This window comes from Colobus angolensis, unplaced genomic scaffold (genome assembly GCF_000951035.1).
Source record: "Colobus angolensis palliatus isolate OR3802 unplaced genomic scaffold, Cang.pa_1.0 Scaffold7, whole genome shotgun sequence".
Lineage (NCBI taxonomy): Eukaryota > Metazoa > Chordata > Mammalia > Primates > Cercopithecidae > Colobus > Colobus angolensis.
Window position 1 is genome coordinate 16,535,633 of NW_012120709.1, and position 69,096 is coordinate 16,604,728.

The 69,096-nt window shown below is 38.9% G+C and overlaps 1 protein-coding gene across 1 annotated transcript; it reads left to right on the forward strand.

The window, feature by feature from the left end:
- The first annotated feature begins 19,424 nt into the window (after positions 1 to 19,424).
- ZC3H12C (zinc finger CCCH-type containing 12C) lies at positions 19,425 to 60,570 on the forward strand. Its single transcript, XM_011926684.1, has 6 exons — positions 19,425 to 19,521; positions 25,075 to 25,826; positions 41,300 to 41,439; positions 47,812 to 48,046; positions 51,827 to 51,933; positions 53,073 to 60,570. Exons 1-6 carry the CDS (start codon positions 19,498 to 19,500, stop codon positions 54,467 to 54,469), a joined length of 2,655 nt encoding a protein of 884 aa, XP_011782074.1. The 5' UTR covers positions 19,425 to 19,497; the 3' UTR covers positions 54,470 to 60,570.
- The last annotated feature ends 8,526 nt before the right edge of the window (positions 60,571 to 69,096 follow it).

Below are 69,096 nucleotides of genomic sequence, written 5' to 3' on the forward strand. Positions count from 1 at the left end.
ACAAAGTCTTCCTGTGTTGCCCAGGCTGGTCTCAAATTCCTGGGCTCAAGCCATCCTCTTGCCTCAGCACCCCAAAGTGCTGAGATGACTGGCGTCAGCCACTGTACCTGGCCCCCAGTAGCTTTTTGATTACGCAATCTAATGGAGTAAAAGTTTTTTCCGCAAGTGAGAAATAGGGTAAGCTGCTTTTATCCTCCCCACATGCCCATCTTTCAGTGCATGTGCACGCTCATGCACACATGCACACATATACACGTGAACACTCACGCATGTGAACATACACAAGCATGGAGGAAGAAAGGTACAGGGATAAGGAAGAAGGTCCACAGGCCAGGAACATACTAGGACTGCTGTCCTTATAATATCCGTTACATTTACATCCCCTCCTCAGAAATCCTTCACATATAGATGTTTCATTACTTTAGTCATGTAAGCATCTTCATACCTTCACTGATCTTCCTTTTGAAATGTATACATATATTTTTTAAACAGGGTCTGGGTTTGTTGCCCAGGATGGAGTGCAATGGCACTATCTTGGCTCACTGCAACCTTGACTTCCCGGACTCAAGCAGTCCTCCCACCTCAGCCTCTCAAATAACTGGGATTACAGATGTACACCATCACACCTGGCTAATTTTTTTGTAGAGATGGGGTTTTGCCATGTTGCCCAGGCTGGTCTGAAACTCCTGAGCTCAAGCAGTCCTCCTGCCTTCGCCTCTCAAAGTGCTGGGATTATAGGTGTGAGCCACCACACCCGATCCCTTTTGGAATTTTGATTTTTGGTGGAAGAGGTAATGGAAGGAGCAACGAGGAATAAAGTATTTAGACTGCCAAATGGCAACATTAAGCACTGAGAAGGATTACAGAAGGACTAGGAAAGGAGGTAGAAGAGCCACAGAAGTTAACCTCCTCTTCCTTCTGATAACTGGCAGTTGCCTGCCAGAGACCCTTTTCCTTGCCTTTCACTCTCCACTCCCGGTCAGTCCTGGCCCACTGGGTGTTATAGAGGGCGAGAAGGACTGCAGAGTTGAGAGTGGTTGATTTTGGCAGAGGATTACAGGATGGAAAGCCAATGGTTGCCTGACTGAACCAAGTCTGTTGTTTTCCCCATTTCACTGCTATTCCTTCTTTTTTCTGTAAGTTAGTCTTTCTGTTGTTGTAATGGATTCATTAATTCATTCATACACAGATGTGCATGCATATGCCCATCATCTTTCCTGCCCCACTGAATCCAATCTCCTGGTTTAAAGTTCTTATCCAAAAAAAAAAAAAAGAGAGAAAGGAAAAAATGTCTTCTTTTGAAACTATTCCTATCCCTCCCTGCCATCCCCAAAATAATCCTTCTATATCTTATTCTTTTCCTGCCAAACATATGCTGTCATCTCTCTGTAGCACATACTTATTTCTTAGCCAGGAGTTTTTAACCTGTGTTCCATACTTCTCCAAAGGGTCGATAGATAGAATTTGGAAATTGTGTGATGTTGGGGATGGGAAAAAAATTTCATCTTTTTTTTTCTACAACCTCTAATTGAAATTTAGCATTTCCCTTAATTATGAATGTAAGCAACAAACCCAATGTTAATAGCAGTATTCACCCATAGAACTGATGTTTCCCTACATATTACAGTGAAACAAATATCCTGAAATATTTACACTTTTAACTATGTCAAAATCATGTTAATAGATTTGCTGCTACATCTTGTTATTTTAATGTCTTAGTAAAAGGCACATATTTTTCTGTATCACAGTTTTTAATATTTTGAGGACTATAATATAATTGGCTTCTTTTGCAATTCAATCCTATGTTTTTGTTTTATGCATTGAAAAGCCTTACTTTGAAAAGAAGTCTGTAGATTTCATTAGACTGAGAAAGGGTTCTATGTTACAAAAATATGCCTGTTTATCCCATCTCTCTTCCTTTTACAGAAATAGCTCTCTCAGGGACCATTAGTAACCTTGACCCACATCCTCTTCTTTGTCATTCTGTGATGTGTTTGTATCATTTGGTGCCATCAGTTATGTTATAACTCCTTCCTCTTTTGTCTTTAGTATCAAATCCTGACTCAGCCCATTGGCTCTATCTTAGAAAATGTCTCATGTTTGTTTCTCTTTTTTTTTTCTGCATAACTTTAGGTAACTTAGTCAACTTTTACTTAGACTATTACAAGACCTTCCTACCTTGTCATCTTTGAGTTTCTTGCCTCCCCAAAACTAATACAGCTGGAGTTGTCATTCTAAAATAGAAATATGTGCTCAGAAACCTTCAGTGGTTCCCATTACCTTTCTAAAATGTGGGAGAAGAACACTATTCCCTTTTTCAGAATCTTCCATAGTTCCTCACTACCAAAGGTGAAACTCCGTATAGCGTGATAGACTTTCCACGTACCAGCCACATCCCGACTGACTAGCCGCTTCTCTGGGAGTATTCATCACACAGTCTGCTGCATGTTGTATCATCTCTCACGCCTCTGGACCTTTGATCCTGTTGTTCTCTGGGCAACAATCCTTTTTTTCTTTGCCTCACCCTACGCCCCTCCTTCTACCTAACACAGACACATAGACCATAGGAAATATAGGAATAGTTTGTCACTGTCATTGTGTACTCAGTTTATATGTCACCTCTCAGAGGCCCCTCAAATCTGAAGCAGAGTCTTTGTCTCTTGTACTCTATGACATATCCCTGTATGCAGGCATCCCCTGTATTTTACAGATATTCATTTATCTAATAAATTTTATAGTTCTTAAGAGCAGCAACTTGTATTCATGTTTGTAACCTCAGTCTTTAACTAAGCATCGTCTGTTTCTCATAGTAGGCATTCAGATAAATGTTTCCTCTGTGAGTAAATTAATTCATTGGATACTGGCTTAACCTTTCATTTAGTTTGACTGGATAATCGTGGCCCATGATGCTAGTTTTCTGCTTCTTATGAAAGTATTACTTTAAAAGTGTATTATTTGTATAGAATTTTGAAGTAAAATTTGATCAACTAACTCATGTCTCTAAAATGCCCCAAGAACTAAGGTATTCTGTATTTCAGTTATACGTCTAAGTTATACCACTATCAGTAAAATAAACTCCTCATTCATAAGGATCATTTTTTTTTACACAAGTGATTTTAAGTTAACAGTTATTTTAGGGGAAAAATATTATGGCTTTAACTTTTCAATAATTTATAGATCGTTGGAGAAAGCTAACTGATATGACTTTAGGGGAATTCTGTGGCTAGAAATTTAAATGTTAATGAAATTATAGGAGAGGTAGGAGGGTACTGCCACTCTAAATTTGTCTGTAGCCATTTATTTTATAATAATTTTTCAGTATCCACCATCTCTATATTGTTAAACTGAAATGAAAGTTTCAGTTCTCATTTTCTTTATTTTTTATGTATTTATTTCTTTTTTAGAGACAGGGTCTCACACTGTCATCCAGGCTGGATTACGGTGGCATGATGATGGCTCACTACAGCCTCTCACTCCTGGGCTCAACCGATCCTCCTGCCTCAGCCTTTTCAGTAGTGGGACTACAGGCGTGTACCACCACGCACAGCTCGTTTATTTTTATTTTATTTTTTCATTTATGTATTTATTTATTTATTATTGAGACAGAGTCTCATTCTGTCACCCAGGCTGGAGTGCAGTGGCATGATCTTGGCTCACTGCAACCTCTGCCTCCCAGGTTCAAGCAGTTCTCCTGCCTCAGCCTCCTGAGTAGCTGGGTTTACAGGCACACATCACCACACTTGGGTAATTTTTGTATTTTTAGTAGAGAGGGGTTTTGACACGTTGGCCAGGCTGATCTCGAATGCCTGACCTCAAGTTATCCACATGTCTTGGCCTCCCAAAGTGTTGGGATTACAGGCATAGCCTCCACACCCGGCCTATTTTGTTTTTTCATAGGATGGGGTCTTGCTATGTTGCCCAGGCTGGTCTTGAACTCCTGGCCCGAAGTGATCCTTCCACCCCTGCATCCCAAAGTATTAGAATTATAGGCATGAGCCACTACACCTGTTTTCTCATTTTCTTTTGTTTCCTTTTTTTTTTTTTTCTTTTTTGAGATGGAGTCTCACTCACTCTATCTCCGAGACTGGGGTACAGTAGCCTGGTCTTGGCTCACTGCAACCTTCGCCTCCCGGGTTCAAGTGATTCTCCTGCCTCAGCCTGACAAGTAGCTGGGATTACAGCATCTGCCACAATGCTCAGCTAATTCTTGTATTTTCGGTAGAGACAGGGTTTCACCCTGTTGGCCAAGCTGATCTTGAATTCCTGACCTCAGGTGATCCACCTGCCTCAGCCTCCTAAAGTGCTGAGCTTACAGGTGTGAGCTACCACGCCTGGCCTGTTTTCTCATTTTCTGGAAGAAAATCTTTGTTTCTTTTCAGGTGCCTGCTGTATTTTCTTCTAATTAAACTTCAGTTTTCTCCCTCTTGCCTTCACTCCTGCCCACCATTAAAGCAATGTATTTCTTCTAAATCACTCATTTCCAAGCGTTCTTACACTTAGGTTCCTTACCAATTTCTAACATTACTTTCTAATTATTTGCACTAGCCAAAGTGTTAATCCCAGCACTTTAATCTTCAATTTTTTGTTTAATAAAAAGGATAGATATGTTTGGCTTTTCCAAACTAAATGTTATTTCCCTTTCCCTTTGAGAAACATTATTCTAAATTATTTTCTTTATTTTCCAAAATTCAGATGTTGGGATATCATGCACAAAGGAATAGAGTTGGGCATTTTAATTCTAGGGCATTTTAACTCTAACGCATCTGATTTCTTGGTTCTATAAATATGGTAAGAGCTAATGAGACAGTTAAAACCTTTGCCTGCATAATATTCGTCTGTATTACTAAGGAGAGACATTTTAGAATTATAGTAATGAGAATATGGAATAAATAATGACAATCAGGTTTTCTATTTTTATATACTGCAATTTCATTTTTACACTAAACTTTTTTAAAGACACACCTCACCATTTACTATGTGACAATCACTGTTGTACGTTATTATGTAAATTAACTCATTTAGTCCTCATAACAACCCTGTGCTGTTAGTGGTATTATCGTCTCCATTTCATATTTGAGGAAAATGGAACACAGAGAGGTTAAGTAACTTGTACAGGTTGCTTGGTTAGTTTCAGGGAGAAGGCATGGTATGAGATTGGTTCTTATATCCATAAATTATAAAATCACCCTGTAGTTCATCCTCTTTTCTTTGTACTTTGCACTAGAATAAATTGTACCCTGGAGTTTACAGTAAGCATTCAGAGACAAGTTTCAGAATACCAGTAAGCCAGATCTCTGGAAATAGTCATCCCTTTATAGGAACAGGTGGTCCAGTCTAGCCTGGCTTCCTTTGGCACTGGCCATTTGGTTTGCCATTGAGAACAAGTTCTGAATGGAATACCATACCACTTTTAAATCAACAAAATACTGGTGCCCAATGGTGGCAAAGCAAATAGGTTAAAGAAAGTGACAAGCCATTCTTATGATCATTGATGTAAAAATTCTTAGTGAAATATCAGCGTATGTAATTCTCCTCAAAGTAATCATATTTCTATATTGGGTAATCTATTAATATAATTCACAATATTAGTAAGTTAAAAAACTGATTGTCTAATAGATCATTTTAATGTAATCCACATTTCTAAATTTTTTTCTCTAAATCTTTTATGTAGGAGAAAAATGTATTTCTGTAAATGATTTTTCAAAGGCTGTATGTAGTGTGGTATGTGTATGTATAGATGTATATAAAGTTATAATTACATATAGCTAATATATGAGTGCTTACTATATGCCTGGCACTGTTCTGAGAGTTTTATATTTATTAGCTCACTAAATTTCAAAACAACCATATTTTATCCTTTTTTCAACAATTGAGGTAACTAAGGCATGGGGAGGTTAATTTGTCCCACATGATACATATATACACAGACACATATAAACACACATATATACACATATATATGTTGTATTAAAACACTAGAGTCATTCTCGTTAATATCAGAAACAACACAAAATAACCCTTGTTCTTTAATGTTGAAATGCAGTGGAACAAAAGCACGGATCAAGAGATATAAAAATTGATACGGAAATCTGATTATTTTATGTTATTATATATACCCGAAAAACCCAAGAGCCTCAGTGAAACACTACCATTAAGAATTCACTGAGACATGTAAAACTTTTTCACTGAAGTTTCATATACAAGAATAGGTGTTTCTTTAGACACCAACAATAACCAGTTAGAAAATATAATGGGAGAAGAAAAACCTCCATCCGCAACAGTAAGAACAAAAAGCAAAATATTTTAAGAAAAGTTTATTAAGGAATACAAGCCAGGCGCTGTGGCGTATGCTTGTTATCCCAGCACTTTGGGGGACCGAGGCGGGTGGATCACCCGAGGTTAGGAGTTGGAGACCAGCCTGGCCGACCTGGTAAAGCCCCGTCTCTACTAAAAATACAAAAATTAGCCAGGTGTGGTAGCACATGCCTGTAGTCCCAGCTACTCAGGAGGCTGAGGCAGGAGAATTGCTTGAACCTGGAGGTAGAGTTTGCAGTGAGCCAAGATGGCAACACTGTACTCCAGCGTGGGTGACAAAGTGAGACCCTGCCTCAAAAAAAAGTTTGTGAAGAAATATGTAAGTTCCCCATAAAAAAATATAGGGAACTCTATTGAAAGATTTTAAAATTTTTGATAAATTGTTATTAATTGAACAATTTAATAAGTCAGCAATGCTTTTTAAGCACCTACTTCTGCAGCACGATCTCCATCAAACTCTCAACAGCTTTTTGGTTAAAACTTGTCAAAACAATTCTAAAGAGTATCTGGAAGCATGCACATGTGAAAATAACCAGGATAAGAATATGAAAATAAGACTTGCACACACGGTACACATATATTACAAATCTACAGTTATTAACATGTGCTGCAGGCACAGAAATAGCAAAAGATCAGTGGAACACAATTGGAAGTGTGGAAGTAACACAAGTTGATAAGATATTAATATAAAATAGGATCATCACTCCTCTCAAAACCCTCCAGCGGTTTCCCATCTCAATATAAAAGCCAGTTCCTTCATGTGATCTACAACCTTGCTACTTAAAGTAGGGGGATCCAGGGACCAACAGCAACAGCATCGCCTATGAAATTGTTAGAATGTGGAATCTCAGACTCCACTCCAGACATCCTCAATCAGAATCTTCAAGACCCTTATATGATTCAAATGCTGTTTAAAGCTTGCGAAGCATTGTCTTTTAATGTACTACATGACCTGGCTTCCCTTAACCTTGCCTTTCCTGCTTCTTCCGACTCTTCCCTTGGAGGCTCCTAGCCACCTCAGACTGGCCACCTTGCTGTTCCATGAGCACACCATGCACACTCTCATCTCACAGCTTTGTTCCTGTTTGTCTTCATCCGTTCCTGCTGCTATAACCAAATACCTTACACTGGGTAATTTATAAATAATAGAAATGTATTGCTCACAGTTCTGGAAGCTGGGAAGTCCAAGATCAAGGTGCTGGCAGCTTCGATGTCTGGTGAAGTCCTCTTCCTCATCAGTGGGGTCTTGTCACTGTATCCTCTCAGAGTGATAGGGGGGCAAAGGAGCTTGCTCAGGCCTCTTTTATGAGGGCACTAATCCCATTCACAACTGTGGAACCTTGTGATTTAATCACTTCCCAAAGGCCCCACCTCTAAAACTATCACATTGGATGTTAGTTTCCAATATATGGATTTTGCAGGGACACCAACATTCACATCACAGCCCTGTTACACATCTCCTTTCACTTTGTTTAGGTATCTGCATAAATATCACCTTATCTAAGATGCCTTCCCTGATTTAAAATTACTTACCATCACCTGATACGTATTTATTATTTAAATTCTCTCCCCTGCCTCAACACACACTGCAGTGCAACCTTGGGGAGAGGAGAGGACTTGCTTTGTTCTTACTGTAGCCTCAGGGCTTGGCAACTAGGAGGTGCCCATTTGCTAAGGGAAATGGTCTCTGGTCACAACATTTTTATCAGCCCATCAACGTACACTCTTGTTTTATGTGTGTTTCTGCTTAAAGATGCCTTATTTAATACATACTGTTGATTCATTAACATTGAACTGATGGCCAGCGGCCCTCTACACCTAAACAAAGCCCGTCTAACAGTCATATTTTCTCTGTAAGGCACATCACAGCCTTCTTGCACTTAGAAACACTGGACAGCATTTTGGCTACACTCGGGGCTATTTTAAACAGCAAATTCACCAACAAAACACAAAAATGGGAAAAACGTAGCACTAAGTAGACATCAAAGAAAAGGACACTTCACTTGTTTACAAAGACATGAAATACTAAGGCAGAGCTTCTCATTCAGCCTCTGCTGGAACATATGCCTCGGGGAACTCAGATTTTTCACCATTCTCCCTGTACATGTCTGTGGAATGACCTAAAAATCACAAGTGTTAATTTAGGGGTTACAAAGAAGTTTTAGCAAGTAGGCAAATTTGCAAATATGAGGACTCTGCAAATGATGAGGATCAGCTGTATATCATTTTTTCAATCACTGTGTATTGAGTTTTACTGTGTGCCGTGCTCCCAGGATTATGCAGCACTTAAACATTGATCAATTCCTAGCCGTATGCCAGACCCTGTGCAAAACTCAAATAATTTAAAGATGAATTTAACAGTTTTTCAGGTGTGGCTGTCGGGTATTTAGCTAATCTTCAATTGTAATAGGTAGGATTTTAACAGGTGAAACTGTGGAGAAAAGTATTTGGGAAGAAAGAAACTCTTAAATCAATTTCTGTAACCTTGGCTACACATTCGAATCACTTGGGAAGCTTTTAAAATGCCTCTGGCCAGGCTTCATCCAGACCAATAAAAGTAACATCTCTAGGGTGGGACTTTGGCATCAATGTGTTTTAAATCTCCTGAGATGATATTAATGTGTATCTAAAATTGAGAGAACTGCTGCTTTAAGTACCTGTGTTTGGCTGGAGGATAGGTTATGTGAGGGAAGTAAACAAATGAATCCAGAAAAGAGATTTTGGTCCAGGTATTGAAAGACTATTATTTATTTAGCACATTTGTATTCACTTGCTGTGTGCTGGGCACTCTTCTAGGTGGTGGGGCCACTTCAGAAAGCAAAACCCAAGAATCCCGACCCTGTTAGTGCTAACAATCGAAATGCATTGGCAGCTGTTCAGGATGATTCATATTCTAGATTTAACTTTTTATAGTATATGATGATTTGTATTTAGAAGGAATCTTGTCCTAAAGGCTCAGAATTTAATGCCTAAAATATTACATCACCTTTTGATATGAATAGAATTCTAAAGAAAGTTTTGTTATAAACTTTTGTGCTAATCTCACTGTTTTCTAACACAGCCGTTCCTTTTTTTTCTAGCCTCTTGCACACCAGTACACTTGTCTAAAATCAGTAGTATGCAGTTATTTAAAATCAGTAGTGTGAGGCCATTGGAAATTGTAACTCAAGCTTTTCATTTTCCCGTCTTATAAGAACACTGATGTAGAAAGAAGTATTTTCTACATTGATGCTTAATAAGAGTTTATGCTAAGAGCAAACTTACAATTAACAAAGTAGTTTTCTTGGGTCATAGTGGGTTTGCAGCTCCTTTTGGATTGTTTGCCGTATACCACATTTTATTTTTTTTTCCTGAGTTCCTGTACAAGCATGGAATATGTTGTTTACACATTCTTTTAGACTCTTAGTAAAAACAGGCCTAAATGCATAACTCTTTTAATTCTGATGCAATTATTCTTTGTAGTCTATCTGTCCATTTCACTTTTTAACAATGCTTTGGTCGAGCAGTTTTTAATTAGTTTCCTAAGTAAATTATTTAACACTTAAGAACAAAACATGCACATACCCTCTTTTGGTACAAGCAGCCTAAAGATATGATGTGTGCAGATGAGCAGCACATACCAGGTGGTGGCTCAGGATGGCAGAGAGAGTGGCATCCAAAGGAGAGATGAGATGAGGTCTGACCAGGCTTTGATGGTGATCGTTTTGAATATTATTACCATACATTGTCATTTAACTACCACCAGATATTTTATAATTTCAAGATGTCTTCTATATATATTGTATTTTGTATAAAATTACACATTTTTGGTCTTCTTTTTCTGACAATTTCAGTTATACTTAACATAACCGTGAGTGTATTTTGTTAACATGAATGATAATCATGTGCCTTCTGCTTTAAAAAAAAAAAAAAATCATACATAGTCCTCCCTTATCCTTGAAGGATATGTTCTACGACCCACAGTGGATGCCTGGAACTGTGGCATACATATATATATATACAAATGGTCCCCAATTTATGGTTGTTCACCTTAAGATTTTCAACTTCATGATGGTGCGAAAGCCATATGCACTTGCTAGAAACTGTACTTCAAGTACACAGATACCATTCAAGTGTTTTTCACTTTCAGTACAATAAATTACATGAGATAATCAACTTTATTAGAAACTGGGCTTTGTGTTAAATGATGTTGCCCAAGTGTAAGCAAATGTTAGTGTTCTGAGCACATTTAAGGTAGGCCAGGATAAGCTACGATATTCAGTATGTTTAAATGCATTTTCAACTGAAGATGGGTTTGTCAAGACATAACCCCATTGTAAGTCTAGGCGTATCTGTACTCCGGTTTTTCATTTCTATTCCAGCCAGCTAACAGGCAGGTAGGGTCTACAGTGTGGATACACCGGACAAGGATAATTCACATCCTGGGTGCCACAGAGCAAGCGGGCAGTAGATTTTCTCATACTACTCAGAACGGCATACAATTAAAAATGTATTAATTTATTGTTTATTTCTGGAATTTTGCATTTAATATTTTTGGACCATAGTTGACTGTGGGTAACTGAAACTGAGGAAGGTGAAATATAGATAAAGGGGGACTGCTGAATGTCTTTTTGACTCACGAGCTTTCTCTTCCCATACACTAGCTGCCTTAGAACCTGTTACATCAGCACTTTGGATGTCATTTGCATTCCTTGTACTTCTCTAAAATTCCTCATTCCGTGAGTATTTACAGGTTTTGTAGGAATTGAAGATAATCTTTTTTAAGAGCTAGTTGCTTAATGAATTTTTTAAGAAACACTAAATGGGAAACTAATCACTGGGAAATATTTGGATGAAGTCCTGGGATGTGGGTTATATTTTCATTTAAAATGAATGTAGAAGAGTTTCTTTGTCTTTAGACCAGTGGAAAGCAATGCTGTTGTTGTGGATTTATTTTGTATTTGTTTCTGGTTCCTAAACAGAATTGAAGGTTGTCCACTCTTGATGACATAGTACAGAAAGATTTTCATAAACCTCAAGAATTTTGACTTTGAGGAGCATTATCTTTCTTGTGACTGAATTTTTTTCTTCTTTTTTGAAATTAATCCCTTCATGTGTGTTAGACAAGTGTTCTGATTAGAGTTAATTCATGTAGTTTTCATTACCCTTCATTTTTCTTAGTATTTCTTGATAACAAAACACTTTTTATTCTTGATTATTGTTGGAGTTTGAGGGGTCTTTTTCCTGCCTTATTTCTCAACCAATTGAGAAACAGACAAAGGAGCCAAACAGATGGAGATCAAAATACCAGCCCTTTCCATCCACAGAACTATTGGAGAGAAGGTGATTTAAGAGAACAGCATAAAGAGCTTAGTAACACTGAACCCCAGAATGAGAAAGATTTAACCATCCAGTCCCAGGCCATGCTGGAGAGCAAAGCACCCAAGTATTTTCTGCTTGTGGGCCGATCTCAAAGAGAAATGTGCAGTTGAAAGTGACTGGTCCTCACAGACTTACCCATCAAATAAGTCATCATCAAGTGGGGAGGCAGAAGCTGCAGTGGAACTTCCACAGGTGCAGCTCTAGTTGGGGAGCTAATCCAGAGGAGAAGACCGTCATCACTGGGAGACTTGAGCTTTTTTGAATGTTGGAAGCAGCCCAATGGCAGTATCAGGGCTACAAGAACTTTGCCTATAGCCGAGGGCTCTGATAAACTCACCCTGTCACAGGGAGAAATAAAGACTAGCAGGGCAGCATTTTTGTTCTTGTGAGTGCCTGCATTCAAATTTGCAGGGGCCTATTTCTTTTTTTACTGGTTGAGTTTTCACTTGACGATCTCCTAGAGATCAGCACACTGCTGCATGCTGTATTGGTTGTACTATGTAGATTATGGGAGAGTGAATGGTTCTGCTCTCAAGAAACCTACATCCTGGTTCATAAATATGTGCTAAATTGTACTGTACGGACTATTCATGTTACAGAAGTTGGAAGGAATTGGAAAGCAATAAAAACTGAACTAGTCCAAGAAGACTTTATGGAAAAAATAAGCCTTGAGCTGGGCTTAGAACAATAGATTTAATCTGGATAGATGAGGCAGTAGTGCAAGACAACACTTAAGGCAAAGAGACATCTGTGCCCTCACTTTTGCTGTCCCTTCACCTTAAGTGGGAAACTAGATTACAGGGCCAGAGAAGGCCCCGTTTGTAGACAGAGCCTCAAAAACAAAACAAAGCAGAGGACCAGAGACTTGTGATCTGCAACTGAGATTTTTTTTTTTTTTTAAGCAGAAGAGTGATGTCATTGAAAATTACTTTGGCAGGGAGGTACCTAAGGGATATTCAAGGAAGGAGATAAATTAAGAAACAAAAGTAATCTAAGCCTGAGGGAATAAATGCTTAGCCTAGGGGATGCTCATGGCCAAGGGAATGAGAAAATGGAGAAGAGAAAAATAATCAAGAATTGATTAACTGGATCTTCAGTATGTATTAAGTGAATGAAACAATTGAGAAATAGACAAAGGTGTCTGTGAGGTTTTAAGAATGCACTGTTGCAACAGTGATAGCTACCCTTAAGGGAAACTGGGAATGAGATACACTGTTGCTCATAGATGTGAAAACAGAAGCCAAGCAATGCATATGTTCTTCAAGACTTATGTTTATTCCATTTCTATTTCCTTTTTTAAAAGTTATTTAGATGAGGCCGGGCGCGGTGGCTCAAGCCTGTAGTCCCAGCACTTTGGGAGGCCAAGACGGGCGGATCACGAGGTCAGGAGCTGGCCAACACGGTGAAACCCCTTCTCTACTAAAAAATACAAAAAGCTAGCCGGGCGAGGTGGCTGGCGCCTGTAGTCCCAGCTACTCGGGAGGCTGAGGCAGGAGAATGGCGTAAACCCGGGAGGCTGAGCTTACAGTGAGCTGAGATCCGGCCACTGTACTCCAGCCCGGGAGACAGAGGGAGACTCCGTCTCAAAAAAAAAAAAAAAAAAAGTTATTTGGATGGATTTTATGGGAACCAGATAGAATCTCTCTCTAGTGTGTGTGTGTTTGTGTGTGTGTGTGTGTGTGTGTGGTTTTCTTGTTTGTTTCCAAATGGAGTCTCGCTCTGTCATCCATGCTGGAGTGCAGTGGTGCGATCTCGGCTCCTGCAACCTCCTCCTCCCGGGTTCAAGGGATTCTCCTGCCTCAGCCTCCTGAATAACTGGAATTACAGACACACGCTACCACGCCCGGCTAATTTTTTTGTATTTTTAGCAGAGACGGGGGTTTCGCCATGTTGGCCAGGCTGGTGTTGAACTCCTGACCTCAAGTGATCTGCCTGCCTTGGCCTCCCGAAGTGCTGGGATTACAGGCGTGAGCCACCATGCCCGGCCTCTCTAATGTGTTTAATGTGCTTCCGTACTGGGTGCCTGATGTTCTGTCCACCTAGCATTTTCCCGCTCTGCTTCTGTTAATATCACCCCACTTAAGGAATGCACTTCCCCCAACACCTCCTTATGGCCTGATAGGGCAGCCAATCATGGCCCCACATACATCTGGCCACAGTAATAGGGCAAAGGGGTGAGTACATGACTTCAACTGTGCTGATCAGATTCTCTGTCTCAGGAATTTGAACCTTGAATGGAGAACACAAGGTCAGAGAACATAGTGCTGAATCATCAGAGAGAGAGAGAGTCTAGAAGCTCTGCAATTGAAACCCAGGGTTCAGTCCTCGTCTCTGACCTGAAGGCTTGAATGTTCTCTTTCTGAGGCTGAGAGCTCCTTCGTGTTGTTCCAATAAATGTCCCAAGCCCTTTTTTAAAAGACCTGTTTTTCTTGCTAGTGAAGAAAAGAGTAAATTGATATGCATCTATTATATCTTATTCTTTTTCCCTTTTAACTTTTATTTACCTATTGGTAGTTGCTTAGTATTTTTACGAGCATATATGATTTACAAAGAAAATGAGTTCTCATACAATTTCTTTTAGGATTTGGATAGGAAAAGTAGTTGTTTTCTTCTTCTTCTTTTTTTTTTTTTTTTGAGATGAGGCGTTACTCTGTTGCCCAGGCTAGAGTGTAGTAGTACAATGACAGCTCACTGCAGCCTTGAACTCCTGGGCCCAAGTGACCCTCCGGCCTCAGCCTTCCGAGTAGCTAGAACTACAGGCACATGTCACTATGCCTGGCTAATTTTTTATTTTTTATTTTTGAGATACAGGATCTCCCTATGTTGCCCAGGCTGGTCTTTAACTCCTGGGTTCAAACAGTCCTCCTGCCTCAGCCTCCTCAAGTGCTGGGATTATAGGTGTGAGCCACTGCACCCAGATGTTTTTCTTTCTTATTATTAAAATACCAGTAGTTTACTTAATGGCTATGGGTAACTATATCATGATGATAATTTTAATCTACCTTCCCCTCAGCCCCCACTTCCAGTAATGTGATTAATGTTAATAGTAAGAAATGGTGGAGATGGCCATGTTATTGGAGGAAGTATGAGCAGAAAATGTGTTTGGAACTTTTTTCATTTGCACTGCATGTTCCAATAGTGCTACTTTCATTGATTTTTGTTTTCTTCCTTATTATTGGTTAATATTAGTTATTTTCTACCCAATATTCATATTTTAATGAATAAGTACACTAATATTAATGTACTTTTTCTGCCCCACCCATATTAATACTTTCCTATTTATGAGCTTTATTTTATATAAAGTCATTTATATTTGATGATTTATTTTAAACATATGATCTTGATTACAGTTGAGACCTTTTTCCTTACAGTTAATGTTAAACATAAAGGTACCTTTTTCCAGAAGTTACTTTGGGTGGATTGTATTCAGGGCAGGCTTCAAATATGGGCTAATGTTGGAACTTTCGGAGTCTGCCTCTTCTCCGAAAAGTGGCATGGTTTCATGGACAGAAAGGAATTAGGAGAATGTCTAACGCTTTCAACAGTACTTTCTAGAATGGGCATGTCTCAGATGTTTATCAGCTTCTTGATACATTTGACCCCATGACTTTCTGTTAACTAGTGCTCCCTAGATCTACAGAAATTTATTTGTCTTTAATTCATACAGGCAATATTCTTAGCATTGTTTTGTGGTTTAAAATGAGTCTTTAACACTTTTCAAATAGCACTCAGAAGAGTAGTTTTCTATAAGAGAGCTCATGGCCTGACTTCCTAAATATAATAACTCTGAGATATTAGAGTTAATGCCTATTTGATTTTTTACTCCATTCTTTTACACTGTATGTATGAATTAGCTTTTGTTGTTGTTATTGTTGTTGGTTGGTTCTTTTTTAAACTCTCAAAAATAATAGTTTTTGATTAAAATTTTAATTTCAACGTTTTGGGGACGGTTGGGAAAATTTGATATAATAAACTTACTTCCATGGTGTTATCATTAGGATCAAAAGAGATTATAGGCTGGGCGTGGTGGCTCATGCCTGTAATCCGAGCACTTTGGGAGGCTGAGGTGGGCAGATCACATGAGGCCAGGAGTTTGAGACCAGCCTGGGCAACATGGTGAAACCCCATCTCTACTAAAAAATACAAAAATTAGCTGGGCGTGGTGGCTGGGGCCTGTAGTCCCAGCTACTTCAGGGGCTGAAGCTTGAGAATCCTTTGGAGCTGGGAGGTACAGGTTGCACTGAGCTGACATTGTGCCCCTGCACTCCAGCCTGGGCAACACAGCGAGACTCTCTCAAGAAAAAAAAAAAAGAGAGAGAGAGAGAGATTATATATTAAAGAGGAACAAGTCTGTATTATGAGAGTGGTCCCAGGAAAGTGAACTCAGATCAGTGCTGGCAAAGATAATTGATGCCATACCCCCACATCAAAGCTTACTTGTTTCACATTCATGCCTCAGAAAAAGTACAAGCCCCTCTCAAATGGTTGAAGTTTCAAATATTACACCCACCCTTGGCATAGACAGATTTTAGTATAATACTCCTAAAACTACACTTTTTTTTTTTTTCTGTCATAAGTGTGCATTGTGCTCCGTCATTTATTGCAGTGACCCAAACAGAGCCCAGTCCAGCTGTTTGTGTTTGCCCTGCAGTGGGAAGTGGACTAGGGCCATGTGACTAAGAAAGCCAGAATGGGGACTGTCTTTTCACCTACAGATGTTTTAATGTGCTTAACATTATCCCATACTAGCAACTGAAATAGTCTAAATACCACAGCAGGATCTGATTAGCTTTTTCAGATCACTGCCTTTATTTGCTGTTTGCAAAAAAGCTTAATCCAGTGCTAGAGATCAGGCTTCCTGCTGAGCCCTGAGGTAGTTTCTCTCATTCTTTGTGTTCACACTGGCAGGCATTAGTGAGCAGATTCCTCCTCCTCCTAAATTAAAGCTGTGAAGTAGTAACTATAGTAGCAAGGGATAAAGAGAAGGAAGAAAACCCAAGGGAAAAAAGAAGACTATTCATACCAAGTAGTTTCCTTGATATATACAAAAGAAAGAGTTTCTAATATGAATTCCTAAATACTGACCTCAGTGTCTCTTCTAGTCAGTGCACAGCTATTAAATTTTATTAGGTTTCAGTTGTAACGACTTTGTGTGGATGCACGTTACGTTTTTCATATTTATCCTACTCAATCAATCTCAGTTTTACCAGAAGAATTACATTTATTAGCCATAACAGTGGCCTTTCTCTTATTCCTTTCAGGGCTGATATATTTTTTACTCATGAGATTTCAAAAAGAACTATCACCATCAAAAAAAAAAAAAAAAGATAAAGTCTTTCTTCATTTCTGGGACATCCATATGCTTACCCAAGATGTGACATTTGAATTCTGTGTAATTCAAATTGTAATTTGCAATAAGTGATAATACTAGAGATGTTTTATCTTGATCCTTGATGGGCTTATGAAATTAGACCATTGCCTTAACTATATCAATAATATTGCTATAACCTTTAGCAGAAGAAAGAATAGGTCTTACTTTAGAAATTAGTTTGTCATTCAGAACCCAGTAATTATATTTAGTTCAAAAATATTTTCACTGATTTTTAAATTTCCTACCATTTTTGGAATGGCATATATCAATAAAATACTGGAACTCTCTTGAGGAAGTATCTGTAAACAAATGATGATCTGTAATATGGTACTTTATCTTTTAGTTTTCTTTCTGGAAACAACAATAATTTTCAGTTTTTAGTAGTCAGAAGGAGTGTTTTCTGTGGGATAACTGAAAAATCTTAACCATGTAGATCTTCTTATTTTGTAAATAGAGATGATCTTATTTGCATTTGAGTAGGCACAATAAGGACAAGGCCAGGAGTCCCAAACTAGTGTTACTTTTTTCCAACTATTCACAAACGATCCTAATTGTGTGTAGCCTCTGTATTTGTGTATAAAAGGAGATTGATTTTGATTGTTTTGGGTACTTTTTATATCTTTAGAATTCATGATCATATAATGAAAAAGTCTAGGCTCTGCATAATAATTCAACCTATAGCAGAAAATTGTATGTTTTGTTTTTTTTTTTTTTTGAGACGGAGTCTCGCTCTGTCACCCAGGCTGGAGTGCTATGGCCGGATCTCAGCTCACTGCAAGCTCCACCTCCCGGGTTCATGCCATTCTCCTGCCTCAGCCTCCCGAGTAGCTGGGACTACAGGCGCTGCCACCTCGCCCGGCTAGTTTTTTGTATTTTTAGTAGAGACGGGGTTTCACCATGTTAGCCAGGATGGTCTTGATCTCCTGACCTCATGATCCGCCCGTCTCGGCCTCCCAAAGTGCTGGGATTACAGGCTTGAGCCACCGCGCCCGGCATGAAAATTGCATGTTAAGAGCAGTTCTTTGCCTTCACTGTTTTAATTTGCACTGGAATGAAAAGGGAATGTGCATGCTTGTGTTCTACATCACATAAGTAAATAGTAGAACAGCTATAGAGTTCCTTTTTCTTTAGTAGGGAAATATCCTTACAATGCCTTATAGTATTTACATTTTGATTGATTTTTTTTTTGTTCATAATCAGAGGCCACTCAAGGTATAACTTACGCAGCCCACAAAAGCAAGTATTCCTCAGTATTATAAATGCTGCAGTCTGAAACTTTGAAATAAATCGAGATAACAAGTTTACTCACCAAAGGGGCTTATTTTTATATACACTATACACTACAGAAAGTCATAGTATTTATAATGTTAACGGGTTCCTGAGCTAAAATTTGAGTATTACATCTTACAAATTTTATGAAATACAAATACTTTAAACAGTTATATTGTATATTAAAATATAATGAAAGACTTTGCTTCTCTTTAATTATATGGTTAACTAGTATCCATAGTAAAACAATTTTACACTGCTACTTGGCATATACAGGATAGGTTATTCTGATGATTTTAGGTTGAAGTTAAATAATTCTGTCTAAATCTACAGTTTAGGTGACTCATCTGGCACAAAGTTAGACAGAACTTGTGTTTTATCTTACTATGCTACACTTTCAGTGAATTTTTAAAAATCAGTTCTATTTGTGATCTCTTAAGTCTTTTTCTTTCGCAATTGTATTTTCATCATCTCTTCTTTTTGTTTTCTTATCTTGCAGCAAATTCACAAATGCTTAAAAATACAGATTTTCCACTATTTCCAGGGAAATAGTTTGACTATACCCTTCTGTCTCATTTCACCAGTAACTCATTTATTAAAGACAGGGATTACTGCAGTAGTTAATTGCTACTTTGACACACTTCATTTTCTTTCTTTAATAAAAATGAAAAGCTCATAGACTACAGTATAGCCTCAACTTTTGGGAAACATGCAACTTTTACTACTTTAAAATATAATTGGTTTCTTTGTTTCATGCATTAAAAACTAGGAGGAAAAGCTGAAGTCTGCCCAAGCCAGGTGTTTCTTGTTGGCAGCCTGCTCTCTAATGACTCTGCTCTCATAGAGCAGCTGCCTACTAGTCTGCTTTGTATGGCCTATTGTTGCTGCACACCCCTCGTTAATATACATGCTGCCCGGGGCAGACCCTGCGAATGACATCAACTTGCTTATCTTAGAAACCTACGAACCTGACGCAGGGTGCTGAGGTTGTCTTGCATCTGCCTGGCCAACTAATTGTGAGCTTTCTGGCCTATGATTGGCTGTGATTCCACTCGGTAATAGGTTAAGCAAAGACACTGCCATTCCATCTGTTCAGCCATTCATTGTTCTTCTTGCCTGCCTGGAAGTCTGCAGCTAAAATTGTGTTAAGGAGGTTACTGCTGAAGCTGCTACAGAAACCAATGTCTTTGTATTTTCCTGCTAACGTGAGTATTTGTGCTACTTTAATGCCTTGGAAGTTAAACTTTGCTAAATATTCAGAGTATTAATTTGAACTCTGTAAAAGAAAGCACCTCCAGTGAAAGTCTACAAGTTATTACATAGTGCCAACATACCAGAAAGTTAAGTTATTTTTGTAAAATATGTCTGCGAAGCAGATTTTTACACTTTTCTATTCTAGAGTTATATAAATAATTACTTATAGCATCATGAACATTTATAAGGCATTAAGCATGACATATAATCATTTGGAGCTTAAAGTCAAGTTATAATAAATGTTCCGATATTTTTGATAAATGGTGGATTTAAATCTTGTCAAAGTCTTAAGTTTCTTATGATGTCACTGTCGTACCTAGGTGCTATAAAATGATAAGATTTGATAGAGCTTTCTGTTGTCTTAAAAGTCTAGCTTGGGGAGATGGATTGATGTAGGTAGATGTTTCAACTTGTTTTAGATGCGATGATTAAGCATTCAGTTGCTTTGTCAGCAATCTCAGTATTCATGTACAGTTTCTAATTTCTTCACTCTCACCTTTCTTCTCCCTTACATTGGTTTCAGACATTAGATTGAAGATGTCATTCCAAGAACTGTTTTCTCCAAGAGTTCTGTAAATGGGAAGGGAGGAAGAAACAAAGACTTGCATCTATCAGTTGGGAGGGAAAGAAAGAGCATAAAGGGTTAAAAAGAGGTTTTCATTTCTACCACATGCCCTATTGTGCGAACATATGCATAAGTCTATTGAAAGTTTTCCGAAGATGGGCAGGCCACCAGTTGCCGGTCTCCTGCAGTTCCAGTAGACATCTGTTGCCCCAGAGCATTAACCAATCTGTTCAAAGGGACATCCCTCCTTTGTTAGCTAGAGGGATGCAGACAACAGCACTCATTCAAATACAATGGTAATTAAATACACAGAGACTACAGCAGTAGGTATTTATTACATATTCATTATTTTATTTTTATTGTTCTCATAGTATTACCATTTGGATAACAACCAGAACCCACTTTTATGGCATTGTAACTTTACATTACAAACAAATAAATCGGCTTAACAAGTTTATAGTCTAATATTCCTGATTAATATGAGGCTCTTTAGAATAGAAAAAAGATTTTTTTAAAAATCTGATTTGAGATGAAGAATTATCCAAGTTAACTAATGAGAACTTTCAGAAAATTTGGTCACTGGATGGAGGAATTTCAGTGTGTGCAATAAATTTCTAGTGAATAGCCATTATATTGTAAATCTGCATTCAGCTAGTACAGTTCTTTTTGATAATTAAAAGAATTAGCTACACTTCATCATCATCTACAGAATTAGCAAGAACATTTAGTTCTTTTTCAACAAATAATATTATTTACTGTTCAACTTGCCTTTTAGCAAGAAAAAGTGAGTTTCCAATACAGTATCTGGAAGGAATTTATAGATTTATAATTATAGGAATATTCACAAATCACTATATATTTACCCAATTCCTTTTGTATTCAAGAATATAATGTCTTAAAGTCAATTACAATGAAGCCTTGATGATACAGTTTAAAAATTAGCTGTATTTCTTGGAGGTTTTTGATAACTATGGGAGTAAAAACTGACCTACTTTGTGAAACTTGGACTATGCTGCTTCATGAAATGAGCAAAATTACCCCTATTAGTTAATATTTAATTGATTACATTTAAGATGGTTTATATGAGTTTACATTGTAGTAAATGCAAACTTAAAAGTCTAATAATTTTTTAAGAAATGAAAATTATTTTCTACTTTACATGTCATAATACATTTTGTGCTGTTAATGGTCTTTTCCATTCTTTTAAAAGTTATATTAATCATTTTTTAAAAACTGAATGAAAATAAAGGTTATATACCATTCTTCTTCAGTTTGTCATAGTAATTTCTTGTAAGTTTTACATATTGCATTATATTAACAAATACAGCAGCCTATTAAAATACCATGTTTTTAAATCTTTATCATGTAGCTTTTCATTGAATTACTTCAAGACATTGCCAAATTCTGGGTTGTTTTTAGGTGCCCTATTAAGTAAGGGCAATCATTTGCTAATTACAAGTGGGTAAGGAAGCATTCTAGAGATCAGAGTTTTAAAAACCAAATCTTTACCATTTGGATCACTACAAATCAGGTTATTTCAAATTTGTAGTATGCTTATATGCCTGGAAATTGAACTCATTTGTCCCTATTTGTACGGTTTCTATTTAGTTTCTTGTTTTGCAAGGACTAAAAAATCATTTACCTGCTTGTTTAGTACACAGTGACATTGGATAACCTTCTCTGAGCTAACCGATGAAATCTAGAAGATGAAGAGAGGCCTGTCAGTGTGAAAAAAGTTCAACTAGAATATTTTAAGACAAAACTTATTTGCCTAAAAAAATTGGATGTTAATTTCTTTTTAAGTAGGTTAGGCTTACATTTATCCTTAGCATTAAAAAGTCAGCCTAATTATTGTTAACTTTTTACTTAAAATTATCTGTAAATTACATAAATTATCACACGTTAAAAGTATGTGGTATCCACTAGATACATTGGTATACAAATGAGGTTTGTGTGATTTAGTTATTAAAAGAAACTGAAAATCCCATTTTCCCCCTTGTATCATGATAGCCATATAATAAAATTACATGGTATAGCAGGTTTAGGTAGTATCACTGACACTTTTTAAAAATATTAGATAGAAGATACAGAAAGATTTAAATACTCTTTAGAGTGATTGATTTTCAGTTTAAAAACTTTGCAGTATTTAATTTTGTTACTTTGAAAAATGTGAAAATTAAGAAGAATAATTCCAATTATCCTTTAAGCAGAACATTTTGTTCTAATATTTGCCACTGGTTATATTTTTCATAAGGTATTCATCTTGTCTGATGTAAAAAAACACAAAAAACAAAAACAAAAGCAAACCCCAAACTGCTCAATATTAAATAATATTTCCTAGGTCAATTCAGGGATTTGGTCAGCAAGTCATTATCTTGAAGAGTTATCTCACAACAGCACTTATACAAAACCCAAACTTTTCAGGGGAGATCAAAAATGTTGCCCATTAAATGCACTTCCTGCAGTCAGAGCAGACTGTGGGGTTTACAGAACAATGATGTCGGAGCTTCCAGATTGGTTTGGCAGCTGCATTGTTCTTGGAGGGTAAACCAGACGCACTTAAGTCCCAGTCTCTTTTATAGGCTTTTGTTCATACCAAATTATTCTTTCACTGTGCTAGCATTCATGATGGCATGTTAAAGGAGTGCAGCTTAGCAACCAGCTTCTGGTTGCCAAGCAGCCCAGCTTCCAATAGGTTTTCCTCGTTTAAGATACTTTTGGTGGGAGCGCCACGAAGGCCATAGTGTGGACTTTTCTTTTAACTGTATCCCTTTATTAGGATGCTGCTGTAATTTGTGACTTGCATTATGGTGTTAGTATATTACAGTAGTTAATAAATCACAGGGTGTAAAAATCTGTTTTTAAAATTCCTTCCTTCAATTCTAAATAATTGGGCTCATGCGTATCCATATTAATAGGAAAAAATGAAGTGGATACAGCTTCATAATGAAGCAGATGTATATAGAGCTCTCCTAAGGGATATTTCTTTTTATGAATTGGGCAATCCAGAGCTAGGGGAATTGATGTTTCTTTAAAACTAATGAATGCTGTATTAGTAGAACAATGATATTAAAGTTGTCTGTCTTCTCTGGGAATAAGCCCTGAGGAAACTCCTGTAGAAGCATGTATGAGATCTACACTAAAGGAATGTTAAGTATATTATCAAGCTGAAGATTCCATGTTCTCTTCTCTAGTATTTACCATAGTTAATAAAATGTATTTCATTACTTGACTCTCTAATTGAAGTTTACCAGGTATGCTTTCAAATTTGTGACTTCTCAGAAAATCACTTAGCATTTTCTTTTAACATTCATATAATAGCTATTTTCTAGTGTAAATATGATGTTGAAGAGCTTTAGAAACATTTTCTCAGTTTTCTTTTTCAGGTTAGTTTTAAATAGGTGTTTTATGGCAGTCTCAAATTCAACTGCCGCTGGCTTGCTTATGCTGTGTCTGGGTAGAATACTAGAATTGCCTTAACAAGTAAATCATGAGGGCAGGCGCAGTGGCTCACACCTGTAATCCCAACATTTTGAGAGGCCGAGGCGAGCGGATCACTTGAGGTCAGGAGTTTGAGACCAGCATGGCCAACAGGGCGAAACCTTGTCTCTACTAAAAGTATAAAAATTAACTGAGCGTGGTGGCACTCACCTGTAATCCCAGCTACTCAGGAGGCTGAGGCAGGAGAATCACTTGAATATGGGAGGCAAAGGTTGTAGTGAGCTGAGATTACACCACTGCACTCCAGCCTGGGCAACAGAGTGAGACTCCCCTCTAAAAAAAAAGTAAATCATTGATGTGGATGTAGTTCTTTCAATGAAGCACCAGAGAAAATAGCTTTATTTTCCTAACCCATTCCTAGTAGAGAAATAACATTTCCAATAGTCTTTAAGGAAAAATAGTAAAATGGCAAAAAAAAAACAAAAAAAAAAATTTAAATAGTAAAAGTATTCTTATATGGTGAAAAATAGGAAAAAAGACCACTTTTTAACCAAATGCAGATTAATGGCTAGTTAATCTGATATAATACAGGAGCATTTTCTGCCATAAAATTCAAGAAACTGAGATAACATTATTTAATATGCCTAATTGTTTGCTGCTAATTTTATGTGAGATATCATCTCTGCTTTCCACAAGTGCAGATAGAATAAAACAAGTTTTTTCCTGGAATGAAATAGACTGTTGTTTCCCTGGCACTTAATAAGGATAGCATAATGCTAGAAATTGTATTGTGTTATCATGTTCCATAGTCAAAAAAATCATGATTACTAGGGCAAAACCCTGTTCATCTCTAAGAAGAATTTAACTCACTTTGTAATAATTTAATTCCCTTCTGGCCATCTTAGAATATGTGCTCTTTCATTGCAGTATCTATATTATTTTTGAAAGTTCTTTAGATTGCTGTTAAGCTTCATCCAGATATATAATGATTTTTCAAGTATAAGTTAATGGTTTCTTTCCATGTGGTTTTCTCTTTAAAAGAATATAGATACTTATGAATTCTGTTAAAGAAAAATGTAAATAACCTGTCATGCATATTAAAAACATACTTTTTGATAATATTCTATGTGTCACTCTAGAATTATAAGCTGTCCTAAAAGTAGAAAAATCTGATTCATCAAGATTGAGGAGGAGCATGATATAGTGGGAAAAGCATGGGTTTTAGAGTCAGACAAAACTGGGTAAAAAAATCCATTTCTACTGCTTATTTACTTTGTTGCCTTGGAGGAATTACATGACCTTTCTAATTTATAACTTCTTCTGAAAAATGGCAGATGACACTCTCTTGGCAAGGGTGTTAGGAGGGAGGAGAGGATGTAGACAAAATACAAAGTATTAATAGATATTCAGTGGTTGAGTAATTCTCTTCTGACTTCTCCAATGAGACAGAAATCAAGCCATAACTATGAAATTCTAAACATTTTACATTTTTCTCTAGGAATACGGGGTGCTTTGCATTCAGGAATACGGAAAAAACAGCAAAGTGGAGTCAAGTGCACGTAACAGCTTCATGGGCTTGAAGGATCACCTAGGCCATGACCTCGGCCACCTTTATGTGGAGAGCACTGACCCACAGTTAAGTCCAGCTGCACCTTGGTCAACAGTAGAGAGACTAAGTATGGATACCGTTAATGCGGGAAAGGATGAAAAAGAGGTGTCTGAAGAGAATGCAAGCTCTGGTGACTCTGAAGAAAACACAAATTCTGATCATGAGTCAGAACAATCGGGTAGCATTTCAGTAGAGCCAGGCTTGATAACTAAGACTCACAGACAACTCTGCAGGTCTCCCTGTTTACAGCCTCACATACTCAAGCGCAATGAAATTTTGCAAGACTTTAAACCTGAAGAGTCCCAGACTACATCCAAGGAAGCAAAGAAACCACCTGATGTGGTGCGAGAATACCAAACAAAACTGGAGTTTGCACTTAAGTTAGGTTATTCTGAAGAACAGGTTCAGCTTGTACTAAACAAACTTGGTACTGATGCTTTAATCAATGATATTTTGGGAGAACTTGTCAAACTTGGAAATAAAAGTGAGGCTGATCAGACGGTTAGTACAATTAACACTATAACACGGGAAACTTCTTCCCTGGAATCTCAGAGGGCTGAATCTCCAATGCAAGAGATTGTAACAGATGATGGTGAAAATCTGAGACCAATAGTTATTGATGGCAGCAATGTGGCAATGAGGTAAGTGGAAAAATCGTTACTGAAAATTACTACCAAATAATCTTTAAAAGTTATTTCTAATTTTGTGGCTGTTTTCCTTCTCACAGTCATTAAAGTCAACATTTTTTCTGTATCCTGACGTTAACTTTAGAAAACATTAGTTTTCTGTCTCTCTTCTTTCAGGGCACTCAGCTATCTTTCCTTCATTTATCCCTGTATGGAGACCCGTTTTTCTCAGATAGGTCTCTTTTTGTCATCATCTGGCTAAATTTCTATTTATTAAAATTAGTGTGTATTTCTGGTTTAGTATTAATCAGTAGTTTTAAATGAATAATTTGATATAATATTCAACAATTTTAGAATCTAGTAAAATGGTCTGTTTCTTTAAGAAATTAAATAACCCTAATTCTTCTAGAAAATAAACTATGTATTTTATTGATTTGAGAAAAAACCAAAGCTGTAGTTTGAATTATTTTGTAGTTTGAGTTGTTTCCATTCAAGAAATGCAAATCAGAAATAATTCTTAGGGAACTGGGGGGAAAAAAAGCAAAACTTTCAGTGATAATTTTTTTGGCCAGGCAGGGTGGCTCACACTTGTAATCCCAACGCTTTGAGAGGTGAAGGTGGAAGGATCATTTGAGGCCAGGAGTTTGAGACCAGCCTAAGCAACATAGGGAACGCCTACCTATACCAAAAAAATATATATATGTATATATATGTGTGTGTGTGTGTGTGTGTGTGTGTGTGTATTTAAAATAAAATATTTAAAGAAATTTTTCTTAGTAATTTTGTTGGCTCAATATTTAAAGCACATCTAAATTCAATCAGTTTATGGGTAACTGCTCACAATGTTCAGAGCGCTGTGAAGATAAAAAGATATATGTATAAAAGCATTAGTTCTTCTGGAGAGCTTAGAGTTTCATATGCAGTTTCTCAGAAGGTGACCTGAGGATGCCTACCAGAGAATCATCTGAGGGACTTGTTGAAAATGCAGATTATATATATCAGTGCTATCCAAGAGAAATATACAATGCAAACCATGTATACCATATTAAATGTTCTGGTACCTACATTAAAAAGTAAACAGAAACAGGTAAAATTAATGTGACTAATGTATTCTGTTTCGGCTAACATGTCTAAAATCTAAAATATCTTGCTGACATGTAATCAATTTAAAAAAGTTATTAATGAGATAGTTTACATTTCTTTTTTTTTTTTTTAGACAAGGTCTCATTCTGTCACCCAGACTGGAGTGCAGTGCCATGATCTTGGCTCACTGCAACCTCTGCACCCAGGGGTTCAAGCAATTCTCATGCCTCCGCCTCCTTGAGTAGCTGGGACTCCAGGCACATGCCACTGTGCCTGGCTAATTTTTATATTTTTTAGTAAAGCCTGCGTTTTACCATGTTGGCCATGCTGGTCTCAAACTCCTGACCTCAAGTGATCTGCCTGCCTAGGCCCCTCAAAGTTCTGGGATTACAGGCATGAGCCACCACTCCTGGCCTGCATTATTCTTTTGATTTTAAGTCTTTGAAATCTGGTGTATATCTTATAGCACATCTCAATTCAGAATAGCCATATTTCAGGTGCTCAGTATCCTGATGTGGCTATTGACTACTATATTGGACAATGCACTTCTCAAGCCCCATGCAGACCTACCAAGTCAAGTTCAAAATGTAACTCAGGCATCACTTTGTAAGTAATATGCCTTCCAATAATGATGTATGCTGACATTAGGGAACTACTGTTTTCTGTAGGTGACAGCAAGTTCTTTCACATAGACTGTGAGGAGAACCAACCTATAATCCTCTAAATAGCTTTTTTGGGTGGAGGGAGTATTATCTTTCTTTCATTTATAAGCAAATTCAACAAGATTTGAATTACTTGCAAAGACAAAATGGAATTCAAACCCAGTATGTCTGACTTAAAAGCCTATATGCTTCATCATATAAAAAAGAGAAAAACTAAGTTGAAAAGGTTAAAGCCAGATCTTACTAGAGAATTTAAAGCTGGCTGTGTAATCCAAGGGTCATTGAAGGGTTTTCAGTAGAGGAGTGTCAAGAGTGGAGTTGTGCAATATACTGATAATTTTTGCAGTGATGTATGGGAGGTAGGAGATCAGTTTGGATGCAAACCCTTTCTAATGGAGTAGAAAGAATCTCGCCAAGTGCCATAGAGGTATGGAATGTACATAGGGCTTTGAGAAGGACTTCAGTAAGATTACCTCTCTATTGTTTGATCTTTCCCAGACTTGACCACAAAATGATCAATTCTTGCAATAATCCAGAATGTCTGAATGATTACCTTAGTGATAACATGTAAGACCAAAAGCCATAATATTGCCAAAGGAGGGAATAGTGAAGGAAGGTCATAGATCCTTGAGGAACACCTAACCTAAACATGGCTGTATACCAGAATTATCAGATGAGTTATTTAAAAATACATCTTCTAGCATTCTGCTCTTGTGGAATATAGAATTAGTCTCTATCCACATGTACCCTCTAGTTTAAATTAATATATTTTCTTAAATGAACGCATTGCTTTCTAGATTTTTCCCTTGTTTTAGGTTCAAATGACTTGTCATTAAGAAAGTACAATTAAGACCGGGCACAGTGGCTCAGGCCTATAATCCCAGCAATTTGGGAGGCCGAGGCAGGTGGATCACTTGAGGCCAGGCGTTCAAGACCAGCCTGGGCAACATGGCAGAATCCCATCTCTACTAAAAATACAAAAATTAGCTGGATAATGATGGTGCATGCCTACACGGGAGGCTGAGGTGGGAGGATGGAACGAGCCCAGGAGGCAGAGGCTGCAGTGAGCTGAGATCACGTCACTGCATTCTAGCCTGGACCACAGAGTGAGACCCCATCTCAAAAACAACAACAACAACAGCAACAAATACTAGTGAGCTATCCAGAGTGAGAATGTGATAAAACGATGTTAGACCCCTTTGGTACCTGAAAGTGTTTGAAAATGCTTGTATTTTCTCTCTGTTAGTGATAGGGAGCTACCAGAAGAATTTAAGCAAGGAAAAAAGTGGCATAGTAATATTTCCCTTTAGGAAAAATCACTCTGTAGAGAAATGTAGAGAATGGATTTGAGCACTAAGATTGGAGACAAAGAGACCCACTTATGTTTGAAAATATATGCAAAAGTTAAATTGTGGACAACTCCTGGAAAAAGATGCACCAAGAACATCATTGCTTTTGTATACCAATCAAATGATACAGAATAGAGAAATAAACCAACCATTTGCTTGAGAGTTTATACTCAGTTCCCCAAAGAGTCATATTGGAAGACAGCTGGTGTTAGCACACATCTGATGGTTAACTGGGGTGTTAAAAGGAGCACTGCAGGTAAATCACTGAAGTAATTTTCTTAAAGTTTGAACAGATAATCAGATATAGATTATAGAGTCAGAATATGAACAGGGAAAATGCATTAAGCTGTGATAACTTTCCTCTGTATCAAGAAAATGAACTAAGCCCATGTATTTATGAAATATAAGCAGAGTTTAGCAATCTGTACAATCAATATTTAAGCGTCTGATTAATCTTTTAAAAAGTACAAAGCCTTTCTTATATCTAATCTGCTTTGTAAAACTGTACAACCTTGAGAACTCTTTTTATTATAAATTTGAATACTGAAGGCTTTCTTGCCTAGGCTCTAAAATTTGCCTTCAGTTGTTTGGTTGGTTTTGCTCTCCTGTTGCCTGTTTATCATTTAAGTACAGCACTGATTTATAGTTACTAAAATCATCCTGGACACCTAGTCCAAATATATGGTTTAGACTACAGATGAGACTGAAAATTGCCAGAATTCATACAAATGTGTTTTTGACTCTCTCAAGAAAACTATATCAAAATTATGTGCAGTAGACTTGCATGATCCACAGCAGGATACCCAGCAGCTACATGTGGCTGTCAAACTCTTGAAATGTGTCTAGCCCAAATTGAGATATGCTGTAAATATAAAATGCACACCACATTTCAGAGACTTAGTACAAAACTATGTAAACTATTTGAGTCACTTTTATGTTGATTGTGGATTTAAAGAATTTGATATATTGAGTTAAATGAAATACATACTAAAATTAACTTCAGCTGCTTTTTACTTTTTTAATGTGCTATGCCTGATTATTTAAAACTGCATATGGGGTTCACATTATATTTCTATTGAATAGCCTCTTAGTAGACTGTTTTGTAAGCCCCAGTTTACTAGAAGTAACATTTATTAAAGGATAGCTTAAATTCCCTCTAGGTGAGTGTCACAGGTATTGCTTCATTTGGCAGTGCCCCATTTCTCTTACTGTTTTTAAAGAATATCCTTAGAGACTATGAAAAGAATCAAAGAATCAGAGCTAGCTTTTTGTTGTTGTTTAATTATATCATTGTGGAGCCTGACAAAGACAGATGTTAGAGTTGTGTTCCATTGCACCTCTTTATAATTCTAAGTACATAATTCTAGTTGTGATCAATATCATGTACTTTAATCGACCAATCAGCAGTGAACCTTCCTATTATCTCAAGTGTGCTTATTTCAACTCTAACCTAAAAATGGGCAACCTTAGTAATCCTATTACATAGAAATAAAGCTAATCACAGATCTTCACCTAACTAGTGTTACCAGTTACACAAAATGGGGAAAAAGTGGTTAGAGTCCATGTTTTCTACTTTCGTTAATAAGACCTTTTTACACCTACTAAACAGATGTGTTTTCTTTATTGTCTTTAGACTGGATCTTGACCAGCTAGATGTTGCCTCAAATTGTAGACCTTATATGGTGAAGGAAATCTTTTTCCTTTCCTTTTTCCTTAGCCTCTTCAATTCTCAAACCTACCTCTCTCAACTGTACTGCTGTTAAGCTCATAACCAACTGAAGGGTAATAATTATTTCATAATAGACTTCCATAGTAATTTTGGTGTTAAATATTTTTGTTGTCCTAAATCAATGACTTTCAGGCTTCTATTTTCCTTTAAAGCAGTACAATCCTGCAAATCTCTTCATGGAAGCCCAATATTTAAAATCAAGCAAGAGCAGAGTTCTGTTTGAATTGGGAAGGATGTACAGGGTTATGTTCCCCACTTAAAAATTCCCTTCTGTACTCCCCAGAAGGTCCTGCCATGCCATGGAATTTCTGTTTGGAACACAGCTTGATAAGCATTGATTTAAGTGATCTGTAACAAGGGACATGGATTTAGTTTTCTGGTGGTATGTTTAATATTTAGCATGCTGTGAATGAGATTTAGCTTCAGAATGATTTTGGTATATTGGAAATGAGATCAGAGACAATAAAGTTGAGTAGCTATAAGAATAACAAAATAGGCATGCATAAATAGCTATGAGCCTTCAACACAAAAGAAAAAACTCCAGATGCCCATGAGATGAATTATAGATTCTCAAATAAATATGAAATTTAATTGGACTACAATGAGAGAAAGTAAAATACCCTGTTTCTACGTTTCTGTATTTTCCTATTGAAGATGATAGGCAACTGTACTTCTTCCCCTTGCTTAAGGAATACAGAATAGATGTAAAATAATTTAACAATCATTAAACATTGAAAAATGCATCAGTGAAGAAGGTCTTAAAGTCATTTTTTTAGAGTCCTTTAAAATTAAAATCTATTTTCATGTGTCCAAGATGGTTTATGTAAAATCAGGCCTAAAATATGAGAAAAAAATAAAATTAATTCACCAAATATTTGAAGAGTACCTGGACTTTATATTAATAATTTAATGTTCTATAAATATTTATTAATATTATAATTATTCTGTGATTAAAATCTACATACTCTTTCTTTAATATAATTAACTATATCTAAACTGGAAGGATTTTGATACTAAAGATTCAAGTATGATTTTCTAGTTTAAAAAGATTCTTTTTAAAAACACACGTATAAGTATATGTATAAAGACAGGGTCTTGCTATATTGTCCAGGCTGGTTGAGCTCCTCGGCTCAAGCAGTTCTCCCACCTCAGCCTCCCACAAGTGCCAGGATTACAGGAGTGAGCCATCATGCCCCGCCTAAAAAGATACCTTTATATTTCCATTCTAGCCACTTCATTGACAAACCCTGCTAACTTGTGTCCTTATCACAATAGGTGGGTTAATCTAATTACCCATTAAAATTTATAGAAACTTGCCAGGCGCGGTGACTCAAGCCTGTAATCCCAGCACTTTGGGAGGCTGAGACGGGCGGATCACGAGGTCAGGAGATCGAGACTATCCCGGCTAACACGGTGAAACCCTGTCTCTACTAAAAAATACAAAAAAACTAGCTGGGCAAGGTGGCGGGCGCCTGTAGTCCCAGCTACACGGGAGGCTGAGGCAGGAGAATGGCATACACCTGGGAGGCAGGGCTTGCAGTGAGCTAAGATCCAGCCACTGCACTCCAGCCTGGGCGAAAGAGCCAGACTATGTCTCAAAAAAAAAAAAAAAAGAAACTTGATAGTCATACTTTATTTTCCCAATGGAGGGTATCTTATGCAAGTGCATCTTAGAATACAGCAAACTTACAGGTCAAGTTTTTAATTTAAATAAAAGATGATATATAGAAGGTTATAGAAAATCAGTTGCATGTCCTTTTGAATCCCATAATTACCTTGATCTTTTGTTTGGTTTCTTTTTAAAACACTGTTTAGTGATCTCTACACATCATGCATTTTGCTCTAAAAGTCAGTTTACTATTGTGAGATTAAAGCTAGTAAATAAAGATGTATTTTATTGGTTTCATTTTTATTCCAAAACAAGCTTTTTTCCATTTTCTAAACATGAAGACTGAGAGGACATGAGAAAGTAAAGAAACTAACATGTGTTGAAGCCTTCGATATGCCAGGCACTTGGCTAGGTTTATTACCTTATTCAGTTCTCACAACGCTATAAGGTAGGTGAGGTTATTTTCATTTTAAAGATGAGAAATTGAGATTCAGAATAAGAATCTCTGAGATTCAGAATAAGGTCACACAGAAAAGTGGTAAAGAAAAGAATTAAACTCCTGTCAAATTCCAGAGGCTGTGTTATTTTCAGTATCTTCAAAAGCCATCTCTATTTGGAGTACTGAAATGTGCCATTCCAGGTACTTCGTATCATTAGATTTTAGATGATTTGTGAAAAAGACTTTTTAAGAATAGGTCTTCTTTGATCATGTAAATAATATACGTATTATATAAGTTTCAGAAATAAAGATCACCTATAATTTCCAAGGTTTTTAATAAGCATTATATAATATGCAAATTGTAGTAAAATCAAATTTGAGGAAATAAAAAGGTAAAAGAGGTTCCTTTGTTCTTTTCTTCACTGCCATATAAAGTATTAAAAAGAGGCAGTCTCTTTTTATAGATGCCTTCATTCTCTTTTTAGGTTTTTCCATGTTTTTCAATTACTCCTCATGTCTGTCATTGGAAGGTAACAGTTATAATTCTAAAATAACCCTTCCTGTTCTGCAGTTAACCTAGTTAATGGTATCTGTATATATACCTAAAGAAAACATTAATATGTAACATTATGGTTGTTTAGGTATGGCAGATCTAAAAATGGTTGGCCCATGATCTTCCCCTCTAGGTCCCAGACTGAGGTACATTGCATTAAAATACATGGTCCCTGGAATTTTTCTCTGCATTATAAAACCCACCTCTCTTATCTCTTAACCATTGTAGGTGGTTAATGTAGTACCATTAACAAACAAGCATAATTCTCCGGTGGCAATTCATATGGTGTTATAGGATGCAAGATATTATTTTGACTTCTTAGCCCCTTCTGTTAAGAACAGAAAAGTGGAATTTATGTGCTTTTCCAATATATTAGTCTTGAGTAAAGATAATCTTGTTAGAGCTATGAGACAAAGTGAATTTACAGAAAAATGAAAATTTATAATAGTGAAAGTCTTATGAAGAATATATTTGTTAAGATAATTTATGTTCATTTAGCTCTCCCTAATTTCCAATTGTCTAGTTCATAAGGAGTTGCATTTGTCTGAAACTGAGTAGGCATTTTTGGATAGAAGTAATGAGGTTTCAGTTAACCCAGTCCAAAGTGTAGTAGTCCTTTTCACAGCTTGGCCTGCAGATTCATCTCATCTTATTAAATCCGAGCTCTACAACAAATTACAGAAATTTGGGGAGGAAGTTGCAGTAACTCTAGTAAATCAGCATCTCCTATCCTATGTGGTATTTTGTTACCCCTGATGTTAGGACGCCTCTGTTCTTCAAAATGTGGCCCATAGCGTGGAAGATCCCCAGCACATACTTACTCTTGATATAAACAAGCACATACTCACCAGCTCAAGTGCCCTGTCTCACAGAATCTTCCAAACACCCAGAGTACAGAATATGATGGCCCTTAGGTTACACAGTCGGTCCCTTCACAACAAATTAACAGCAGTAAGAAACAAAGAGGCTTGTTCTTCAAACAGAGGACCTATTGGCTCAGGAATCTCAGAGGAGAAAGAAAAGGTAGAAGATGGTTGAGAGAAACCCATAACTTGTTGTCTGTGTTTTGTTTTGTTTTGTTTTGTTTTTGAGACAGAGTCTCTCTCTGTCGCCCAGGCTGGAGTGCAGTGGCGTGATCTCGGCTCACTGCAAGCTCCACCTCCCAGGTTCATGCCATTCTCCTGCCTCAGCCTCCCGAGTAGCTGGGACTACAGGTGCCCACCACCTCACCTGGCTAATTTTTTGTATTTTTAGTAGAGACGGGGTTTCACCGTGTTAGCCAGGATGGTCTCGATTTCCTGACCTTATGATCCGGCAGCCTCGGCCTCCCAAAGTGCTGGGATAACAGGCATGAGCCACCGTGCCCGGCCCCTTAACTTGTTTTAATGGGTCAGGGTAAAAACAGGAAAGATGAGCAGAAACTGCAGAATTCATGGCTCTAGTCTCCACAGGACAGAGCAGGAAAAGATTACGACAGGAAAAACAAGCAAACAGATGAGGTTCTCCCATTTCCAGCACTGAGGCTCTTTCATTATGTCACTTTTGCCCCTAGTTTGCGCCACTTGCCAGTTATTTCCTGTCTGATTTCCCAAGGGGAGAAATCTCTGGAGGGGGTAGTAAAGCTTCATGGTTGAGTTGCATCTCTTGCATCTTCCTCAGTCTCTCCCAGCGTCCCTTTTTCCAATGTCCTGGCTTCCTATAGTAGTGCCCTATTGCCTTTTCATTAGAGGATCTTCTCTTATTTGTTGATAGTCCCAGAAAGGGGCTTGCTCCCCTTGTGAACAAGTCTAACTGGGAAGGTGACACTGCAGTCTTAAGTTTCTTTGTCTTTGTCTTCCTACATTTTTTTTTTTCCCAAAACTGGATTGCTCTTACCAATACCTGAGAAACTTGTGTGTCCTTACCATCCACATACCTTTTCTTTTACCTATGCCTGAATTCTCAGTAACAAGGCTGCCATAAAGGTAGAGAAGAATAAGGGTCTATTCTGATCTGCTCTTAAATCCATCCTTGTTAATTTAGAAAATGCCTCAGTGAACCACTGATGAAAATCAATGGGGACTCACCCAACAGCAGCATGGCAGCTTCTCCCAGGACACCTCGCGGTGGGTTTCTAAGGCGTGAGAGGAGGTAGTCTCCTCTTGTTTGAGGAGGCAGTCAGCTTCCTGAGGCCAGGGCACTGCCTTACAGGAGGGGTTATCATTTGCCTCCATCATGCCTGCTCCATTAGTCAAACAAAGTCAGCCAGAGCAACTCCATGCAGCAGCCAGTGTGCCACAGAGCACCTTGGCAAATGTTCCAGATCTTTTCAGAGCACTGGGAAATGACTCTTTAAGATGGGTACCATCAGCTGGGGAAAAGGTCATATGCACTCCTACCATGCCTGATGGACCTGGCAGTCCTGGATCACTATAAAAAAGCATTTGAGTCACTGGAGCTACAAAAGGGTAGGGCTGATTTTCTTCACATTGACATGAAAAAATAAGTTGATTCAACGAGAACACATGACTACAGGGAGGGGAATATCACACACTGGGGCCTGTCGGGGGGTCAGAGGGAAGGGGAGGGAGAGCATTAGGACCAATACCTAATGCACGCAGGGCTTAAAACTGAGGTGATGGGTTGACAGGTGCAGCAAACCACCATGGCACACGTATACCTATGTAACATACCTGCATGTTCAGCCCTTGTATCCCAGAATTTAAAGTAACATTTTAAAAAAAAAAAAGAAAGAAAAGAAAAAGTAAGTTGGTTTGTGTGGCACTGTAGTGTCAGTCTCATTTTGCTGTTTGGTATCATTACTCCTTTTGCCTCCCCTTTCATCCAAGTTACCACGGCAACCACTTGCCAACCTAATACCTTAATTCTAGGACAGTCTCTTGTCCAGATTCTCAGACTCCTTGTTCTTTCTTCTTCATCTCTGCCTCCCTAGCTGTGTTTTGCATGTTCAGTTTAGGAAAGTTTTGGAGATAGAATCCACATTAGAATATTCTAATAAGGCTAACAATTTCCCCCCTTCCAAGGGAAGTTATCTCCAGATCCTGTAGCCATTGGGAATCATCCATCCATCCAGAAGGTCATTGCCCCACTCTTCTAGGTCCTAGATAGAGGCAAAAAAGAGTAACAAGAAGAAGAAAAAGCAGAAAGAGCAACAGCAGAGAGGGGTCAAGAACCTGGAGGAACAGATAAGAGCTTTCAGTTATTTAATCTCTTCCTCCGGTTTCTTAATTCATTCTTTGTGGCTGCCCACTTCATTCCTTCTTTTATTTCCTGAGATCCAGAGATACCAATAATCCTTTAGAGTGGGGTTTTTCTGAGAATTCCTGTATATACATCAGTTTGTCTACTTCAAATGAGCCTTCCTTTGACCATTGCAAAGCAGGATTTTTGTAAGTATGCTTATGCCAAATGTGAGAGAATAAAAGAAGCCTTTTATTTTTTAAAAAGAGACCTACTGACAATATTCTAGGCATCTCATATTTTTCTACTGTTAAAGATGAATCAGATGGGACCTTCAGTGAGTTACCCATTTTGCTCAATTGTAACTTGGAATTTGCAGAGAGGCTTTGGAATTTTCCCTGGGAACCGAATCCCACTCAGCCAAAGTAGTCAGAGGGAGACTTTTTGGCAAACATTCAGAGTTCTTACCTAATCACGGGTGACCACAAATCCTCCAACAAATTCACCCAGCAAAAGGACTCACTTGAGATATACCAATCTTCCTTATTGCCAAATTGTTGGGATAAAAAAGTAATCAAGGCCCAAAGGAACATGCTAATTCATAAATGTGGAATTAACTAATTTTGTTACTGAGCAGAAAACCCCTGCGTCCCTGCAGACCGCCCATAAATGGCTGTGGAGCTATGAGGAATGTCCTCTATTTATATGGAATTAAATCTATGGTCCTTTTTTAGTAAATAGTCAACAGATAGTTCATTTGCATCAGTAGCTACATGGCACTTACTCTGACATCCTGTTTTTCATCATTCCTTATCTGGCTCACTCTGATTTTGTAATTCTTTATCAGTACCTCCTCCAGTTGTCCCTTATATTGTATCTAGCATGTATGATGAGTCACATCCTTCATCATGCGTCAGTAAGGTTAGATTAAGTTCAGTCTCCCAAAACCTCTCCTAGTGTGACAAGTCCCATCTGCGGGTTTGAGCCACCAGGTAATTGTCTGCTCAGGCTTAAGTTATTATACTACGAATGATTCTGGATCTTGATACCTGACACGGACTTCCAAGACAACAGTAGCCATTCTGGAGGTTTCTCTGTTAGCATTCATTCTGGGGCCTGATCAGGGGAATACTGGCTGGGAAAGTCCTGGTAACTCGGGGACCCACCCTGCTCATCCCCATTTACCTGCCTTTCCCCTGCCGTTTAAAAGATAAGAACAGTAGCTTGTCCCCAAGTGCCATCTAAGGCTGGGGGGAGGATGAAAGGCAGCTGCCAATTGTATTGAATCTAATTTCAAGTTCCTGTCAGGTTTTACTGTACCTGGATGCAGAGCTACTGTGTTTTAGAGAAAGTACGCCTTCCGCTTTATGGAAGTATTGCCAAATTGCTCTCCCAAATAGTTATACCAATTTACACTCCCACCTGTGATGTATGAGTTCCTACTTTCACACATTCTTGGCAACATCTGGTGTTTGCAGACTTTATTTTTACCAATCTGATGGGTGTGAAGTAGTGTCTCATTTTGGCTTTAATTTGCATTTCTTTACTATTGAACATCTTTTCCTATGTTCATTGGTCATTTGAGTTTCCTCTTCTGTGAATTGATTGTTCATATCTTTTGCCTTAAAAAACAACTGGCTACCTCTTTTAATATGTGAGAGTACTTTATATTCTGAGTACTAACCTTTTGATTGGTTTTACATGTTGCAAATCTCTTCTCCAAAGTTATGACCTGTTTTTTTTTTTTATTATGGAGTCTTTTGTATAAAGAACTTTCATGTGCTCCAATATATCTATTTTTCTTAATAGCATGTAGTTCTATGTCTTGTTTAGGAAGTATTTTCTTATCCTGATGTGAATGTCTTTGGTAATTTCTTCTAAAACTTTTATAATTTTTCTTTTCATATTTAAATATTTGATCTATCAACAATTTATTTTTTGTATATGGTGTGAGATTAAAATGCAGTTTTATTTTTTCCATAGAAATAACCAGTTGCCCTAGTACCATTTGCTAAATAGTTCATCTTTTCCTCATTGATTTATAATGTCACCTTATTGCTGGCCTTTTGTTTTTCTGTATTAATTTTAAGATTAGCCTCTCAAGTTCTGTGAAAAAAACCTTTGGAGAATTTGATTGGAATTGCAACATACAGATAAATTTGAAATCATTTGCCGTCTTTATTAATCGAATCATACTGTCCATAAAAATAGTATATTGTTCTTTTATTTAAGTCTTCCCTTACACCCTTTTAATATAGGTTTTCAATTTTCAGTTTATCTATAAAGCTCTTGCATGTCTTTTTTTCAAGATTGGTATGGCTTTCATTACATTACAAATTGGATCTTTTTAAATTAAAATTGTACATTGGTTTTGCTGCTATAGCAACACTAATTTTTTAACAAGGACGTTATATCTGCACTGTAATAACATATTGTGGTGAAAGAGTGTATCATATGTATGGTACAGATTCCTGCTATCTGTTGAAATCTGTTCTATGACCTAGTACATAGCCAATTTATTTATAAAGTTTTCATATATTTTAAAATTTTTTTTCTCTTTAGTTTTGTGCAAACTTTGTATATGTCCATTAGATCAAGCTTGTAATTGATTATTCCAATTATCTGTATCCTTATTCAATGTTTTCTTCTTCTGTCAATTAGTATGGTTGTGGATTTTTTTCATTTCGTCTAGTAATACTGTGATCTTTTGTGTTACTAATTTGGAGATGAGTTTAGAATGACTATAGCTTCCTATTAACCATTACGTAGTAACTTTTCTGCTCCTAATAATGGTTTTTGCCATAGAATATATTTCTTGGCATTCATAGAGCTGTGCCAGTTTTCTTTTGGTTCATGGTATGCCTAGCATAGCAATTAGGGATGTTTTCAGCTACAGACAACAGAAAACTTGACTGCAGTTTCTTAAACACGTGGAGGATTATGGGTTTCTCAACAAGATGGAGATATTTACCATTAACGATGTGCCGTTTTTCATCCTCATCCTTGTTTATTCCCTGTGAGTCTTTGTGGAGAGGGAGGATAATGAAACAACCTTTAATATCAGAATTGCATAGTACAGTATCCTGTTTTATCATCTATAGAATCTTTATCCCGTAATTGTAAATGGTTTGCTGTTTGCACACATTTTATGAAAGTAAAAGTTATTTAATTATTTAGGAGATAGAATTTCCTATTTCTAGAGTAAATGTGACAGTTATCCTTACCAAATGAAATTACCAGGAAGAAATGTTTATGCAGGCCTGTTGTTAGAGCCAGAAGCAATTAAATGCTCAATTCTCAGTAAACCAAGTATCATTAGTTTACTGGCAAAGCTTATTACGGTGGATTTCAGACAAGGTCCAGTGCATTCAGGGTGGTGTGGCCGTAGACACAATGCAATAGATTTCAAAGCATTAATGCAAAGTAAAATTATAGTGAGGTTTTAGCAAGCTGACTTTTTGCATCTAGGAATACTTGGTACATGTGTTCTCTCTAGAGATACCATTTTCTACAGTTTTTCTGAAGACTGATTTCAGTATTTTCCATGAAACCTAATATCACTTGGTACCTTTTGCTGGAGCATTCACCAGGCTATCAGGTCACCCTTCTTACCTAGAAAATGACCTCAAAATTTCCCTTTCCTTATCCCATTTTCTGAAACTTAGTGCATCTGATTTCCCATCTAATCATGCCCTGGACCATTAGGACAGGACTATGGAACCAGGTATTGTCTCTTGTTTGTATTTGGAGCCTTCAACATCCACAAAGCAAGTTAGTCTATTTCTGTTTTTTACTAAAAATGCTTAACCATATGTTAGATGGTTCTAGGGTTTCCCAGGGAACCCTAGAACAAAATATGAATATGCCTAATGTTTAGTTTATGCTAAAAGTTAATAAAGCATTTACCTACATGATTTCATTCAGCCCTCCTTAGTCCTAAGAAGAAAAATGTCTCCATTATAGAAAACAAATAGAGCCTTCACACTGTAAAAGAACATGATTATTGCATTCAAAGCAGGAGACTTTTTCTTCAAAAACATTGGAATTAGTATTATTTTTGAATTATTAGGTTAAAGTTTACAAGTAGGGCCTGGTACTAGATAAATACTTAACTGAATGACTACACTCTTAGTTGGGCATTTTCTTTTAGGCACTAAGGCTGCTAATCCAATTTTGAATGCCGTTTTGTCATCATTAATCCTTGTCCAACACAATATAGTTGAACAGAAACTAGGTGTCTTTTTACTGCAGTGTATGCAGAGTGTTTCTTCTATGAAGTTAAGCATTGTGAACATGTTTTTCCTTTCAGTGAGTGTGTAGTATGTTGTTTTACATTGATCACCTAATAAAGTTTGTACATTATTCAGTCATTGAGTATTGAAATATACACTAAGAACTTTTGAGAAAGAAAAGTTTTTAAAACCTCATAAGTAAATACTTACGAGTTTTTACAGATTTTTCAGATTTTTTGATACATGATTTTTACCACTGTTTTTACAGATTTTCTTTTTTTGTATTGAGTTCTTGACATTTGACTGAAATTCTTCTTGCTGTGGTTGAAAGAAGCCCTTTGTGTTTTCTTTATTCTGATCAAAAACAGCTTGTGTCTTTCTGACTAGTTAACCTTTACAACTTTACCTTTGAAAACTCACTTTTGTTTCTTCTCTGGAAAATTATCATCCCAATTTTCTTTTGTGTTTTTCCTCACAGATCTTGATTTTCAACTTAGTTATCTTGATGTGTCTCTGAGCTATAAACTCCATTTTAAATCTGACATCTCTTATTACTGTTGTAATTATGTAATAATTGCTGTTTATAAACTTGGATTAATTTACTTACATTTAGGTTTTGTTGTGTTTTAAGTGTTCTGTAATAATCTTTCAGCCATGGAAACAAAGAAGTATTTTCCTGCAGAGGAATAAAATTGGCAGTGGATTGGTTTTTGGAAAGAGGCCACAAAGATATTACAGTTTTTGTTCCTGCTTGGAGGAAAGAGCAGTCCCGACCTGATGCTCTCATTACAGGTAGGCTTATTCCAGGCAGCTGCTTGTTCCTCGCTTTCCTGTCATTCCCATGTAGTGTCTGGCACTGTCAGGTATCCCAAATCTGTTTCACTGACTCAGTGTATGCAGTGGGACACTAACGTTGTTTTTTGTTGTTGTTGTTTTCTGAGATGGAGTCACACACTGTCACCCAGGCTGGAGTACAGTGGAGCGATCTTGGCTCACTGCAACCTCCGCCTCCCAGGTTCAAGCGATTCTCGTGCCTCAACCTGCCAAGTAGCTGGGATTACAGGCACGCACCACCGCACCCAGCTAATTTTTGTATTTTTAGTAGAGACAGGGTTTCACCCTGTGGGCCAGACTGGTCTCGAACTCCTGACCTCAACTGATCTGCCCACCCGTATGAGTTTCAGGCAATGATGTCCTCTATAACTGTTCACTCCCAAAGTGCTGGGATTACAGGCATGAGCTACCATGCCTGTCCTGGTTTTGAGTTTGAAAACTATCTGGTTTTATTAATTAAACATTAATCATCACTACATAAGCCAGGTGTTTTTTTCTTTACTTTTGTGGAAATTCTGACTTCAAATTTTGGGAAATTCTGACCTTTAGAGAGATGCCAGAAGTCACAAGATCTGGATCCAAATTCTGGCTTTGCCGTTCACTAGCTATGAAGACCTTGAGCCACGCAATGAACCCTTTTGGGCCCCAATTTTCTCATGTACTATTGTGACATTAGGTGGCGGTCAGATTCTAATAACAGCAGTTCAAAAAAGACATGTAAGTCCATAAGATGTGCTTCAGTCCAGTAGAAAGAAATGTATTTTGCATTATGTTGTAGTGTTTAAATGCCTGAGTTTCAGGCAATGATGTCCTTTATAACTGTTCATTACTATTGTTGAACATTTTGCCCAATTGTAGTGATTTACAATCAACCTCCAACCTTTCTTGTCCTTCTCTCTGCATCCAGCATTGACAAAAACTGAGGCACCTGTGTAAAGAAAACTGTAAAACATTTTAAATAAAAAACAAAGAGACCACCTAATATATACCCAAAGGGGATGATTAAGACTTAATTTTCGGCCGCGCACAGTGGCTCATGCTTGTAATCCCAGCACTTTGGGAGGCTGAGGCAGGCGTATCAGTTGAGCTCAATAGTTCAAGACCACCCTGGGCAACATGGTGAAACCCTGTTTCTACCAAAAATACAAAAAAAAATTAGCCAGGTGTGGTGGTGTGTGCTATGGTCCCAGCTACCCAAGAGGCTGAAGTGGGAGAATCACTTGAGCCCTGGAGGCAGAAGTTGCAGTGAGCTGAGATCGTGCCACTGCACTCCAACCTGGGTGACACAGTGAGACCCCATCTCAAAAAAAAAATAAGACTTAATTGTTATGTATAATTATTACTTCATTGTTAAATTAACATAAGAATGAATAGGCAAGTCATGGTGGAGTCCAGAGCATGGAACCAGACCCTTAGCCTATGTATATAAACGTAAAGCAGAGAGGTCATAATTCAACCAGTAGTACCAAATATTGGATAACCCTTTGGGAAAAGTATACTTGTTTAGACCCTTATCTTACACCATATAACAATAAATTCCAGATGACTGAAGACTTAATTGTCAAAAATCAAACCATCAGAGACCAAAAGAATTTTCTAAATTTAAAACGTTTAGAAGAAATTACTAAGGAAAAGAGAGATAAAATTATATCAAAATTAAAGCTCCTGCATTTTGAGAAACTTCCTTAAAAATGGTAATCGACCAGTTGCCTAAGGAAAAAAAAATCCAACAAAGAATCGTGTCCTTAATACAAAGAGCCCATACAGATTGATTAAAAAAACAAACAAACTTCTTTCCAGTATATAAGCATCAAAAGGCTAGGAATAGACAACTCCCAGAATGCAAGCACTAAATAAGAAGAAAAAAAGTTCAACCCAATTAGTAATTAAATAAATGCAAATCTAAACAATGTTATTTTTTACCCAACAAATTAGCAGAGATGGCCAGATGCGGAGGCTCACGCCTGTAATCCCAACACTTTGGGAGGCCAAGGCAGATGGATCGCTTGAGGTCAGGAGTTCAAGACCAGCCTGGCCAACATGGTGAAACCCTGTCTCCACTAAAAGCACAAAAAATTAGCCAGGCCTGGTGGCGGGCACCTGTAATCCCAGCTATTAGGGAGGCTGAGACAGGAGAATCACTTGAACCCAGGAAGTGGGGGTTGCAGTGAGCTGAGATCACGCCATCACACTCCAGCCTGGACAACTGAGCAAGACTCCGTCTCAAAACCCCGTCTCTAAAAAATACAAAAAACTAGCCGGGCGACGTGGCGGGCGCCTGTAGTCCCAGCTATTCGGGAGGCTGAAGCAGGAAAATGGCGTAAACCCAGGAGGCGGAGCTTGCAGTGAGCTGAGATCCAGCCACTGCACTCCAGCCTGGGCGGCAGAGCGAGACTACGTCTCAAAAAAAAAAAAAAAAAAAAATTAGCAGAAAGTAAAAATCTGATAACACTCAATGCCCTGAAGCAGTTACTCATAGGCTGCTGTGGAAATTGTTGCAACCTGTCAAGAAAGTAGTTGGTCTTAAAATATTAATATTCTTGCATCTACTAGTTCGCCTTCTAAGAATAAGTTCCAAGAAAATAAGCAGAAGTACAGACAAATATTTGTGATCAAAGACATCCCATGCAGTATTATTATTTAGAATAGAAAAAAAAAAAGTGTTCATTCATTAGAAGAATGGTTCAATCAATTAGGATGTATCAATATGATAGAATATGCATTAGAATATTCAGGCAGAATTTTTAATGATCTGCGGAAATGCTGTTTTGCATAAAAGGCAGATTTTATTTTATAGACAGACCCACAGACAGGCATACACATATATATATACACACATATATCAACAATGGAAAGAACAAAATACGCAGGAAAGATGAGAAGGAAATATACCAAACTGTTAACAGTAATTGCCTCTTGATTGCAACTTTGTGAGATCTTTATTTCTCCCTGCTTCTTAGTACTTGTCCTTACCTTTCTCATTTTCTACAGGGAACCTAACAATGTTTTGATAATGGGGGAAGGGATAAAGTAAACTAAAAAAAGAAAAACAATATTTAAGCATGTAAATGACTTTAAAGCTTCCTGAACATGAAAGGAGTATGAAAGCAAGAAGAAGAGAAAATGATAGTACACTGTGTAAAATGTGTCTAAGTTTAGTTTTAAAAATACCAGCATGCCAGTCCCTGGAACACATCAGTATGCAGACTGCTTTGTAAAATGCCAAACTAATGTCAGAGGCTTTTAGGTGTTATAATCCCGGGGTAATAATTCTCTTGACTAAATCCCTCAACCAGATAATACCTGGTAAATTGAGTAGCCCAATACTCTTTCACTGCACCAAAAAAAGACACTTGATAAGAAATATTTTCAAGTTGTCAGCATCATAGATTCAGATTAGCACTTTTGCCAATCTTCCATTCATTTATCAAATATTTAACAAGCACTAGCTGTGTATCAAGTGCTGTGCTAAGAACTAGAAATTCAGTTAACTTTCTAGTTTTACTGAACCCATATTACTTAGGTCAGGATTATTTATGTCATCCTAATTAATGTCCTTCTAACCTCATTAACAATTAAAGAAATGCAAAGTAAGCAACATGATGACTGTGAGGCCACCAAACTTAATCTACAACTCACTTTGGTGAGGATCAAGACATGGCATAGATGAGTAAACATCCTTACAAATAATAAAGTGCCATAGATTACTCGTGAACGTGAGACTGTGAATGAACTGAAAGACTTCAGAGTATATCGGTTTAAGTAACTCATTTATTCACTCCACAGACAGTCACTGAACACCTACTGGTATGCCTCATGGGCTGGGTGCTGATGGATACAAAGATAAATGACATATGGCACCTGCCCTCAAAATGCTTATCAAGTTAACACACAAAACTATAATATGACAAGACGGGGCACTCAATTTTGCATTGATATTCTTTCATTTCTAAAAGAGATCAACAGTAGGCCAGGCACAGTGGCTCACACCTGTAATCCATCACCTTGGGAGGCCCAGGCGGGCGGATCACGAGGTCAGGAGTTCGAGACCACCCTGGACAATATGGTGAAACCCTGTCTCTACTAAAATTACAAAACTTAGCTGGGCATGGTGGCATGCGCTTGTAGTCCCAGCTACTCAGGAGGCTGAGGCAGAAGAATCGCTTGAACCTGGGAGGTGGAGGTTGCAGTGAGCTGAGATCGCACCAGTGCACTCCAGCCTGGGAGACGGAGCAAGATTCTGTCTCAAAAAAAAAAAAAGAGATTGGCAGTTACATCTATTAAACAAAATTAAGTTGAAGAGCACAGTGTTTATTGAGAGATTGCCAGGCACTGTGCTAGCTGCTTTGCCGTAAGTTAACTCAAGTACTTCTCATAGTTTATCAACTGCATTTGACAACATGAAGAAACAGGCTCAACAAGATTGTGATTGTCTGATGTGGAAAGTGGCAGAACCTGAGATTTGTCCATGATTTGCTGATGCGCACATTTCTTCCACTCATACAAAGGTCTGGTCTTTTTTTTTTTTTTTTTGAGACAGAGTCTCACTCTGTTGCCCAGGCTGGAGAGCAGTGGTGTGATCTCAGCTCACTGCAACCTTTTCTTCCCAGGGTTCAAGCAATTCTGCTGCCTCAGCTTCTCGGGTAGCTGGGATTACAGGTGTGCACCATCACGCTCATCTAATTTTTGTATTTTTCGTAAAGACAGGGTTTTGCTATGTTGACCAGGCTGGTATTGAACTCCTGAGCTCAAGCGGTCTGCCTGCCTCAGCCTCCTAAATGTCTGGTCTTAATGAATTCTTCTGTCAGGAGCATCATCAATCTGTATGCCAGGATTAGTGCTGACCCACGTCACTCTTCCATCCGTACCCAGCTCACACTTCTGCTGTGGCAATTACAACTCTTGCTTACCTGGCTTATGTGTCTGTCCAGTGCAGTAAGACTGAGGCTCCTTTGGAGAAGTCATTTTTAGTCTTGATGGCTGTTAACATCTAGCACAATACCAGGAAAGTATGTAATAATCATCTGTTGCAGAGATGGATTGAAAAAAACTTGGTAAGTCCAGTTAATAAGCATTGAGAAGTAGTGAGCTTTTAAAAAAAAAAAAATCCTGACATCTGTAGGTTTGTGCCCCACACTCTGTGCCAGAGTTTACAATGGTGGGAAAATGGGGGACAGAGGAGCAAAAGTAGAAAGAAAGGATGGTTGAAAGAGAATTTTTATCATTGATCAACATATGAACTCTCGTACCCTTTTTTAAATCACAAAACAAGTCAATAGAGTTACAAAGTGCCTTAAGAATATGCCAACCAGCCGGGCACGGTGGCTCACTCCTGTAATCCCAGCACTTTGGGAGGCTGAGGCGGGTGGATTACCTGAGGTCAGGAGTTCAAGACCAGCCTGGCCAACATGGTGAAACCCCGTCTCTACTGAAAATACAAAAATTAGCCGGGCATGGTGACAGGTGCCTGTAATCCCAGCTACTCAGAAGGCTGAGGCACAAGAATCACTTGAACTGGGGAGATGGAGGTTGCAGTGAGCCAAGATCATACCACTGCACTCCAGCCTGGGCGATAGAGCAAAACTCAGTCACAAAAGAAAAGAGTATGCCAACCACAGACAAAATGAGCATCTCTCTACCCGGCCTTTTCTAATCAACAGATGCTTTCTCCACATAATCACTTCTTACTTCTTACTCAGTTCGACCCCCACGAGAATGCTGCCGTTCGTTACCCTGTCTCACAGAAAGGTCATGAAGCATATCATAGCCACGTTCATGACAACACTCGTGAACTCACTGCCTCCTCTCTCTTTGAACTTTCTGCATTTATTTTTCCCTTTGCTACCTCGACGACGTCTGCTTCCTTTCATACTCTCCCACTAGTTGGAAGAAAACAACTACAAAATATGCAAACAAACTTAGAGGAAAAAAATGTATTGCTCACACCTGAACCCCACACAACATACAGCTGCTCTGTTAGAACGGTGTTCAAGTAGGAACGTGGAAGAAACTGTGTCCATAGTGGTCATGCTGATGGCTCCAGGTCTTAAGCAAAAGCTTCATATAATGACAGAATTTGCCCAGTCATGTTTCAATTTTACACTGTTCATATTTTTTAACTATTTTTAAAGCCTTTATTATTAAAATTCCTGAAGGAAAAATACTATTGAGAGTTGGAAATTACGTTATATCTACACATTAAATCATAATCCCTAATTAAAGGACTGCATATATACAGCTAATGTTTTAGAGTTTCACATTGTATGAAAGTTGCCATGTGTGTTATCTGTGTATTTCCTTTCTGAAATCCTACCGTTATTATTCTTGCAGATCAGGAAATTTTACGTAAGTTAGAAAAGGAGAAAATCCTGGTGTTCACGCCATCCCGGCGGGTCCAGGGGAGGCGAGTGGTGTGCTATGACGACAGGTTCATCGTGAAGCTGGCTTTTGAGTCGGATGGTATCATTGTGTCCAATGATAACTACAGGGATTTGGCTAATGAGAAACCAGAATGGAAGAAGTTCATAGATGAACGATTATTAATGTATTCATTTGTCAATGACAAGTAAGTAAAACCGTTTACTTGCCAATGATATTGCTTCTGTGAAAATATAACTATCCCCGGTAGCTGCTACAGAATTCTCTTTTTGCCACTGTCCAGACCTCAAACAGGTTTCTAAGAACTGATCTCCCCACTGTTCCTCAGTGGGAGTCAGGAAAACTGCAGAATCACTGCCACGGGAGGCCCGGTGTGAGTGGCAGGCCCCACCTTTCCCTGTAAGTCACTCACAGAACACCTAAGGTAGAGGAAGTCTTCTAAGACTCTGTCTGAAGAACCTGAGGAAACAGACATAGGGGGAATTCCCATCTTCACCCTCAAAGGACTGCCTTTTAAAATTAGTGTAGAGCATTGATAGCTTACTAAATAAGCCATGCTTGGCTTAACAACAGGGATATGTTCTAGAAGTTCGTCCTCAGGCGATTTCATCATGGGTGTGAACCTCATAGCGTGTACTTACACAAACCTAGCTGGTCCAGCCTACCACACACCTAGGCGACATGATACGTACAGCCTGTTGCTCCCAGGCTACCAACTTTTATAGCATGCTACTGTACTGAATACTGTAGGCAATTGCAATACAGTGGTACGATATGTTTGTGTATCTAAACATACCTAAACACTGAAGAGGTACATTTACCATAAAATATGCTATAAAAGATTTCTAAATGGTACGTCTCTGTAGGGACTTACCATGAGTGGGGCTTGCAGGACGGGAAGTTGTCCTGGGTGAGTCAGTGCGTGTATGGTGAGTGAATGTGAAGGGCTAGGACATTACCATAAACCACTATAGACTTTATAAACACCGTATACTTAGGCGATGCCATATTTATCAAAAAATACTTTTTTTTCAATAATGTATGAACCTTGGCTTATAACATTTTACTATTAATATATAAACTTCTTAGTTTTTAAAACATTTTTCTCTTTTGTAATAACACTTAGCTTAAAACATTGTGCAGCTGTACAAAAACATTTTCTTTCTTTATATCCTTATTCTATATGCTCTTTTCTGTTTTTATTATTTTCTTTCTTTTTAAAGTTTTTGTTAAAAACTAAGACACAAACACATTATCCTAGGCCTACTCAGGGTCAGGAGCATCAGAATCACTGTCCTCCACCTCCACATATTGTTCCTCTGGAAGGTCTCCCAGGGCAGTACTGGGCGTGGAGCTGTCATCGCCTATGGTAACAATGCCTTTTGAAATACTTCCCAAAGGAACTGCATGAAGCTGTTTTACAGTTAACATTTTCTTTAGAAGTAGAAAGAATACACTCTAAAATAAAAATAAAAGGTATAATATAGTAACTACATAAACCAGTAACATAGTTGGGGATTCTTTGGTTTTCTTTTGTTTTTTTTTTGTTTTTTGAGACGTAGTCTTGCACTGTCGCCCAGGCTGGAGTGCAGTGGCACCATCTCGGCTCACTGCAACTTCAGCCTCCCAGGTTCAAGCAATTCTCATTCCTCAGCCTCCTGAGTAGCTGGAATTACAGGCACGCCCCATCACACCTGGCTAATTTTTGGTTTTTTTTTTTAGTAGAGACGAGGTTTCACCATGTTGGCCAGGCTGGTCTCAAACTCCTGGCCTCAATCGGTCTGTCTGTCTTGGCCTCCCAAAGTGCTAGGATTACAGGCGTGAGCCATCACACACAGCCAGTAACATCGTGGTTTATCAAGTATTATGCACAGTCCGTAATAGTATGTGCTACACTTTTATACGACTGGGGGCACAGTAGCTTTGTTTGTACCAGCATCAGCATGATCACCAACACATGCGTAATGCATTATGCTATTACGTTACCAGCAACTTTTCAGCTCCACCGACCGTCATATATGCAGCCCATTGTTGACCAAGATGTTATGCAGTGCATGACTGTACATGAATTTTTAAAGTTCTTATACTAATTTAAGATTCTGACCATGATGAGAGTCTAAAAGTTGATGAATGAACAAATGACATCAACAAGCATGTCTCATGAGAAGTAAATATATTTATAAATATGTAGAAAAAGTTCACCTCTTGTGCTAATTGAAAATGCAAATGAATCTAAAAAGAATATATTTTCTCACTCATTTAATTCACAACAATAGTTTTGTGTGTGCCTCATGCTATTAAAGATGCACTGATATATTATTTGGCAGAGGTGCACAGAAGCCTCAAGAATATTGTGTTCTATCAACCCAAAAATCTCATTTCTTGGAATATATAATGAGGAATAAATAAAGACCAGATGTGTTCATTTCTGTATTATTTATAATTGCAAGAATTCAAGGGCAACTAAATGTACAATAGAGAAATCAATCAAATTATGATACATCTCCTACTGGAATATTATACAGCTCTTCATAATTCAAAAAAGAATTATGCCAGGTGTGGTGGCTCACACCTGTAATCCTAGCACTTTGGGAGTCCAAGGCGGGTGGATCACCTGAGGCCAGGAGTTTGAGATCAGCCTGGCCAACATGGCGAAACCCCGTCTCTACTAAACATCCAAAAAAAATTAGCTGGGTGTAGTGGTGGACGCCTGTAATCCCAGCTACTTGGGAGGCTGAGGCAGGAGAATTGTTTGAACCCCAGGCAGGGAGAGGTTGCAGTGAGCCGAGATCATACTACTTCACTCCAGCCTGGGTGAAACAGCAAAGCTCTGTGTCAAAAAGATAAAAAGAATTATTATGAAGGCTATTAAGAAACATGGGAAAGTTTTTTTATGTTAAAAAGACAAAGTGTAAAATCATATTTGTGTTTGATTAAAGCCATGTAAAATGATATGTGCACAATGAAAATGACTTAAATCTAACACAGACATGGAAAGTAATTGTATTAAGATTGTGGGATCGAGTGACTTTATCTTCTGTTTTGTAACATGTAATGTTGCCATATTGTTTTATAATACTGAACACTGTGTTTGCTAAGTGTTAATAATCAGCCATGTTGACACTGCCGTAAGGGTTCTTACATTATTCCCATTATTCACATTTTATAGGTAAATACTTGGGTTTAAGTTCAAATGGTGATATAATGAATAGCAGAATTCTTCAAGCATAACTTCTTTTCATTATTCATGCCATAAATTCTTCTCTTCTTTATTAGTCCATCCAAAATAGTAGGTTTATTTCCTTAGCATTTTTTCTATCTCAGTTGAGAAGCGCATTCAAATAGGGAAGAGAATAGATCGGAGTTAGGTATAATTGAATCTCGACTATACCATGTGACATTGGATAAAAATCACCTAATTTATCTAAACCTAAATTAGAGAAGTTTTACTTGTCTGTAAAATGGAGCTGATACTTCATGGGATCATGGTTAGGATGCCATGGTGTAGTGTGTAAAGTGCCTGGCACTAACCCGTGTTCAGTAAGTTTGTACCTTCCCATTGTGTTCTAGCCCCTCCCTTCTCAGCTGCTCCGCCTCGCCCCACCTGCAGCAATCTATTGCATGAGGTCTATGTTGATGAAACTCCTAAAGTGTGACTGAAATCATTTTCTAAAACCCTTACAAAATCCCAAGACTGAGAGGAAGGAAGAATTAATAGAACATGCTCAACTCAAAACTTACTTGAATGAAAACAAATATAATTTCAGAGCTCGAAACAGTTGAATTTTCATTAAGAAAGGAGAACTTCATTTACTGATTTCTTTTTTACTCTGTAAACATTGAATCAAAACGCTTGGATTAAAATTTCAAAAAAAATTACTTAGAGTGAGCAAATCTTTGTCCTCTTTTTAGAATTAAATTATCAGCTTCCAACTTAGGTATCATTTTTTTATTATCTCTGTGACAGGTTCATGCCCCCTGATGACCCTCTTGGCAGACATGGCCCCAGTCTGGATAATTTTCTGAGGAAGAAACCTATTGTTCCTGAACACAAGAAGCAGCCTTGTCCATATGGTAACTTGCTTTATGAATATTGAGTATATGCCATTAGAACACAATATAGTATTAAACTTTTGTTAATAAAAAGAAACACTTAAAATTTTGGATGGCATAATATGCAGGTCTTTGGACTCCAATTAAATTTCAGAAAATGTCTTGGCCATGAAAAAGAATTATTTTTACCTGTTTGGATTCAATACAAATGCATTTCCTTATATTAAAACATAGTTCAAAAAACACTGTTAATTCTACATGAAGTTAGCTTTGAAGTGAATAAAAATTTGGAGTTTTTTCATCTAGATACAAATCAGATTAGCATGATTCTATCACCCTACAATAGTACACTGTGCTCTTCAAAACAGAATTTCCTACCTAATTATAAAGTCCTACTGGAAGAGAAGAGGCAGGGAGGAGTTGAGGACACAGAGGTATTAGCCAAAAGTTCTGGAGGTGGCTAGGGCAGTGGCTCAAACCTGTAATCCCAGTAGTTTGGGAGGCCAAAGTGGGCAGATCACATGAGGCCAGGAGTTGAGACCAGCTTGGCTAACATGGCAAAACCCTGTCTCTACTTAAAATACAAAAAATTCACCAGGCGTGGGGGCGCATGTCTGTAACCCCAGCTACTCAAGTGGCTGAGGCATAAGAATTACTTGTACCAAAAAACTAGCCGGGCGACGAGGCGGGCGCCTGTAGTCCCAGCTACTCGGGAGGCTGAGACAGGAGAATGCCGTGAACCCGGGAGGCGGAGCTTGCAGTGAGCTGAGATCCGGCCACTGCACTCCAGCCTGGGCGGCAGAGCAAGACTCCGTCTCAAAAAAAAAAAAAAAAAAAAGAATTACTTGTACCCGGGAGGCAGATGTTGCGGTGAGCTGAGATCACACCACTGCCCTCCACCTGGGTGACAGAGCAAGACTCGGTCCCAAAAAAAAAAAAAGTTCTGGAGGTGATTGTTACTCATTCAGCCAACTTCCTACTGCTCTTGATAGTAAGGAAGTGAGAAGACTGAGAAGTGACATTTCTCAAGAGTAAAGAACAGAGTGACACGTAAAACAGCTCCCATTTCTGTCGTTGTCTCTTCTAAAATCATAGGGCCAAACTGTGTTTTCCGGATCTGATGGTATGCTCCTTTGCCTAATTAATTTTACTCTTCTTAGGAAAGAAGTGTACCTATGGACACAAGTGCAAATATTATCATCCCGAAAGGGGCAGCCAGCCACAGCGGTCAGTGGCTGATGAACTCCGTGCCATGTCTAGAAATACAGCAGCCAAAACTGCAAACGAAGGAGGACTGGTGAAAAGCAACAGTGTTCCTTGTAGCACCAAGGCTGATAGCTCTTCTGATGTCAAACGAGGTGCTCCAAAGAGGCAATCAGATCCAAGCATAAGGACTCAAGTCTACCAAGACCTAGAAGAAAAGCTTCCCACCAAAAACAAATTGGAAACCAGGTCTGTACCTTCCTTAGTTAGCATCCCAGCTACTTCTACTGCAAAACCCCAAAGCACTACATCTTTAAGCAATGGCCTTCCATCTGGAGTTCATTTCCCACCTCAGGATCAAAGACCACAGGGACAATATCCTCCAATGATGATGGCAACCAAAAATCACGGAACGCTAATGCCTTATGAACAGTATCCAAAATGTGACTCGCCTGTCGACATCGGATATTATTCCATGTTGAACGCATACTCAAATCTGAGTCTCTCAGGCCCACGAAGCCCTGAAAGGCGTTTCTCCTTAGACACAGATTATAGAATAAGTTCCGTAGCTTCTGACTGCAGCAGTGAAGGGAGCATGAGCTGTGGGAGCAGTGACTCCTACGTGGGTTACAATGACCGGTCCTATGTCAGCTCCCCCGACCCACAGCTAGAGGAGAATTTGAAGTGTCAACACATGCACCCTCACAGCCGCCTTAATCCTCAGCCCTTCCTGCAGAATTTCCACGACCCCTTAACCAGAGTGCAAAGTCACAGTCACGAAGAACCAAAGTTCCATCACAAGCCTCCTCTTCCGCACTTGGCTCTGCACCTGCAGCACCCCGCTGTGGGCGCCCGGTCCAGCTGTCCTGGCGACTACCCTTCTCCTCCAAGTTCAGCACACTCGAAGGCACCACACCTCGGGAGGTCCTTGGTGGCCACGAGAATAGACAGCATCTCTGACTCTCGACTTTATGATAGTTCTCCTTCACGACAAAGAAAGCCTTACTCCCGCCAGGAAGGCCTGGGAAGCTGGGAGAGGCCGGGTTATGGGATCGACGCCTATGGGTACCGGCAGACTTACTCCTTGCCCGATAACTCCACGCAGCCGTGTTATGAGCAGTTCACCTTCCAGAGCCTCCCTGAGCAGCAGGAGCCAGCCTGGCGGATCCCGTACTGTGGAGTGCCGCAAGATCCCCCCAGGTATCAAGACAACCGAGAAAAGATTTATATCAATTTGTGCAACATCTTCCCACCTGACCTCGTGAGAATTGTCATGAAAAGAAATCCTCACATGACAGACGCCCAGCAGCTCGCCGCAGCCATTTTAGTGGAAAAATCCCAGCTGGGTTATTGAAAGATGATGCATCTTTGTGGTGTTTAGTAGTTTTTTGTTCAGCTCAAATGCTGAGGGAGGTTTGCTACAATAGCACATGTGATCTCCTTCTCAGCAAGGAGGTTATATAGTATCCATTTATGTGAAATACTGTATCATGGAATCTGTATGTATAGCCCCATATGGTGGAAGTATCACGGGATTGCTTTACATTTAAACTTTTTTTTAACATTTCCTTTTTAAAGCTCTATCCTTGGCTGGAAATTTTTCCAGTTTGATTTAATAGATGTATCTGTGATCTTTGATATTAATCTTTGGTGCATCAGGGGTTTATATGCAGCACTTTTTATCCTTGTTTTGTGTTTTATTAACTTGGTGTTTGTCTCTCAATTGCAAGCAATTACAATACCTTCAGAATGTGGGACATTTGACTAGACCTAGCAAACTGTTTTTTCGAGCCAAGCTTAATTAGACTTTTACAGCTTTTTAAGTTATTTTTATTTGGGGAAAGTGGGCTTCTTTGTGCTATAATCATTATTTATAGAAACAAAGATATACTACAGCACTGACTTTATATTTTAAACAAAATGTAAGTTACCAGTTTTATGTTGAAATGGGTAACAGCATATATATTAGAATGATTTACAATATGGCACTTTTCATTGTGTTATTTTTGTTTGGATTTTTTTCTGTTAAGCAATGAGTTAATTTAATATGGTTGATTTAAAAGAAAGCAGATGCAATCAATGGAAAAAATGTTTCCATTTTTTTAAATGAATAAGGCAAAAGCTGTAACTGTGACAGGTTAGAGCTTTGTTATCCAGCTGTGATGTGCTTCTAGACAGTAGAAGTGGAATTGAATTCCTAGATTTCCATTAACCTGTATTTTTAATATGTCTGTCTTTTTGTTTTGGGGCACAACAATACTGGATAAAATAACCCTTTCACAGCACTTGCCTGTTTTTAATGAATCTAATTATTCACAATGCAACTTTTATATTTAACATACTCTTTAGCTTTCCTGCTATTTATCAAGGCTGGCCTGAGGTGGGTTTATGTGTTGAGGATATGCAACATTTCTTGATACTGCACTATAGAAATGGTGATGGAGAAGTTGTAAATGGTAACTTAAAATTTTTGTAAGATATTGTATATTTTCCATTTTCCTGAAGGTAGTTTTCTTGGGGGGCCTGTTATATTATTAAGGCCAGATTCTTGCCACAAATAGTGTAGTTTTAGATACAGACTAAGGTCTGTTCTAGTATTAGTAAGGGATATTTCTGGTTTCAAAGTCATGGGTTTTGCTAGCGGTGAATACATTTCTGCGGATTAGAAAACAGATTTTGCAGCCAGTGGCAGATAGTTGTGTGACTGACATCACTTGACGGTTGCCTCCAGGTTTTGAATTGTACTTTGTGTAACAGACACATTCAGATCTTTTTCTGTAGTCTGTTTAGATGCCCTGGCTATTCTGATTATTCTACATGCTACAGTTTGAAGTAAAGCCCTGAAAAACCAGAAAGTACCTTTTACTGTTGATACAAATTGTATCTTTTTAACTATAAGAACTGTTTTGATTTGTAGATCTAGTTAAAACACAAGTATGTAACTATGATTAGACTTTTGGGCAACATTTTATCCCTTATTTAAATACAAATTTTTAAAGTGAAATTGAGGTCTAGAATAGGTTAGAAAATAAAAATAACAATTTAGATAAATAAAAGTGTTTGTCTTAGTTTTATATAATATATTAAAACACATTACATAAATTTATTGGCATTTTCTTTCTCCTAAAACTTACCTAGTGTGAACTTAAAATAAAGGTAAAATGCTGCCTGAAAATAATGTCCAAGCACCTTTGACTAGGATAACATTTTCACTACTTGTGTGACACTGTGTGTTGCACGAAGTAGGATTTGGGTATACAGTAAATGCTTCTAAAAGGCATTGTGCATATTGACATAACCAATAATCTGAACCGTGTTCAGCAAACTTAATTCAGGAAAGTGGTATTCTACACAATTATTGCTGTTGTGTTTGAAATGAGTGTGGCACTCATCTGTACTCAGAAATAATATGGGTGAGACCACACAATCCATTCTGAGTGGTGTCTGTCTGAGAGCAACGCTACTCACCTGTGAAATTGTTTCCTTGATTTGGTTGGTCACTATAAAGCAAGTTTAAACGTAGAGGCTAACTCAGTGCCAAAAATAGGGTTACAGATGTGTAATATCTTTTATTTTCGTCATATTCTAAGACTTTTTTTTAGTATGAAATCACTTTTAAATGATACATGTAGGTTTTGCTTCCATTTTCTTCATTTTACCATTTATTTGAACATTCGCCAAATTTTACTCCATTTATTTAAATGAGATCTTAGGTGAGATGTGTGTGACACTTTGAATTTGACCTTCTTGTGTTATTAGCTGACTATTTGTCACTGCCTCATGGATTTTAAATTATGGGAAAATAGTGTAGCCAGCTCTGAACTACCCACACTAGTTCAGAAGTGAATAGCTCTGAACTACCCACACTAAATCCTTCAGTGTAATTAATTATGAGTTTAAAAATAGCAGTTTTCTTATGTGAAGAGGACAATTTGTCCCCTTTTTTTGAATCACCAATGTTGCATTCAGAGCTGTAGAATGAGATAATTGGCAGACTTTAGGTACAGCAAATTCTTACTTATCTAAAGCAATAAGTCAAAGGAGTCCATCATTAAATTAAATCCATAGCTGATCACAAGCCTTCATGTTAGCCAAAACTTTCTCTCTAACCAAATCTTTTACCAGACTTGCTAAGAAATAACCAGAGAGGTGTGTTAATAAGTGAAATTGCCAGAAATGGTCAACTGATGGAAAAAAAAAAAAAAGGATTCAGATTGGAGTATTTTGCCCCTGAATAATTGACAGTTGACTGTACTTGACACAGTAAGTAGCCAGTCTGTTGTCTCTGTGTCTTGTCCAGAGGGAATAGTACCCAACTGGCCAAATACTGGCTCTTGGTATTTCCTTCTTTCTTGCATGTGATACAGACGTTTTCAGTCTTGTTTTTATGATCTCTCTATATATCCTGATAAGAGTTTGTCATTGACCTACACATTTGGAAGAAATGCACACCAGTATAAAATATTGATACTGGTGGAAACTTGAACTTTGTGTTTTTATGAAAATTCATTTATGAGAATATGTAATATAACTGAAGAGTATTTTATATATATATATATACACACACAAATATGTATTTGTTATGAGGTATTAAAAACAGGGGCTGGGGGAGTGCTTCTGATGGCTAACTTTTCTCTAATTGAACTATGTTTCTTTGAGTTGTGAACGACCAAGTCTGGGGTCTGGACAGCCAATGATAAGATTTAGAACCACTTGGATGGAAAGCGATTCTTCACTGGTTTTATTCTTGGTATTTTAAAAGAATTATTTTGATATTTTTAATAGAATGTGTAATTTTAAAGTACACAAAAAACTTAAAGTAGTATTGATTATACAAATAATTATTTAACATGTCTTATGGATATATCTATATGTATATAGACAGTAATATATTTATAAAACAAATATACTTTGCTTATGTTATAGCTCTTGTTTGTGACAGGTGGGAGGATGGCTCTGGGTGTGTGTGTGTGTGTGTGTGTGTGTGTGTGTTTTGAAAACTCAAGCTGTTTTCCTCTGATTTACAATGGTATTTACTTTAAAGTATATTTAGTTTTCATTATTCTTTTTGCTATTCAGCTTCCTTATTCAAGATAAAATAAGATGTACAGTTTTCTGGCCATTCTGTTGGTGTGTAATGCATCCATTTTATTGTCATATAACTCCTGGAGAATTCTCAAGTGACCTGAAATCAAACAGGTTCTGGTTGGACATATGCTTATGTTCCAAATATATTAAAGATGGTAATTCAGCTAACATGTTAAGTTTCCAAGGTATACACTGACAAATAAAATGAGGTATTAAAAAGAGATGGATTACACACATGCCTTAGAATAAGAGAAAACAGAGTGTTAATAAAAGTAAAGAAACATACACTATCTTAGCCCCCTAGGGCAGGTGTAGATTTTTTCTGTAAAGGATCAGATAGTAAATAATACAGGAATCATATGGGCTTAAAATACGATTGTAAAAACTACTTATCTCTGGCTTTATAGCATAAGAACAGCCACAGATAACGTGTAAATGAGTGTGGCTGTGTTCCAATAAAACTTTATTTACAGAAACAAGAAGCAGGTCAGATTTGGCCTGTGGGCCATAGTTTGCTGATCTCAAGCAGTAAATCCTAGTATATGTTAACAGAAGAAATCATAATTGCATTTCAGTTGACATTGAAAGAAAATCTGGTAGTTTTTGATATCCTTCAAAAGAGGATTGTTAGACATTCATATTAAAGCATCTTAATTCATTTGAGTTTTTTACCTGTTTACACCCATTATTTATTAGAGATATTTCTTGTGCTTAACCACAAAACAGAAGCATTCTGTTAAAACGTTTTAATATGTATTGAATTTTTTCATGAACTTTTCATTTCTATTGATAAATGGGAATCCCTTACCAACCTTTTGTTTTTTAATAGCCTCATGGACCAAAAAAATCTGTTGCAGCATTTAATTAGCCACAAATACATTTTGGCTGCATTTACCAGTTACATTTTTCTGTTGGTTTTGGCTTCTAATAAATGATATATCTGCCATTCTTTAAAAATGGTTTTAAAGAAGATAAATATATTGTAATTTCACATGCTATAGCTTTATTCTGTAAGATTAAAACTTGTGACTAGTATAATTGTAGCTATAATGTGAGTGGCATGTTACAATGTAACTCTTTATAAGAAATAAAATGTATCTCTGCTTTGTCTGTCCAGATCTTTAGGTTTTTTAGATGCTTTGGGACTGTCCTTGGTGAATGATATTCTTCATATGATCATGTGTAATTCTGAGTTCGTTGGAAGTACATGCTGCTGAGCATGTTCATTCACAGTGCTTTATACCAGCTGTTGCATCGATAACATCATTTTCATAAGAACATTTAAACAGCATGAACATCATTATCCACTTAAATAGTTAAACTTCCTTTTAAAATTGGAATGCAACTCTGGGTTTTAACAATGTTTATTGTTTTTTTAAGTGCTTACTTTGTTTTTCCTTAATACTTTCTGTTAACTTGCTTATTAACTCCTGTTGCAGTGTTAACTGTTACATGTTAGAAAGTGGCTTTTCCCCTAAGATTCTTAGTCTTTTAGATTTAAAGACAATTTAAGGTTTTGGCCATTTGGCAGTAGAAAATGTGCATGTTTTAACTTACTTAGCTTTATAAAATCCCTCATGTTTTACTTCTTGAACCGTATACCAAATTTGTCAATTTTCTGTCCAAGTATTTCAGATGAATAACAAAATGTTGTTCATTAAAGCTTTTGCCACCTTTCTTAAAGCAGCTTATGTTCCAGGGGAAGAAGGCATCGAAAAGCAAACGTTTCTTTTTATGAAGAATATGTGTTCGAATTCCTTCAGTTTTTTTGAAATTATAAATTTCTTATGTGAAATATTCACAAACATGCAAACTTCTGCAGAGACAAAGCATTTCATTGCAAGTGTACCAGGTTATTGATTTTATCTTTTCCTTTCAGGGTTTTTTTCTCCCAAACCAGAGTTGTATGCTGCTAGTAGAATTTTTTATTTGATCCTGCAAACTTTTCTTATAGGAAAAGTAAGGCAAAAGATGTTCAGTGCAACCATCTGATAAACTGATGTGATTGTATTTATCCTCTGTTCTGTGTATTTCTGTAATGGAATCTTTATAATTCCCAAAGCAGTATTTTAGATCTACTGGAAATCTGTATCAAAACAGCTATGTGATTCTGCCACTGAGAAAAAAATTTAAAAATTCTTTTTTCTTCTGCTGGTTTGTTTTTCTTTAATGAAGAAATTGATCTCGTATGGCACCATAGATGCTAAATAAATAAAAGCATCATACTTCTCTACTTTGCCCACATTCAGAGCTTAACATTGTGAGCATTGTGTAAGATAAACACATGGTCAGTATCAATGTAAATGTTAGAGCCATAATTAATTTCTATGAAAATTGAAATTAAATGTCAAAGACAACTAGACATAACTTAAGACATGATGAGACTGTTTTTTTTTTTTCCTGAACCCGTCATTATAGTGTTCGTTCCCGATGCTTTTGAAGTATCATCAGGTGTCTGGCTAGGAGTATTGTTGGTAGGGACCTCGTCCAAGGAGTTTGTAAGATAATGCTAGATGGCACCGACATCCTCTTTTCTGATTATGAGGGCTGCCAATTGATTTAAAATGTATTGAAAGGGCCGAGCGCAGTGACTCACGCCTGTAATCCCAGCACTTTGGGAGGCCAAGGCAGGCGGATCACTTGAGGTCAAAAGTTCGAGACCAGCCTGGCCAACATGGTGAAATCCCATCTCTGCTAAAAATACAAAAAGAAAAAAGAAAAATTAGCTGGGCTTCATGGCACACGCCTGTAATCCCAACTACTCAGAAGGCTGAGGCTGGAGAAGGTTGCAGTGAGCCAAGATCCTGCCACTGCATTCTAGCCTGGGTGACAGAGCAAGACTTCGTCTCAAAAAAAATAATGTATCGAAAAGACTCATGTTGGTGCAGTGGTCTTTACTAGGATGCACAAAACTTTGAGCACTGATGTCCATGACACCCTGACAGGTAGTGGGGCATAGAGAATGAGGGTCCACACATCCCTCTTCAAGAGTTCAACTTCTTTAGCTGGCCTGGAATGTGCAGGGCCACATAGCCAATAGGAATAAGGATTTTGTTTGTAAAAATAAATTGAATAGATTTTAATGAACAGAAATGGAAATTTTTATCTCTTTAATAGTCGAGCCTGGAAAACTTAGATCACTGTGGGGAAATGCTCTGCTTCTGTGAAATTCCTGCACAGATTGAGAGAGATTGCAGACAGCTGTCAGGAACTCCAGGGCTGTGTTTGAATCTCAGTCCTGCACGTATTACTATGGTAACTATATATATGAGACACACAATATGTAAAATTTGGGCAAATTCTCTTTCAGAGTCTTTTTCTTACACAGCTGTGAAGTGATCAGAATGCCCATCTCACAGGCTTATTGTCACTAGCTACATGGTGGTGATGACAGTGGGCATAAGGATAACTCAAGGACAGATGCAAACAAATACAATGCCATATCCCCCCTGTTCTTGCTGAAGTAAAACAGCAATCTTCGCTGTATCCCGACTATTCTAGACAGCAGCGTCTTCCTGACCCAATTGTCCTAATAATTTTCTAGTAATGAAATACTGTTTCCGATGCAGTCACCGTATTGTCGTGATCTTCGTGAGTTAGCATGCGGACGTTCTATGTCATTGCGTGAGAAGCCACTACGGGGAGCAGGTTTCTCCTCCTACATTGCTTTTTGGACCTTTGCTTTTCTTATTGGTCTCTAAAATTGCCATTTGCATTGTTAAGTATTCTTTTCTCCCCCTACTCGATTACTGTAAGCTGTTTAACTGCCAGCTTGTGGATTTAGACCATTTATTTTGGCTCTGTCAGCAGATTTGATTATTGATGTTTGATTGTTGGCAGAGGAGTCAGCATATTCAAAATAAGCATTAGGTGTGAGTTCCCCAGGTACTTCCACAGGCTGAGCCAAGAATCCAGGAGAACATTCTATTAGGCAACAGTGTTACCTGGGGTAAGGACTTTATTTCTTCTCCACCTATACCATTGGGTGAGAAGAATGGCTTAATATTCATTGATGAATGAAGTGGCATGTGACAAGGGGAGTTTGGTAAAAAGCAACTGTGATAGTGAATTTATTCAAAACAAAACGCCTGAGGTGGGTCTGTCATTAGTTGAACATCCTTATTTGTTAGGCTTTGCACCTCAGCCTCTGCTGCTGTTTTAGAGTTAATGGTTTTCATGTTTGTGTTTTTAAAGGATTTTTAATTTTTTTTAACATTTTAAAGGTTTCCCTTTTTAAAGATTTTTAAAATAACCTTTTAAAAAATGTATTTCTCTCTAGGTGCAGTCATCAGCCTTGGGTTAAGAGTACACGCCCAGCTCCACACATCATACTTGTAGCAGATTGGCAAATTTCTAAACAGAGTAATAATTGCCCCCATCTCCAAGGGTTGTTAAAACTAAATGAGTTGAAACAAGTAAAACCTTTTGAACATGCAAATCCATAGTGTGTGTTTAGTAAGTGACAGCCATTATTATGTAAATAACTAGGGGTATTTAAATGCATAGTAATTTTGAGACTTTCTCAAGGGAGCCTTCCCTGTCTCTATAGTTATGCTGTGGAAGAGTGTGAATTCTAACAATCAATGTAATTTGATATATTCAATGTGAGGTCTATTTCAGGAGTGGTATTTTAACCTTCCAAGAGTTCTTAGAACCCATTTCCTTGCTACTCCCATCACTCAGCTCTTCTTGGTTTAAGGGTTTTTCTCTGTATCTGCATTGTAATAGGGAAAGTGGAATAACAAATGATCATTACAAAAAGGTTTCAGAATCTCACAGTTAAGCAGTTTCCGACTGCATCACTAACATCCCCTGCACTCCACTTTTACTCCTGAAGGTGGCGCTCTGCAAACCTGTCTGCACCTCTTCCCCACCGCACACATCCTTGACCTAAGTGAAGAGGAATGTCGGTCCCTTCCCATAAGAACCTACAGAGCCAACCTGGACAGAGCAATAGCTGCTGTGTGGTCTCAGGTGTACGATGTACATCTTGGGGGAGATGTCAGATGACATTGGGCAACTGTTTTTCTCTTAAGCATTCCCTTCTAGTTTACAACTGCTGCTTTCAAAGTTGGAGAGATGAGGCTAGCAAGACTACTCACATCTGAGGGTCCCATACTATATATTTACACAAATTAAAATTCTATGAAACAAGCATTATCCCTATTTTAGAAATGAGGAAACTAAAACTCAAAAAGTTAAAAGCACTTGCTCAAAGACAACCTCGTGATTCGATTCCCACTGTGCACGCTTTCAGAATTCTTTTTCCCACTTCAGTGTGCTGCAAGGCAGGGCTAGGAATGGGCCCTTTGTCATCTTTGGTATGAGTTATTCTACACAAAGTTAGGTCTGAGGAGTGAAACCAGTTATGCTATAAGTGCACATCCTTGAACATGCTATAACCTTACCTGGGAACAGGGAGAGACTAGGAAAAATACGAACTAGGGCTGTATTTTTACTTCTTCCGTGGACCCACACACCTTCATCACTCTGCTTTCAGGTACAAACACCTGCGACAAAGATGTCACTTGGATTAGAGGGAAAGGTTTCACTGAGATCTTCCTGTCTTGAGGCTTCTGGTGATGGGCTTGGGTTGGGACTCAGGCCAGCTGACCAGGGTTCAGTGCTCAAGGCCCTAGAAAAATCCAGGGTCCGCTGCCTCTGATAAGCAAGAGTGGTAGGTTCTGTGTCCAAAGGAGGTTATTTCAGAGTCTGGACTCTTGTCTCCACTGTAGCATTCTTTGTAGCCCCAGAGAGTAAAAGGCAGTACATTTATTTCTAATGTTTCCAATCATGCTCAGGGACCTTCTAGGGTGTTTTTACAGAAGGCCTATTTAGCTTTCAGACTCTTGACAATGCCCACTGCAAACACAACACCTTTTATGCTGAAGCAGCTGCCACTGGCATTTCCCTGTGCTTTCTATTTTGCACAAATTCACCATGAGATTAAAAATAGGAAAGTTTAATTAGGTAACCAAACAGATTCCCTTCCTAGTTCCCCAGGAGAACTCAGTGAGGAACAGAGCACTGAAAGAATGGCAAGTACAGTGTTTAAATGCACTTCCTGCTCTTGTCCGGAGATCTGGGTGGGTGGGTGGGTGTCAGTGCACACAGGGTCCCCCTTCAGCCCCTGGGGTGGGGGTGGGGGCCTGCCCGAGGCGAGGCTTTCTGTCTCAGCCTTCAAAGCCCTCTCCCCCCTGCTCTCCACTTTCCAAGGATGTAATTATCATTCATTTGAATAATTCTTTCAAATATGCATGTGAAAAGATGAAGGGAGATGGCAAATACAATTTGGTAACTACATGAAAAGCCATTCAATAAACCCTGGAGGAGATTTATGGGTTTGCTCTGTATGTTGCCAAATTAACAAGACAAGAACAAAGCACATTGTGCCATAGTGAATGCAATACACGTTAAAACCCTGCAAATTAGACAAGGAGGATTGGAGCAAGACGCCTGTTCTAGTCCAAGCTCAACTTCATTGCCTACATTGAAGGGAGGTGGGAAGCAGTGGGAGAGGCGGGAGTGGGGACTACAGGAGGCCCCTGGGCCAAGGTGGGTGCTGGTGAGGGCGCACCAGCGCCAGCCATTTTTTCTTTTTTCTTTTTTTTTTTTTCGAGGCAGAGTCTCACTCTGTTGCCCGGGCTGGAGTGCAGTGGCACCACCTCAGCTCACCGCACCCTCTGCCTCCCGGGTTCAAGCAAGTAACTGGGACCACAAGTGCATGCCGCCACACCCAGCCAATTTTTGTATTTTTAGTACAGATGGGGTTTCACCGTGTTGGCCACGCGAGTCTCAAACTCCTGACATCAAGTGATCTATATGCCTCAGCCTCCCAAGGTACTGGGATTACAGGCGTGAGTCACCGTGTCCGGCCTAGCACCAGCTTTCACAAACCCCGGAGCCCATCCAGGCAGTACCCCTCCTGGCTCCTGCCTTCCACACCCCATCATCTCCTGGCTCTGAGTCATCCAAAAAAGCAAACATTCTCAACTCTGCCTCCTGCTCCCCACAGCCACGCGGTGCCTGGGGACATTGCGATCACCCTGTTAGCAGTGACTGTAGGCAGATGGGGAAAGAGGAAGATGGCAGCTGACTTTAAAAGATCCTTCTCCATCTCTCTCACAACTTAATATACAGACTTGTGATACCGCTTTCCAGATTGGTAGCAGGAAATGCCAAATGGTGAGAGGGGTGGCACAGGAGATATTTGAATCAAGGATTATGAGGATTGAGCAACGCCAGGCTCTGGAGGCCTAGCAGGAAATTAGAGGGGGATTATCAGGCCACAGCTTGTGCTTCTTGAACTTCTAAGGAGCCAAGGGTGGTGGGTGCGTCCCCTAACTCAGGCCTATCCTGCAGGGCTGTAGTTCTTCTGAACAGGTGGCAGTATCACCAGGCCCTTTGGGAGTCCTCTCTGCTGACCTGAAGGGACCAGCACAACATTGCACAGTCGGCTGGCCTGCAGCCTGCCGAGGGCCAAGTGCACACCACCTCCCTTTCCACCATGACTAAAGCTTTGCCCAAAAGACCCTCTGAGAGGCCTAGAGTTTCTGGGTCCAAATGCATCTTCCAGAGAAAAGAAACACATTTCCAGAGACATTGGTTCTGTCAAGCTGTAAAGCACAATGCCTTGGGGCAAAGTAGAAAAAGCCAAGGCAAGGAGAGACGCTCATGGAGAAGAATTTCTCACCTCCACCGGGGGACAGGAACGGTGAGACTCCAAGCACTCCCTGGCTGAGGCCTGAGGCCGTGACAGTGCGAACTCCTGTGGGAAGCAGTGAGGTAGTGGGGTCCAGACCCGGTTGCTAATCTGGTGCCCCCATTGCCGCACTGCACAACTTTGAGCAGGTCCTTAATCTTGAAGCTCAGCGACTTCCTCTATTGTGAAAGGGGATCTTTTAATCCACCACACAGGGTTGTGGGATGTCCAGCTCCAGAGTCCAGGACCTGAGAGGTGTCAAAGACAGAATTCCCTTCCCAGCTGGAGGCCTGCACCTAGGCCCCCGTTCTTCCCTCTCCCTCCCAGAGCACATACGCAGGCCCCCAAGTCCTCCATTCAGCCTCTGAATAGATCTCACTTTCATCACCTTTGCCTCACCTTCATCCCTCTCTATGGCTCTGGCTGGGCCTTGGCGTGGCCTGGGAGCAGCTCTTTTGTGTGTATGTGTGTGTGTGTTTGGTAGAGACGGGTTTCGCCATGTTGGCCAGGCTGGTCTCCAACTCCTGACCTCAGGTGATCCGCCTGCCTCAGCCTCCCAAAGTGCTGGGATTATAGGCATGAGCCACGCTCCTGGCCTGGGAGCTCTTGTTACAGCAAACACTTCCTATCCAGTCTCCCCGCTGCTCCACCCTGCCTCAAATCCTTCTACCCTGTAGCTAGAGTTAACCGTCTCACGATATACTTAGAAACTTTGACATTCCCTGTGCCCTCCCCGACACTCCCCCTCCTACCTCCCCAGCACACTTCCTGCCTCTCTGATCAGGCTGGGATGTCCGACCATAACATGCAAAACTCCCCACACAGTGACATCCCAGGTCCACCATCTGCCCTCCCCACCCACCATGGCCTCTAGACCCTTGGCCTGTCTCACAGTATGGCTGGCAAGCACTCTCATTCCCCCAGGGAGTGTCCTGCAGACTCCTCTGCCAGGGATAACCTCCATCTCTGCTTCACCACCAAAGACAAAATCCTTAGCTCCATGTAAATGTCATCCTCTACCTTCAGCTCTCCCAGTCTTTCTAACAAAAGCAAGCGGGGGGCCTCTCTCCTAGTGCAGAAGTCAACTGCATCCTGATTCTCAATTTGGGTTCGGTACTTTCCCCCTTTGCCCAAATCAGAGGTGCAAAAACAGTGGCTGTGTTGGGTTCATTTTCCCCTTTGACTGATCGATGCAGTTGCTAAGTCACATGCTGAACAAAGAGTGTGGGGGGAGAACTAAGGATCACCACTGTCTACGTCACATTTAGGGCTATGCTGTGGCTATTACGTCAGTTGGCTTCTGCCCTGGAGAACACCATCTGAGTCAGGGCAGGGGGACTCGTCTATGGTGCTTGCAACCAACGATCATGCTGTGGGAAGATGGGAGAGGTTCACAGAGAAGGTGGCCTTGGACCTATGTCCCAAAGGTTGATAACTTGAGTACATACATGGCTGGAGGCATTCAGCGAAAAGAGAAACAAGTTGTGCCGGCCAAAGCAGATGCATCTGTCATCAAGTCAAGCCCTGGTGTTCCCTCTTTATAATCTGTAAAGGCCCAAATCCTGAGCTGCTCAAACAGCAGCCTGGCCTCAGTGTCTCTAGCTTCCTCTCTGTGCACTCAGTACTTTGGCCGCACTATACCTCTGTCCCTGGAAGGTGCTCTGTCATGCCTCCTTGTTTCTGTACCTGATTTCTTCTGACTTTTGTATTTCACCATGTTGGCCAGGCTGGTCTCGAACTCCTGACCTCGTGATCTTCCCGCCTCGACCTCCCAAAGTGCTGGGATTACAGGCGTGAGCCACTACGCCCGGCCACGGCTGCATCTTAGTGCTCCTCTAAGGTCGTGAGCTTCTTGAGGTTGGCCCCTTCCCAGTATCTTAAACTGCCCTGTGCCCTGGTAGGCAAGAGGTCAGGGGGCCTAGATGAGTTGGGCAGCAGAGCCTCAGGGCTTGGCTAAGAATGGGGGCATGGCCCCTGTGCCTTCATTTTACAATGTGTGGCTTTGAAGGAGTTCCCAGAAATGGTAATGGACAAAGGCTAGTCCCAGGCTGTACAGTCTGGAGCGTATCTACCAACTTCCAACAGAGCAAGGGAAAAGAGGCGTCCAAGGCCATGTTATCACACACACACCAGGTGGTTTACCAGGGCAGAGCCATTTTCAATCAGCTTCACTGTCCCACAGCAGCAGCCTGGAAAAAAAAGGGGGCAGCTTTTATTCTGAGACATTGTTACCACCTCAGACTCAGACTCAGACACACCCTGGATGAAGAAATATGGTGGGTACAGGGTGCAACAGGCCTGAGTGTACACACTCAGGACCTGCCAGCTCTTCACAGTTGCTGGAGTCACCAGCAACTCAGTCAACTCCTGATGACTTGGGTACAAGCACCCCCTCATCTGGCCATCTGCACACCCCTCACCCCTCCCTGTTCCTCCCTCGGCCACCCTCTCCCATGCCTACTGTGCTCCAGGGTCAGCATGAGAGAAGGTGGGGGAGAGACACCCAGCAGCTGCTTTAGCAGCTTTCTGAGTGGAAAAAGCTGAGACTTCCAATTCTACCCTTCTCCTTTGAGCGCTCAGCAAGTGAGGACTACTGAGCTCCACGGAGTCCTCGCCCCAGTGCTGGGCGCCGAGGGAGATGCGGAAGAGGCGGGACTCCAGGAGGGCAGAGACGCCACTCATTCTGCAGCATCTCCAGTGCCCAGGACTTTGACGAGGGTCAGAAATATTTGTTGAATGAATGTGGCCGGGCGTGGTGGGCTCATGTCTGTAATCCCAGCACTTTGGGAAGCCAAGGCCGGTGGATTGCTGAGCTCAGGAGTTTGAGACCAGCCTGGGCAACATGACAAAACCCCATCTCTACTGAAAATACAAAAACTAGCCAGGTGTGGTGGTGCACACCTGTAATCCCAGCTATTTGGGAGGCTGAGGTGGGAGGATGGCTTAAGTCTGAGAGGTAGAGGCTGCAGTGGGCTGAGATCTTGCCACTGTACTCCAGCCAGGGTGACAGAGCCAGCCCCTGTCAAAAAAAAAAAAAAAACAGTGACTGAGAACAAGAAAAAAAAATACTTGCTTACTTACTATCAGCAGTCTTCCTAATCCACATAAGGACACATGACGACACACTGGGATAATATCTGTTTACATCCTAGTATTAGTAATGTATTATCTTCTATCTCTGTGGTTATGTT

Bases quoted from the DNA above. Each gene is read 5' to 3' on its own strand.
- ZC3H12C (XM_011926684.1), top strand. From the start codon at position 19,498: ATGTCTTTGTATTTTCCTGCTAAC. The intron at 25,827-41,299 runs GTAAGTGGAAAA...ATAATCTTTCAG, and splicing joins GGCAGCAATGTGGCAATGAG to CCATGGAAACAAAGAAGTAT. The intron at 51,934-53,072 runs GTAACTTGCTTT...TACTCTTCTTAG, and splicing joins GAAGCAGCCTTGTCCATATG to GAAAGAAGTGTACCTATGGA.